This window comes from Taudactylus pleione, unplaced genomic scaffold (assembly GCF_031769625.1).
Source record: "Taudactylus pleione unplaced genomic scaffold, aTauple2 ptg000444l, whole genome shotgun sequence".
NCBI lineage: Eukaryota > Metazoa > Chordata > Amphibia > Anura > Myobatrachidae > Taudactylus > Taudactylus pleione.
This window is the reverse complement of record NW_028284846.1, coordinates 868,517-940,605: the sequence shown is the minus strand read 5'-3', so window position 1 is coordinate 940,605 and position 72,089 is coordinate 868,517. Positions and strand designations below refer to the sequence as shown.

Genomic DNA, 72,089 nt, shown 5'->3' with positions numbered 1-72,089 from the left:
ATTGCTATAGAAAAACAGTACAATGTTGCACAGTCTCCTACTAAGTTCCAGTGGGTCTGCTAAGTTAGATTTCTTAACAGAGAAGAAGTAGGGTATGACGGGAAATAATGTATAAGATGATGGGGATGATAGCGGCATCCCGCTGTTGATGCAAAGTACATATAGCGCTGCTGGCCCAGGGTGATCTTCTCGAGGAAGGTAGTACGGATAGGATGGCAATAGAAGGATGAAACTCCACACGAGCTGTTTACTCCTGGTGCCTGTGCCGGCAGCACATCTGTGAGCAGATGTCTGCCCGCAGTGCACACTGGAGTAGCTGCTGCGTCTGGGGAGGAGATGTCGACAGCTAAGGCTCGCTAAAGCTGTTCCCTGTGCATCGCCTCCACACTAGAGACTTACCATCCTGTGCCGATAGCCGCTCCTTACGCTAGCCGGCTGTGATGTTTTTCGGGGCGGGTTCTTCCTCCCTCTCGGGGATCTTCTGAGTCTGGTCTCGTGGTAACGTCTTGTTCTATGTGCATCTGATCTGTCTGCTACTTCCGGGTTGTGTCACGTGATCGGGAGAGTAATGCAGTCGCACGATTCGTAAAGAAAAAGGGGCGAAAATCTGTGCAAAAACAAATAAATACGGATAACAAAATAATTACACAAATTTAAAAACCACACCGTCCACTAACCATCCTAACCATCCTAATATTAGTAACAATTATCATGTGAATAACCAGCATCGCAAGATGTGATATCCAGTTGATTGATAAATACATGCAGGTTCATACTGTTTTCAAATCCAATAACTGAGATTGTAAGTGATCTTCCCTCCAAGATGAAATAAGAAGAATAACTAGATCTGTGCATTTACAGTAACCTGTGATCTGCTTTTCCCTGTTTTGCCGTTGGCATTAAGACAAGGAATGAGAGTCACTATCGCCCGGCGAAGAAAGGAAGATGCTGTTAGACTGACAACAATGTGGGTTGCCTTGTTGCAAAAATGCAGTGCAAGGTCGCTACCATGTGTTCTTCTAGTGAGAGTGCCGGGAGTGGAGAGGAAAGTTCAGAAAAGGGAGAAAGTAATCCTGTCTCATACTCCTAATGAATAGTATTATATGATGGTAGTTTATAAAGTCACAATTTATCCATAAACCAGCAGCACAGGGAGGAATATAAGAAACACGTACAGGGTTGTATATATAATAAAATGACATCTCCTGATCAGGATAATCTAAATCACAACTAATTTATGATTGAAATAGAATTATCATGTGAATTCAGGTCCGTGCATATAAAGTGACATGTGATCTGCTTTTCCCTGTTTGCAATTAAGCATTTGGACAATGAATGAGAGTCACCGTCACTAAGCTCAGGAAGGAAAAATATCATCAGCCTCTGCTGTTGGATTAACAGTAAGAATGGCTGCCCTGGTGCTAAATACAGAGCAAGGCAGTCAAACAAGGTCCATCCGATGAGAGTGCCGAGAGTGGAGAGAAAGTATAGTGGAGTGAGACCTTACCTGTGCTGCACTCCCACGGGCAGTGGTTCAGTGTGGTGTAGTGTCCCAAGTGCGCAAAAGGGAACCCTGTGGTTCTGACGCGCATTTCACCAGGGGCCTGGTCACAGAAGCTCAGCGTTCTCTTACTGGCAAGAAAGTAAATACCGGCGTCCACCCAATCAACGGGCATAGACATGATGGGCGAGCCCATGTTCCGATTTGCTGATGAGAGCCGCCTGTCAGAAAATCGGAACATGGTAAGTAACATTAGTTTTGCCCAATCAGCGGGCATGTCTGAATGACGAACAACCCCATGCTCCATTCAATCAGGAGCTGCCCCTTAGCCAATAGAGATCAAAACAGCTTGATAGTCAGGAATATTAGCCACTCACAGGGCACCTGAAGCATATGCTCTCTTTATAGATCTGTTACTAAAGAGAGCATATGCTTCAGCTGCCAGACTGCTCAGGGAATCCCTTATTTTTAAAGATCATACAAGGAAAGATACGTCAGACAATATCAGATTCATTGGAAATTTCTGCAAAGAATGGGAAACTTTAAGATTCATACTACAAAAACATTGGCATATCCTTACATTGGATCAAAATCTTTAGAAATGTCTGGAACCTAAGGTAGCTTTTGGCTGGTGTAGAGCGAAAAATCAGAGAGACATTCTGGTACAGAGTCACTTTTACAAAAATAGTTGGTAATACTGGGTTTGGGATGCGCTTCGGGGTGGTGGTGGTGTTGTGGGATATAGGGGGTTGGATGATGGAGGGGGGAAGGTGTAAGGACAGAAAAAGGAGGGAGGGGGGGAGAGAGAGAGAGAGAGAAGGGGGTCCAGGTGTGGATGGTGCTGCACCCTACAGTAGGGGTACCTGATCCTACTATTGGATAGATATGGTAAGATTGGAGGGTACGTGCGCTCCTTGGTTGTGTGTGTGTGTGTTTTGGTGGGGAGAAGGAGGAGGGAAAAAAACGGGGGGAGGTTGGGGGGAGCAGATGGCTGTGTGTTGTGGTGGATGTGTTGTGGTAGAACAGAAATACTGGAGGCTGGATGGATGGTGGAAGAAACAAATACGTTTATTTGTATCTGTGTGTGCACATAGAGGGTGGTAGTTGCTCAGTTGGAGGCACAGTGCTCCTGGAAGATAAATGTCTCTTAGATGGTTTGTGGCAGCACACACTGCCCAGTTGTTGGTGATTTGGGGTGACAGTGCATATCCACAGTGTGGGGAGTAGGGTCAACCCTTTCAGGGGGCTCCTTGACATGCGGTCCTGACTACTGCATGCTTCCCTGCTGGACCTGTGGTCGACAGACTTCTGAACTGGGAAGCCCTGTTGGAGGTGATCAGGGGTGCTTCCATTTTGTGGCGTCCCGCACTGGTGAGGAGAAAGGGTGCTGACCTACCGGTAGGCGCCCAGGTCCGTCTATCCTTATTATACTCAGTATATTACTAAAGTAATTTCCAAAGTCACATCTAAATTACATAATTGGCAAAATTTATAATTTTTTGGCCGAGCACAACTCATAAAAATTATATCCTTCCTGAAATGATTATACACTTTACAGGTCTTACCCGTAGTATTAACTAATAAGGAAGAATGAAATCTGAATGCTACCTTCCACCGATTTATTTGGAATGGCAATAAATCCAGAATCTGTCTTAAAATCCTACAAAAAACTAAAAAAGAAGTGGTCATACATTTTCCTTACATAGCTTTTTACAACCAAGCAGCTATCTGCCGTTATATAAGAGATTGGATACATTCCAAAAATCAATATGCCAACTCTGAATTAGAACAACAGCTCATACCTGATATTAACCTTGTGGCCTTCCTTCATATGGCAAAAAAATATATCCCACCTGCAGTAGAAGATAATCCTTTGCTAACCTCTACTAGAACAGTGTTGTTCAAAATAATAAAATCCTGGAAATTAAATCCCTCCCATTCTTTGTTTTTTTGCCATTCTGGGGTAAAAACAGCTTTCCAAAACAGTGGTACCAACTTTCCCTTCTACTCTTGGTCTAGAACAGGGCTTTCTTCTCTTAGGTGCCTTATGTACCATCTCATAAACAGTTTCCATAAAGCGGTAGAGAAAATTGGTTTTCTCAAAAACCATATTTTCGCCTTTTTCCAATCTCAGCACTATGCATATAAGTGTCTACATCACCTATCACCTAATGACTGTAATAATATATTAGACACACCATTCATCAGAACAGATCAAGCCCCTAGATTGATCTCTCATTTTTATTCATGGGTATGTTCACCTTGTTTCTCCCAACAACACCGCACACCCATATCAACATGGCAGAAACAATATCCACACCTTCAAACACCTGATATACTAGTCATTCTCTCATATTCATTGAATACTCTACCAGCAACTACATATAGGGAGATGATATATAAAATATTCTACAGAAGCTACCTTTCCCCCACATCGCGCGAATGTGGTTGGCATGTCGGATTCCCCCTCCTGTCCCAAATATAGCATTTTTCCCGCTACACTTTTTCATTGCCTCTGGAGTTTCACTCCATTTCAGACATTCTGGTCACAAATCACTCGCTATATAACATCCACTTTTAACCAATCATTTTTGCTAAACCCTGAATGGCCAATATTGGGTTTTTTAAACCTCGACCACCTCTAGACAACAGGAAAAATCTTACCATAATCTCTAATGTTGCCTATAAGAGTATCCTGCAACAAAGACTATCCCCACACCCACCTTCCTTTAAACTGTTTGAGGAGAAGCTGTTCTTCATTTTTAAAATTATTTGGACAGAAGCTTCCCTTCAGAAAAGAGCTTTGTTTTAAAAAATTCTTTAGCAGTTGGGAGAGATACATTGACTCTCCACCCACCAAAATTGGAAGCATGATATTTAGGTGTTTTCAACCAATGCAGTGGCTTCAATCACGTCTTGCCGCCAATGAAACCCAAGTCCAGTCATAGAGTATATCTCATTTCATTCCATATACTTAGATGTCATGGAATGCGGTCTCCTCCGTGCTCCAGACCCGCTGCTCTTAACTTTACCTCCCCTCCTATTCCATCTCTCTTTCTCTCTCTTCCTTGTTCATCTTTTTCCTTTATATATTTTTCTTATATCATATTTCTTCCTCTCTCTTTTATATAATTGATAAAAAAAAAATTACATGTCAGACAATTATGTTCCTTGTCTAACATATCTCTAAATTCAATGCAACTATTTAGTTCCAATGATTGTATTTTCATTTACAAAACAAAAACAAAAAAATAGAAAATTTCATTTTTAAAACTATGAGGTCGCACTTCTCTATTAATTATAATAAGGCGAAATTGGGTTAAGCTTAGACTCTTTATTTTCAGTTCCAAAATATTAATCACATAGCAAAAGAACATTTGAGCTTAACCAATTATGTTTTACTGTTATTCTGAATTGCTTGTGATTTGAAGCCAATTACTGTTATGTTCACCCTTGATTTGTCGTCAAGCTAGATAGATTATATCCTCATATTTATCTCAATATGTATATGTACTTTAATCTTTGTCTCAATAAAAAATATTGTTACAAAAAAAAGTAGTAATACACAAGGGGATCCATGGAGGAGATATTATTAAATAATTGGCCAGAATAGAAAACCAATGTTTTTTCAGATTAGGTACGGTCAGCCCAATGGTACTTAATGAACATATCCAATAGAGTGCTTTTCTAGAAGCTTAATTACTGTATCTCTACATCTCAAGCCCCCCTATAGCTTTAATTGTACTTAATATAACTCTTTTCCTCCCATATGCCCTACTAGAACACGTTATTTGTCATTTTATATCCCTCTTATTTTTCAATTTCTTCCCTTTTTTATAATGACAGTTGATTATTGATCTACGGGTGCATGTTTATTATATTTACTATAACTTTGTGAGTAAGTCACAATAGGATGAAATTAATAAGAGATGTGGTGTTTGAATGTATGGTTATTATTAGTTAAAATTATACCTTACAATTATTACAATCATTCCCTATTTCCAGTACACTTTACACTCTAGCTAATATAAGAATCCACACATCTTCCCTATGATAATTCTTCAATGGTAGAATATAGTAGCGGTGTTTTACTTCGGAGGTTAATGATATTCCTTTGTGTTAATCTTTTTTCTATTGTTACTGATGTTTTCAGTTTAAGGATACATGTATTTCAATCACTATAACCGTGACCATGTCTCCAATTATATCAGAAGTTATTATATGGTATACTCTTATAATGTATATAGACCGCAATAAATTGTGTTATGTCACAGATTATATTTTTACATGAAATCTATTTGTGAGGCAACTAATAGTGTGGTTATCCCATACCCCACTTTCCCATCTGATAATACTGTGCACGTCCGTACACACTGTCAGGCGGTGTTCTCAACACTGGGAACTCTGATATGAGTCTCCGTATTAGTATTGCTGAGAGCGGCTTTACATGTGAACTGAGCCGCTTCTAATTACATCACAGATTACACTTTTGCTGGAACTTATTCATGAGGCAACTAATGATATTGTTGGGTAGCTTATAGTGTAGATATAAGGCGCTAAATAGAGTCACTAATGGAGTGTCTTACCAACCACTTAGAAAACGTAATTAATAGTAAATAAATAAGTTCGTTTAAAATTCAAAATAAATGATAACACACTTTATACTTGCTGCCGTATACCAAAGTAGTCTCTCTGGGAGAGAAACATAGACCAAATGTATATAGACACTACGGCGCACGTGTGATCAATGTATATAATATAAATTTCAGATTGAAAAAATTAATTGATAAATATAAAATTGTATATAATGTGATAGCATAAAAATAGAGTCGTGTGAAGATCTTCATAAGTAGCATGATTTAATAAACATAATGAGTAAAATAAACACTGAAATATTATAAAATACTGGTATATATGCAGATATATAACAATGTATATATATATCTAGAGTGTAGTATAAAGTTCTTAATCAAAGGTATATCTCCCACATTAGTATTCAATCATATGCTGATAGTATAAAGGCCCTCATTCAGAGCCGTACGCTCTGAGCAGAGCGCACGCTCTGAATGAGGGCCGGGCTCCATGAAAATGGAGCGTCCTCCTGGACGCTCGTATAGCTGTGGGTCACCACCCACAGGCTATACGAGCGTGCATTGTGATGGCCGCGATGGTCGTGACCATCGCGACCATCGAAATTGCGAGCCGGAGCCTGCGGCTGAGGTTTTCAACCGCAAGCTCCAGAGTGATTTTGGCTCTATCAGAGCCAAAATCACTCCCACTGACATCACTAGTGATGTCAGTGGGCCGGCTTCTGATGGGAGGCGTTCCCGTGGGAACGCCCCCGTCAGGGAGGCACGCCCCCGGCACGCCCACCAAAGGGGGCGTGCTGTCAATCAACATTGACAACACGCCCCCTTTGATCGGACACAACGAGCGAAGGACTTTCCTTCGCTCATCGCGTCTGGCGCATGCGCACGACGGAGCTCCCTTCGTCGTGCGCATGCTCAGTCCATAACATCGACCCACTTGCGAGCGGACAGCCGCTCGCGAGTGGGTCTGAATCAGGCCCAAAGTCCCATGTATAATTACCAGTACCACTCAAGTGCAAATCATACGGGTTATGTCCCAAGTAGATCATATATTCTGCAACCTGTGCAGTCCTGGTCTCCAATGGCCCAATACGTGAAAGCGGATTTCAGATGGCATAGTGTCACTCTCAAGTGCAGACAGCGCAGATTGTGTCCAAGGTGGGTTTATAATAACCTGCAGCCTGTGCAGTCCCTTTTATCTTGGTCTCCAATATCCCATTGAAGGAAAGGAGGTGTCTAATTGGCACTGTCCATGGCCTGTGATAATCTGTATCCCGTAGTTGCAGATGGCACCAAGATATGAGTGTGGTTTTCTTTTAGTCCGATGTAGTGATGGATATTCAGCAAAAAGGAAATTCAATGAATCCAATGTGGGGAAACCTCTGTTCTCAGCCTGACGCGTTTCCCTGTACCTGACAGCTTTACCAAAGGCAATGAATAGTCTACACTCAGCTTGTGCCTATAAATACCCTTTTCAATTAGATGAAAGTATTTCCACCTGAAGATGTAGTTCAATACAATAATATAAAAACCAATAGGGTAAAAGAAAAGAAGCTCCACATGACTCTAATGTATGCTACCTTAATCGGAGACAAAAATACATCAACATCAATCCATCACTATGTTACTCCATTTATTTTCAAATATTGTCATTTTCCTATCAGAGGTCACATGAGCGGAGATCCCAATCGTCACTCTCTCACGTGATGTTGCCTCAATACAAAATGGACCACATGATCAGAGGTCCCGATGAATCCAGACATCACAACCCACGTGACCTCTCCTAAAAAAGTTACGTTCTCCCACAAGAAGTCACGTGAGCAGAAATCCTGGGCGTCATTCCCTCACATGATACTGCCTCAATAGGGAACCACGTAAGTGGAAATCCCAAGATATCTTAGCATCACATCCTCACGTGACACTCCTTCATAGAGGGACCACGTAAGGAGAGGTACTGATGTTCTAAATATCACAAACTCGCATATTGATACATGAATCATGGATCACATGAGCGAAGATTATAGTGCATGCAAACATCACATCCTTACGTGACAATTGGAACTAAATAATCATCCAGGTTAAAATAATAATACTTTGTTTCATACACATCGATATAAGTAGAAACCTCAGATAAACAAATAGTAGAATGTTTCCTACTACAATATAATATTATTTATACATCTGTTAAAGTAAAAATACTCCCAAAGATGCAATAATATAATATAATAATTTATATACACCATTATGGATTTTATTCAAAGGTACTATTTATCATAAAAAATAATCGTAATATTAATCATAAAACCAATAACCCTATACTTAAGCTCAAATTTAAAAACTTCACAGACCTATTGTAATATTACTTAATATAGGTGTTACAATTGTTTGACGGTCAATGCACCTTATACAATCTTTCATATTATTTTATAGAGCTTATATCTACCAGACAACATATATCATGCAGCCAAAGAAAAGTAATACTAATTTGTATCTATTCACGTTGTATGGGGTCTCCCTTTGAGACACCTAGACAGATATTACTGTATGATATGTATGACTTCTCTTTATTTAAAAACATTATCCCTTTCTATGTTATCAACCATATTATTACTGGTATATTGTATATATATCAAACAGAGGAATAAACACGATGACTAGCACTTTACATTTATTTTTAGTTACATCTCAATGTATAATATAATATGTTCTTTTGGGCATGGTATCGTAGAAACCCGTTGGTAAAAATGTGACCGTACAGTCACTAAAATTCCTACTTAGGAGAAAACGTGCCATACCCCTTGTACAATTCAAAGGATGCAATTCAATTCAATTGCCTCATTAAGGCCCTCTGGGGTTATTGCATTACATTTATAAATCCAAAAAAGCTCCTGTTGACACAATTTCTGATATCTATCTCCTCCTCTAAAGGTAGTGGGGATATGTTCTATCCCAACCAACTTTAAATCATCCGTTTTCCCCCCATGGCATTCCCAGAAATGCCTGGGTACACTATGGTTTGGTAATTTATTTAATATGTTTCTCCTGTGTTCTACAAACCCCAGATAATATTGGGGGCAAGAGCATATAAGAACATATACCACGTATCTTGTATCGCAATTAATAAACTGCTTTATATCAATCCTCAATTGTGTTTTTTCAATCATCAGGGATTTTGTTCTATTCAACGTATGTTCACACGTAATACACTTCCCTTTCCCACATTTAAAAAAAACCCCATGGTTTCTGTGGTAACCATTCTTTCTTAGTGGGTTCTTCTTGCAATACAGGTCTAAGGTGACTGGGTGCCAAGAGGTTTTTGAGATTTTTATTCTTTTTAACCACCACTTTTGGTTTATTGGGGATCAAATCTCTAAAATGAGGGTCATATGTAAACACACGGTAATTTTGATCAATAATCTTTTTGATTTGATTAGAACATTTATTATATTTAGAAATAAATGTTATGGAATCATCTTGTATAGGATTCTGGGTCATTTTATTAATTTTACTAGAGCCATTAAGGAGATCTATCTGATTACGTTTTCTTGCATCTTCTAAAGCTTTCTTTAGAATTATCTCAGGATATTGTTTATCTCTAAAGCTGGACAACATATTTTCTGCTTATTTGTCAAATAGCTCAATAGAGGAACAATTCCTTCTTATCCTACAGAGTTGACCTTTTTGAATATTTACCTTCCAAGGTTTATAATGGCCACTGTGGAAGTGTAAATAGTTATATGAATCAACCGATTTGCAAAACTTTGTAGTGGTTATTCTATCTTCATGTATACATAGGGTCACATCCAGAAAATCAATAGTGGATTTGTGAAAAGTGTGAGTGAAAGTCAAGTGATACGAATTTGTGTTGAGATAGACAACAAATGAAAGTGTTGATGCGTGATCCCCATCCCAAATGATAAAAAGATCATCAATATAGCATCCATAGAGCACCAGGTTCGCCGCGAAAGGGCCCCCCTCCACATGGCGTGACTCAAAGTCACCCATGTAGAGGTTGGCATAACTCGGGGTGAACCTGGTGCCCATCGCTGTGCCAGTGGTTTGTAAATAATATGTATCTTCAAATAAAAAATAATGTGTCAAAATAAATTTAATACAGTCCAAAATAAATTCCTGATGAGTCATCTTCAGATCCCCATCTTTTTCTAACTTGGATTTAATGACAGAATGCCCTAAAGTATATGGAATGTTGGTATATAGAGCCAAAACATCTAGAGTAAGAAACGCATAGGTTTCTTTCCAATTTATACCATGAATTTTATTTAAAAAGTGAGTGGTGTCTTTAATATGTAAAGTTAATCCCAATACCCGTGTTTGCAAAAAGTGATCTACATAAAAAGAAATATTCGATGATAGTGAATTAATGCCCAAAATAATAGGTCGACCAGGGGGCGTGCTAAGTGATTTGTGCAGTTTGGGTATATAATAAAATATAGGAGTGACAGGATAAGGATTAAACAAAAATCTCCTCTCTTCCTTGGATATGACCCCATGTTCAAAAGCTATATTCAAGACATTCAGCAGTTCATCAAGATACCCTCTAGTAGGATCACCTTTCAATTCCATATAAAAGTTCTTATCTTTTAGTTGTCTCATAGACTCCTTTATATAGTCCGTTCTATCTAGCAGCACAAGGGCCCCTCCCTTGTCTGCCTCTTTTATAATAATGGAGGTATCCTTTGTCAGATCTTTCAAAGCTTTCTTTTCTCTTTTTGTTAAATTTGATTTATGATCTTCCTTTTTAGAACTGCAGAGTGTCCTGAAATCTTCCATCTTTATAAAACTGGTTGATGCTATGTGTTCTAACAGACATAGGAAAAAATTCAGATTTATTTCTGAATCTCTCTTTGTTTGCTGTACTATAAATAGGGATAGAGTGTGAATCAGCTTGTAATTTGTCTGGCTCTATATGTTCAGATTCTTTTAAGAGACTCTCCAAGATCTCCAAAGTCTGAGAGTCTTGTTGGTCCAATACTATCGATACTACCATTTCTTTATTTTTCTTTATATCTTTATTAGCAAAATATTTTTTACGGCATAAAGTCCACACAAAACGATTGAGCTCTACGAATAAATCAAATAAATTTGGATCAGCCATAGGTGAAAACTTTAGACCCTTACTAAGTAGTGATATCTCATCTGTAGTTAGTTTTTTTGAAGATAAATGAAAGATACCCTGTGAATTCCTTTTTAGTATCTGTCCCATCTTCTTTTTCCATTGTAGCCATTTTCCTCCTCTACATCCTCGAAACTTTCTAATCTTGATCTTTTTAGATGTTGTTTTGACCATAGTGTGGGATCTGTCTGTCTCTGATCTCTCCAATGGGTGTTTCTTTTCAATCCTAAAAAACTGTCTTTACTATGGGTTCTATAGTTTGACCTTTTTTCTAAGGTGTTCGTTTTTATTCTTGCACCCGTAGCTATAATCGATGGAGATGAGATTTTCTCCATATGATCCCTATTGGGGATTTTTGTTTTCCCTAAATGGGGTGATTTTTGTGTATGATCCTCCATTGTACATGGCTGCTTAGTGTTAGGACTTCTATTAGGACTGTATGTATTCAAAGTTTTCTGATGTAAATGAGATCTTTTGGTTCTATTATATGATCTGGTAACTCCCCTCCTATAATCCTCCTTATCTCTTATAAATTTCCTTCTTTTTGTTTCTACTAATTTCTTTTCATAATCCTCCACTTTCCTATTAATCAGACTATCTTTTTCATCATAACCTTCCCGATCTTTATGGGAATCTAATTTGTTTTTAAGAGTATCTATCTCTTTTTTTAATTCCTTCACTTTATCAGATCTATACTTAACCAAAATCCCCATTAGTTTGAATGAACAGTCATCTAATGTTCTATGCCATTCTTCCAACAATATTGGATCATTCTCAAAAATGTATTGTTTTTGTAATCTTAAACCCCTTGGTATCATACTGCTGTCAATATATTTTTGTAAATTGACACTATCTAACCAGTGTCTCATCTCTACTTTAAGTAGATCCTCTAAATGCAAAAAATCCTTATTCAAATCTGGGGATATATTTGCCTCATCGATTTCCACATTAATTTCTAAAAGAGATTTATATATTTGTCTCCGATTAGTTCTGTCAGTGACACACCTAAAATGACTTATATCTGCAGCCTCTTGAGACTAAACCAAAAGAAGGGTAGCTTATAGTGTAGATATAAGGCGCTAAATAGAGTCACTAATGGAGTGTCTTACCAACCACTTAGAAAACGTAATTAATAGTAAATAAATAAGTTCGTTTAAAATTCAAAATAAATGATAACACACTTTATACTTCTGCTTTCCCCTCTGATAATACTGGTCACATCTGTACACACTGTCAAGCGGTGTTCTCAGCGCAGGGAACTCTGTCATCAGTCTCTGTATTAATTTTGCTGAGTGCGGCTTCACATCTGAGCTGAGCCACTTCTGTTCTCAATATCAACTTTGGTGTATTGTTACATACATATTACATTTATACTTTCAGACACATTCAAACATATGGTATGGTCATGATCAGTGGTACTTATTGTGAAATGCCAACAAGCATTTTGCCTACAGCTTTATCAAGGCTATCAACCTGAATGTAACTAGCCACCTTCTTTTATCCCCCTGGTCTCTTTTTCATAGGTCCATTCAAAATCAATTTGACGCCAGGATTTTAATTGGTTAGTAAGGATCCCAATATGATTTATTCTCATTCCATATATGGTATTTTCCTCTATCCTATACCCATTGATAGTCACTAATCCCAATTATATTAAAACTCAACATATATGATATTGTTATTTTAATATTAATACTCAGAATCATCTACATTATCTGTTACATATTCTATATCTATACTAAAACTATCCCAATATATAATTAGAATTTTTTTTAAAAAAAGCAAAGAATAACATCAATAATTATTTATACATTATTTTCTATAAAGATAATATTAATAATAATTCATATATGTCTATGGATCTCACCAAATAGTGTTCAACAGATTTATTGATAATATTAACCAAATTAATTTATACACTTATCCTGTCATCTTAGCAGTTTCTCTGAATCAAAATTGGAACTATAAACCCTTATAGTCTATTATTGATGTTTAATATGGTATCCTTGTCATAGAATTTTATACTTAATTTTGTGATAAAAACGATATGTGAATATTATATATAAAAAAATATTATATATCTCAAAAGATAAAATGAATGTGCATGGCTTTGTGCTGAATAATATATGTAAAAATGAAATATATTTTTTTATTATATTTATAAAGAAGTAAAAATAAAATTTAAAACATGATAAGAACAAACTACAACAACAACACTAAATGTGAATATACATACATTTTATATCTAAACAAATTAATTACGTGAAAATTTGTGTTTAGTGATTATTTATGAATAATAATAATTTATTTATTTTTGATGTGTCTCTAATAGTGTTGATTAATCATACTAATACCCCAGAGTGATCCCCAGTGTTCTTTTATTATTTAAAATAACTAATATTTCACCTCTTATAATCTCATATACTTCCAAAGTAAATTAATTACCTCTTATTAAAACCACATATTTAAAAATATTGTACATTCAAATATTATGACCAATAATTCAATATATTTATCTCTACATTTTGTCATTATAGTTGATTTATATTAAAATATTTAAATAAATTTATTGAAAGTTACTAAGTAACTATTAATATTCACAAACTGAAACCATAATAAGGCTGATCATCACAGATCTAGTTAGTACATTCAGTAGCATTTAGATCAGGTAATGAATTAAAATTACCTGACCATTTGCAATAGATCATTTATGATATGAGGTACATACACCAATAATTAAATTAATATCATTTAAATTGCTTGAAACGTATATAAACTGACACATTTGAATAAGAAATAAAACATACAACTGATCAGTGGTAAATGAAACCTTTTATACTTTTTAATACACAATTTTCATAACTTTTTGTACACAGAAATACTATCATTTTAACAAATATTTCACCTTAGATATCCTGAACAATATATTTAAGAATATTAAATAAAGATTTATTGATTTTTAAATTTCAACACAATACAATGAAGCAATTACTATAAATTGGGATTTTTATTGTGCACCATTCAAAATACCCCACCTTTCTCTCTTGTTTGTGTAAAATATTAGTTATAGGGATAAAGGTAGCACCACATGTGAGATTTCTCTGTGGAGACACAGGATCAGATTGTCACTGTCCAATAATAGATATATATGATTATAGGAATAGGAGACATTGACAATAATATTCACATTGAGATTGAATCCTACAGGATAAAAATATAAAAATATAATATAAGACTGGTGCAGGATTAATCTAGTCCTATGACACTTTACACTCTACCTATTTATATTATATAGTCAAACTGAGGGATTGGGCCCTTTCACTATCACTGTTTACTTCAGTTCACTTATTACCACTCACTATTTGTGTATCTTTATACACAGCCACAGGTATTCACTCGGTATGATTGTTCTCACACTAACTGAAACACAACCCATACAATCACTTTTGTCACATATTAGTTTCACACATTTCACAAACAGTTATCACATCCTTTGTGCTTATTATATTTATTTTTTAATTTTTTAAGAGGTGTGTTTCACTTTAGACTTTTTTATGCTAATCATCAGATATACATATGCCCACATATATATAATTCACTTCACTTGTAGTTTTACTAAGACTGATCCTATCCGAGGTGTAAAGCTATGCAGCACTGGGGAGAGTTATTAGTAGGAGGAGAGCTCACATATGGTGTACATTACTTTAACACAATATTTATTATTGATTTGTAATTATATGAATCACATTTGATTATGCGCACAGTTTTAGATTGTAACCATTTTCTTTACTGTGATGATTTTTTTGTTCAAAACGCAGTACAGCCATGGGGTCAAATATGGCGCTGGATTATGCCAATTTATATAATATGGATGTATATGAGCAGAACCATATCCTTTCAAAGTTTTAAGGAGCATATACTTTATTATCAAAGATTTATTGATGATATCTTTTTGGTGTGGCGGGGTGATAGGGAGTTTTTTCAGTCGATGTTTGGCTATCTGAATAGCATTGACAGTCCAGTGTATTTTACTTCTTCTATTGATAAACAACATATGAGCTTCCTAGATGTTCTAATCTTCAAAAAAGGGAGCAGATTGACATATACGCTTTACTGCAAACCCACCGACAGAAATACAACACTGTTGGTGACCAGTCATCACCCGGATGCCCTAAACAATAACCCATCGGTGGCTTAGTTCATGAGGGTGCTTAGAAACAACTCTGAGAATGACCTTGCTGAGGTTCAGCTAGAAGAGGTTGTTTAGAGGTTCAAGTTAAGAAGTTACAACAAGGTGACTATAGATAAAAGTCTCACCAGGGCTCAAAAATTATTCAGTGGTGCTAGAGAGGCAACAACTAAATCTCTCCAACAGGATAAGCTTATCCTGAGTGTCCAGGGTGACACAGGTTTAAGAACTGTGCAGAAATATTGGCCACTCTTGAGTACAGATGCATCCTTGAATAAGATTGGAAATAAACCACCGCTCTTAAGCATAAGAAGAGGGGCCAATTTAAAAGATTTACTCTATAGAACCAATGTGTCAGTTGGCAAGACTTCATCAACGAGCTGGTTGTCCTCATAGAAAGGGTGCTTCCGGTGTCTCGGATGCACCACTTATAGGGCATTATTGACTGGTAGCTCACTTCCTCATCTGCACAGTGGGAGATGGATCCAATGGAAATACCGGCTATCATGCCAAATAAATCACCTAATTTATATTCTTCTGTGCCCTTGTGGGCTGATGTACGTTGGCATGACAATTAGAACTTTCCGGGAATGAATGGCACAACACCGATCTGATATCAGGCTCGCCTATGAAAAGGGCAGCATCGATAAGCCAGTGGCAGCTCATTTTCTATCCATGGGTCACCAACTCGCGACTCTCAAATATATGATTAATCGACTGGATTCCTCCCCTTAAGAGAGGAGGTGATAGAGATCTTCTGTTATTGAAAAGAGTCCAAATGGAAACATGTATTACACACTGTGGCCCTGCATGGGTTAAATGAATATAACCCCTTGCATCATTTTTTACATTGAGGATTAGAAAAATTTTTCTATATATACGTATATTGGACGTCCCGGATTAAAGTTTTTTAAAGTTTTTTCCGTTTTTTAATTTTTTACATTATCATTTTTTTCACATTAATATAGTTTTTCACATTAACATTGTTTTTTCAGAGGCTCATTAATTATTATCAATTATTATTAATTGATTAAGTAATTTTAGTATGTGTTTTTATTGGTGAAGGTTGTCACTATGTCTTTATTTGTTTAAATAGCTCTAACTCCTAGGGTGAGCTTATATACCCTGTGGAAGGTTATTGACTTTGATTGAGAACTATGTGGGTTAGAAGTGGTAGTGAGACTCTGGTATTTTGATGCGCACCACAATTGGAACGCATGGCATGTGACTTCCGGCTGCTTGACACGCAAACCGGAAGTGTGTTCCAACTCACTTGTTGTAATCCAGCCCCTGTGAGTATAGTTGCGCTGGTCACGTGGCTTCCGGTTGCATGGAACACAAACCAGAAGTATGTGACAGCGCGATCTAAAGCGATATGTTGCTGAATATGTTGACTATTAAGCGCAGAAGTGCGGTGTGTGCTTAGCGCATGATCTTAGTACATTGGCTATAGACCAATGTGTGTGTATATATATTGTTGTGGGTAAATGATCATTGATGCCCATATATGGACTTCCTGTTTACAGATTTTGATTGAAGGTGAGGTGTGTTGAATGACTAATTAACAGTGGTATATAGGTGGTCCTGTGGAGTGGATGAGCTGTGTGTCCTGTCTATCTGCACTGGTGGTGTCTTGAGAAAGACCGCATTTGTGCGGTTGAAACATCAATTATTGTGATTATTAAAGTAGGTGTTTTGTTACACTTTTGAAGAGAAGCCCTGGTGAGTGAACTCAGTGCTTTTCTGTTATATGTGTATATATATATATATATATATATATATATATAATGGGATAAAGGCGGCACTCCAAGGTCTTGTCATGTTTAAGAATAGAGGACAAGCTGTGTCAGACACAGCTTGTCGTCTATTTTTGAACATTCCAAGACCTTAGAGTGCCGCCTATATCCCATTATACATTGAAGTACAGCTTAACTTTTGTGTATACATTGGAGTACTGCTTAACTTGTGTCTTGTCATCATTTTAATATTTTTTTTTTACAGGCGGGCATGTCCGGGCATGCTGATACTCACAGTTCTACAAGTACCATCATGCCGGGGTTAGCTTGCTTGGTCTTGAAGTCTGCCTGTATAAACAATACTATGCACTATTTTATCACTGTTACCCACATACCCAAAGACCAGAGCTGGTTGTCCTTTGGAAGGGTGGACTATTTTTTGGGGGTCTTGACTCTCCAAGGGATTCCAGTTTGGATCTGGCTAACAGTATGGCAGGGGGACCACACACTCTACGCCACCCTGCTGTAGCGTTATCCCACGACTGTCTTGTGCTGATTATTGGGAACTAGGGGGAACCCCATGCTGTTTTTTTCCCCATATTTTCAGTACCAGGTGAGGCTTACAGTTCCAGTGCTGGTTATGGATTTTGGGGGACCGCACAAATATTTTTAAACTATTCTTATGATTTTAAACATATTGAAGCATGCACAGATCATAGTGATCTGTGCAGTACTTCTCCCAAATTTGCCTGCCACTGGCAGTTCTATTGTTTGGCAGTGGTTTTACAGCAGTTTTCAAAAACCCTGCTTGATATATCCGGGATTTCTATTCTATTCTCTTAGTTCTATGTTCTAAAACATTGATGGTGCTTTGATGTTCAATTCTGTTTTATTCTGTTCTAAAGTGTGCTTTCTCTGCGGTTTTGGCCTTAGTAAATATGCTGATAGCAAAACCACTGCCAAACTGCTGGGATTTAGAACATGGTCTTAGTAAATTTTGCCATATGTCTTTATTAAAGCAATAGGAGCATAATAACACATTTTAATTACTTTGACAGCTTTTTATTAGTGAATTCCTATTATTTTGTAGTTTTCTTTTGTATTTCGTGATTTTAATATCTCAATACATCTATGTAGCAAAATATAGATTGCATCCATTCTATTTTGATTTATATACCATATCTTATGAGTGTGATTAAAATATAACAAAAGTTTAAATAAATTTAAATTAAAAAATTTAAATTGAGACCAACAAAATGAGTTAATCTTCTGCAAACCATCACATTCCCTACTACCGTATATACTCTCCAGGGTCTTATATAAAATAAACCTGTAATCACTTATACTAAAATAAATGCCTTTATTATGTTTTTCTACTTAATTATAGTGTAGCATGACTGGTTAGATGACAGGGAAAGTGAACAAACTGTTTATGTAACAAATTCTAGAAGGATCTTTTACTATTTATGTAGAGAACAAAAATGTATATTATTATAGTAATAATTGGTACTACTATTACTGTATTACTAATATTAATATCTCTCTATTGTTCATTCAGCAATAAACAGTATAAAACAATACATAAACACACACTGAAACAAGAGGTACATTTCTAATGACAGATGAGTAAAAATCACCTTTGAAAGGATGTAGAGAGGCCAATTGGGTCACCCGAAAGTCAATGGTGGTTGGAGAAAAACTTTCACCAATGGTCAGAAGTGTGCAATCCATTGAATCACAAGAGGCTTATAAAACCTAATCATAGTAAATAAGAGAGTTTCTAGACAAAATCTGATGCAGCAGACCCCCCCCAAAAAAATAAAAGTATACAGTTTGTATTGATCAAATTGTGAAAAGTTTTAAAAATGTGATCGCCTATATCACGCATTTTACAAGATGCTTCTATCATCCTCAGGAAAGTCCTTGGGGTTTCATAGGAGATGCAATGATTTAATTCTTGACCGCACTTCTAGGCCTCTGGCAGTTTCCAACTTCTTGTTACGGTTTGTGCTGCTTATTTCGGGCTTAATTGCTAATGGGGTAATTGGTTTTGCCTAGTTGTCAGAACTTAATCAGATGCAATTTTGTTTGCTGCTTACTGACTGCCTTGCGGTTCGGTCGTTTGTCAGTGAGGCTTGTGTTTGTGTTCTGTTTTTGGCTCACCAGTGTGGGAATTATAGTCTGGTGGTATGTTACAGCATTCCAGCCTGTCTTTAGACTTCTGCCCAGTGGTAGTGAAGTCATTTGCTGAAGCTTTCTTTGTGAGATGAGCAGATACTTTGGCTGCCGGTTGCACTACTGTGATGAGCCTGATTCTACATTGGCACCGCCATATTTTTTTTTTTTTTTTTACTTCAAGCTTTGTTGTCTTACTTTCCCCCACATCAACTACCCTTGCCAGTTCTTCCTAGGATCTTTTGCATGTATGGTGTGGTACCTGACTACCTATGTCATGTCTTTATGTTGGATTTATTTGGTCCGCCATTCTGCCTTGGCAGTTTTGGAGTGGTGTTGGGACTGATGTACTAAGGGCTTTGACATGATTCAACTCTGCCATGTCACAGTCTGTGTTAGATATTGGCCCATTCTGTCCTCCTTGGGGATGGGGCTTTGTTTCTTTTGTTTGGTGGTATGGTGGTGCTGTAGCTAGTTAGGTGACTGGCATTGGTAGTACCATATTTATTTGCTGTTTGTAAAGTTATAAAGTTTTATCAAGTTCACTCCCCTCGTATAGTTTGCTACTGCATTGCAAGGAGTGATGATACCATCTGCCTGGATGGGTCCAATGTGTACAGTTGGAAGGAAAGTTGAACAACATTCAAAATAAATTTTATTGTCAAATTAAATTTGACCAATTTAAGCAAAACATGATTGTCTGTAATTGTTTAATATATTCTGTTTAAAAGTTCTAATGCATGGGGCTCACAGGATACTCAATCATTAGGTAGTATAGTGAAAAATTGCCTTTAATATTAACATATTAAAAGGATACTAGCAGTATGTAGTAAGTAAAAACAAGCAAAATAGGGTAAATGAGTAAGCACTGTTATCTCCCTAGAAGATTTTGCAAATAAGACAAAAGTCATTTGAATTTGAGTGCATCTGGAGAAAGTTGCTGCATTACATATGGTCCATATGCATTACACCACGAACACCATATCTACACAGACTACTGTGGCTTGTAACCTGAGACTTTAACCTTTGGTATACCACTATGTAAAAGAGTGGAAGGTCAACTGCTAAGAGAACTTAGAGAGAGACTCCTTTATGCTGTGATATGGAGCTCAGGGTGAAAGTTTCCTTTGGTGCCCTGAGCACAGGGGACGTGACCCATTCATGGGAATTGGGCAACAAAAAGAAAAGAAAAATACTAATGCTGCATGGGGGAGGGGGTGCCGTTTGCCATGGAGGGAGGCTGTTTGCCCAGGGGGTGGAGGCGCTTGCCTAATTCTACCTTAACTTGAAGGCAGGCAGGTCTTTCCTCCTTGTGGCTTCTCCTCTGTCCTCTCTCCCCTGCGGCCACACCCAGAATGCCATAACATTGTCACTTTCAGCACTGGTATTCTGGGCAGCGGCATAACTAGGCCAGACCACCGGGGCTCGTGCCCTGGGTGCTGTGGGACCAGCGGTGCTGGAGGGGCACCGCCGGCCACAGTACAGGCCCGCCCTAGTCAGTAAGTGTAGTGCAGACCACAGTGAGTGCAGTCCGCACTATATAGTTACACAGATAGCCCCTGTCACTGGGTAATACACTCGTACTACCCGGCAGCGATGTCTGCATTTAAGCAGCCAATGAGAGTCAGATAGACTCTCATTGGCTGCTGTGCCCACTGCCAGAGCCGGGCTGGAGCTCACTCATAAGCTCCGCCTTCTGCAGTGGGTGATGGGAGAGACGTCATGACGTCTCTCCCATACTACCAAGCGGGAGGACAGAGGAGCAGACAGCGGCAGGTACGGCAGGAGTAGGGATTCAGGTAAGTCAAGTCAGTGTTATATGTATGTATGTATGTATTTATGTGTCTGTGTGTGTGTGTGTGTTATGCACTACTGGCCGGGGGCACAACGGAAGGCACTGTATAAGGGGCACAACATAGGGGGGATCACTATGGGTGGGCACTGTATAAGTGGCACTACTGGGGGCCTTCACAAGGGGGACTACTACAGGGGGCACTGTATAGGGGGCACTGTATAAGGGGCACAGCATAGGGGGGGGTCACTACTGGAGACACTGCATAGGGGGATGGTAGGATCTGCAGTTAAGCAGATCATATTGCTTGGAATTCCAGCCTTTGTTACTACTGAGACATTGCACTAATTACTGCCTTTTGTGTGCAGTGTCAGGTGCACTAATTGACTTTCCTGTCTGGACACAGCCCAGGTGCACAGCAGTCTGTCATTAAGGGAGACTTGCTTTGATAGGACTCTGTCTCTGTTAAATTCCAGTCAGCCCAGTACTCCATGCCAGTGATCGAAGTTCTTTCGTACTTCCGGTTCCTGTCTCCTGCATGTCAGTTTGAGTTCCTGAAACAGTCTAGCTGTGCTTTGATTGGCCCGTTTATTCCATCCAGGCGGCTCCACCTGCATCTCATCCACACGTGCTGCTTGTACCATCTGGGCAGCACGGAGCGCTTCTTACCCCAAAAGCATCTGTCATCATCTGGTGACTTGTGTCAACCTGGCGGCACCAGTCGCAGTTTAGCATTCCAGGTGCGCAATCTAGCACACCGTCGCCAGTGAAATCCCGGTGGCACTGGTAGCTACTCTGCATTCCAGGTGCACAACCTAGCACCCCGTCACCAGTTATCCCGGAGGCACTGGTAGCCACTCTGCATTCCAGGTGCGCAACCTAGCACACCGTCGCCAGTGTCATCCCGGCGGCACTGGTAGCCACTCTGCGTTCCTGGTGTGCAACCTAGCACACAGTCGCCAGTGTCATCCCGGCAGCACTGGTAGCAGATCTGCGTTCCAGGTGCGCAACTTAGCACACTGTCGCCAGTGTCATCCTGGCGACACTGGTAGCAACTCTGCATTCCAGGTGCACTATTAAGCACACCATCGCCTTTGTCATCCCGGCAGCACTGGAAGCAGCCTCCAACCCTGCTCCAACAGCCCCATGGCTGCTCCTCATCACCAGTCCCTTGCCATGACTATAAAGGCCACAATCAGCCTCCAGGCCTGCTCCAACAGACCCAAGGCTGCTTCACATCACCAGTCCCTTGGCCACGACTATAAAGGCCACAACCAGCCCTCAAGGCTGCTCCTACAGCTCACAGGCTGCATCGCATATTCTACACTTGGCCACAACTAGTTAACTGGCAGCAATCCTCCGCAACTCTTGTCCGATTAACCATCCTATCCATAACATTATCACCGGCCAATAAGAAAGTAGGTTAATCATGGAGCCCAGGCAGAATCAGGCGCAAATCCTGGCCACCCAGATTCAGGTGTTAACGCAAAAAGTCCAGGAACTCTCCCTCAAAGTTGAGGAGCCACGCTCTGCTCCCCTTCTTGCCACAGTTTGTGAACCCAAACGATCGCTTTTCTGGAAGCCGTAAAAACTTTGGCAATTTCAAGGATGCTTGCAAGTTGTACTTTAGACTCAGGCCTCACTCCTCTGGTTCCGAAGTCCAGCGAGTCGGGATTATTATTTCCCTTCTGCAGGGGGACCCACAAACCTGGGCATTTGGGCTTCCTCCCACTTCCTCTGCACTCCAGATGGTGGATGCCTTCTTTGCTGCCTTGGGACTGCTTTATGACAATCCCGACAAAACAGCTATGGCAGAGGCCTGCCTCCGCTCTCTGAAACAGGAAAACCGGGCAGCAGAGGATTACTGTACAGAGTTCCGGAAGTGGGCCGTGGACTCTGGATGGAATGATCCTGCGCTGAGTAGTCAGTTTCAGTGGGGGCTGTCTGACCAGATCAAGGACGTCCTTGTCCAGCATCCCACCACAAACACCCTGAATGACCTCATGAGTCTGTCTATCCGCATAGTCCAACTTTTCCGGGAGCGCAGGCTGGAGAGGAACCAGCCATCGCAAGCTCCTCATTCCTCTCTTTGGATTCCGGCCACTGAACAGGAGGAGCCGATGCAACTGGGAGCCTACCGTCTTCCAGCAGAAGAGAGACGGAGAAGGCGCTCACTGGGTCTATGTATGTATTGCGGAGGCAAGGGACATTTGGCCCAATACTGTCCTGTAAAATCAGGAAAAGGTCTAGATGTTTGTGAAGAGATACATCTAGGCCTTGCATCCATCTCTCCAAAAAATTTAGTTCTTCTCCCTTCTTTACTACAAACCTCTCATGGCCAGATTCCTGTCTCTGCATTTATTGACAGTGGAGCTGCAGAGAACTTTATGGACCAGTCATTTTTTAAAAAATTCAGTCTACTTCCCAAACCTCTAGATACTCCAGTTGCTGTAGTTGGTCTGGATGGGAAGAGTCTGTCTTCAGTTCCTGTTACTTCCCGGATGCCACCTATTCAGTTGACAGTAGGTGCCTTGCATCAAGCTTTCATTTCTTCTCCTCCAGTGTCCCATGGCTCCCATTGTGTTAGGTTTACCATGGCTGAAGCACAACCTGGTTATTCAGTGGCAGATGGGGGAAATTCTCCAGTGGGGTCCTTCTTGTTTTGTCCATTGCCTGTCCCATCCGGTTCGTCTGGCCACCGTCATCTCCATGGACCCTAAGATTCCTGCTCCATACCGCGATCTCGCAGAAGTTTTTTCTAAAAAGAAAGCTGATGTCTTGCCACCTCATCGCCCCTTCGACTGTGCCATCGATCTGCTACCAAATGTCTGACTTCCTAAGGGTAGGATGTATGCACTATCAATCCCTGAGGATAGGGCAATGCAGGAGTACATTCAAGATGCTCTTGAAAAGGGGTTCATTCGATCATCTAAATCCCCAGTGGGTGCAGGGTTCTTCTTCGTTCAGAAAAAGGATGGGTCCCTCCGGCCCTGCATTGACATTCGTGGCCTGAACAAAATTACAGTGAAGAATGCATACCCTCTGCCTCTGATCTCGGTTCTTTTTGATCAAATACAGGAGGCCTCCATTTTCTCCAAGATTGAGTTACGTGGAGCCTACAACCTCATCCACAAAGGAGACGAGTGGAAGACAGCATTCAACACCCACTCAGGGCATTTCGAGTACTTGGTGATGCCATTTGGACTGTCCAATGCCCCTGCCCCCAAGATTTTATTAATGAGGTCCTGATGGATTTCCTGGGGGTTTTCAATGTGGTATACTTAGATGACATTCTCATTTTTTCTAAGTCCCTGGAGGAACACTGACAACATGTCAGGCAGGTGTTAAGTAGACTCCTGGAGAATAGTCTTTATGCCAAATTGGATAAATGTGAATTTGAGGTGGAGCAGATCTCCTTCATGGGTTATATAATTTCCTCGTCAAGGTTCTCCATGGACCCAAGTAAGGTGAAGGTGGTTTTAGACTGGGATCAACCCACATCTCTCAAGGCCATTCAGCGGTTGCTAGGATTCTCAAATTATTACCGCTGCTTCATCAAATCAGTCTCGACTCTCGTATCTCCGATTGTGGAACTTACCAAGAAGGGGGCAGATGTCTGTAATTGGCCTCCTAAAGCCATGTTGGCTTTCAAACAACTCAAGTCAGCCTTTGTGGGTGCACCCGTCCTTCACCATCCTGATCCCGACCTCCCTTTTGTGGTGGAGGTTGACGCCTCGGAAGTTGGAGTTGGGGCCATTCTTTCTCAGAGGGATTTGAAAGACAACAAACTACATCTTTGTGCCTTCTTCTCTAGGAAATTTCAATCAGCTGAGAGAAATTATGACGTGGGCAATCGTGAGCTCTTGGCTATTAAGTGGGCATTTGAAGATTGGCGACACTGGTTAGAGGGGGCTAACCATGTAGTGTCCGTCTTGATGGATCATAAAAATCTGGCATACATTGAGTCCGCCAAAAGATTGAATGCCAGGCAGGCACGATGGGCCTTGTTTTTCACGCGGTTTAATTTCAACATCTCTTTTCGGCCTGGGTCTAAGAACGTAAAGGCGGATGCTCTGTCCTGAAGCTTCCACACTGACGGTGTTCTTCAGATAAAGAGGAGACTATCATCCCTTCTTCTCGGATCCATTTGGCCATAACAAGGACCTTGGCAGACTCTCTCAGACAGCATCAGGCTGAAGCCCCTCCGGAAATGCCTAGAGGGTTAATGTTCATTCCGGTAAGGTCCCGCAAGGCAGTCCTTAAGGATTTCCATTTGTCCAAGGCTGGGGGGTCATCCAGGTGTTGCCAGGACTCTAGAATTTATGTCTCGTTACGTTTGGTGGCAGTCAGTGTCTTGAGATATCCGTGAGTTTGTGGCGGCTTGCGATGTCTGTGCCAGGAATAAGACTCTCCATGCTGCACCTACAGGTCTGTTGTGTCCATTGGACATGCCCCTTAAACCGTGGACACACATCGCGATGAACTTTGTGGTGGATCTTCCATCTTCTGCTCACTGTACAGTTATTTGGACCATTGTCAACAGATTTTCTAAAATGGTGCATTTCGTCCCTCTCGGAAAATTGCCCTCAGCCAAAGAATTGTCAAGTCTTTTTGTGCAACATGTCTTCAGAACACATGGACTACCTTTGGCTATCGTTTCTGACCGTGGTACCCAGTTTATTGCTAGGTTCTGGAGGTGCTTCTGTGCTGATCTGGGTAACAAGGTCAGTCTCTCATCAGGATATCATCCACAGTCTAATGGGCAGACAGAGTGGGCCAATCAGTCGCTGGAGCAGTATCTCTGCTGTTATATTGATAAATGCCAGAACAATTGGGTGTCCCTCTTGCCATTTGCAGAATTCACCTACAACACTTCTTGCCAATCCACATCTTCTGTGTCACCATTCTTTTGCAATCTTGGAATTCATCCCAGAAGCAAGTCTTTTGAGTCTTCATCAAAATCAAGTCCTTCATCTTCATCTGTTTCCAGATTTCGATCCATCTGGAGGAAAGTGCAGCAGTCCCTCCAGCAGACATCTGGTCGTTCAAAGGTCTGGGCAGATAGACATCGTAGGCCTTGTAAGCTGAAGGTGGGGGAATTGATCTGGCTGTCCACCAGGAATATCAATCTGCACCAAAGGTCACAAAAATTGGACCCCAAGTTCATCGGGCCATTCAGAATTATTGCACAAGTTAATCCTGTGGCATTCCGTTTGAAGCTACCCCGATCTCTCAAGATCAATAGTACCTTCCACTGTTCTCGCCTCAAACCAGTGTTCTTCTCCACCAGATACTCTCTCAGATGCTCAATCAGGCCACCACCAGTTCTTGTTCAGGGACAACGAGAGTTTGTGGTAGAAAAAATCCTTGACTGGAAGGAGTATGGTCCAGAGGAGCGCTCCTGGATTCCGGAAGACTCTTTTCACGCTCCTATCCTGAGGAGAAAATTTTTTGTGGACTTTCCAGACAAACCTGGGTCTAGGGTTCCTTAACCCCTCATCAAGGGGGGAGGGGTACTGTTAGGATCTGCAGTTAAGCAGATCATATTGAGTTCCAGCCTTTGTTACTACTGAGACACTGCACTAATTACTGCCTTCTGTGTGCAGTGTCAGGTGCACTAATTGACTCTCCTGTCTGGACACAGCCCAGGTGCACAGTAGTCTGTCATTAAGGGAGACTTGCTTTGATAGGACTCTGTCTCTGTTAAATTCCAGTCAGCCCAGTACTCCATGCCGGTGATAGACGTTCTTTTGTACTTCCGCTTCCTGTCTCCTGCATGTCAGTTTGAGTTCCTGAAACAGTCTAGCTGTGTTTTGTTTGGGCCATTTATTCCATCCAGGCGGCTCCACCTGCATCTCATCCACACGTGCTGCTTGTACCATCTGGGCAGCATGGAGCGCTTCTTACCCCAGAAGCATCTGTCATCACCTGGTGACTTGTGTCAACCCAGCAGCACCAGTCGCAGTTTAGCGTTCCAGGTGCGCACTCTAGCACATCATCGCCAGTGTCATCCCAGCAGCACTGGTAGCTACTCTGCGTTCCAGGTGCACAACCTAGCACCCTGTCGCCAGTGTCATCCTGGCGGCACTGGTAGCTACTCTGCGTTCCAGGTGCACAACCTAGCACCGCATCGCCAGTGTCATCCCGGCGGCACTGGTAGCCACTCTGCGTTCCAGGTGTGCCACCTAGCACACCATCGCCAATGTCATCCCGGCGGCACTGGTAGCCGCTCTGCGTTCCAGGTGTGCCATTAAGCACACAGTCGCCAGTGTCATCCCGGCGACACTGGTAGCAGCTCTGCGTTCCAGGTGCACTATTAAGCACACCGTCCCTGGTGTCATCCCAGCGGCACTGGTAGCAGCCTCCAACCCTGCTCCAAAAGCCCCATGGCTGCTCCTCATCAACAGTCCCTTGGCCACGACTATAAAGGCCACAATCAGCCTCCAGGCCTCCTCCAGCTGACCCAAGGCTGCTTCACATCACCAGTCCCTTGGCCACGACTATAAAGGCCACAACCAGCCCTCAAGGCTGCTCCTACAGCTCACAGGCTGCATCATATATTCTACACTTGGCCACAACTAGTTAACTGGCAGCAATCCTCCGCAACTCTTGTCCAATTAACCATCCTATCCATAACAGGGGATCACTACTGGGGGCACTGTATAAGGGGCACTACTGGGGGCCTTCATAAGGGGGACCACCACTACTGCAGGCACTGTGTAAGGGACACTACTGGGGGCATGCATAAGGGAGACCACAGCTGGGGGTACTGTATAAGGGGCACTACTGGGGGCATGCATAAGAGGGACCACTATTGCAGGCACTGCATAGGGGGAACTGTATAAGGGGCACTGAATAGGGTGGCACAGTATAAGGGGCACTGTATAAGGGTGCACTACTGGGGAACTGTATAAATGACACTACTACATGGGGCACTGCTACTGGAGACATTGCATAAGGGGCACTACTACCAGGGTCGCCGACAGCCACATGGGGCCCAGGTAAAAGGGGACGTGACCTAATAGTGAGAGGCGCAGCCATGCCCCCTTAGAAAAAATAAATAAAAATAAAATCATTTTGCAGCGCCGCTTCACTGGGGAAGGGGCACTGTGTGCCCCTCAGCCTGGCGCACAACCATTGGGGGTCGGGATCAGCGTGATCGCTCCCCCCATAAGCATTTTAGACTGCTTCGGCTGCTGCTTTAGCTGCCACGAGCAGTCTCCCAGTACAGCCCAGCACACAGCAGTGTGTGCTGGGTTGCTGTGATGTAAGAGGGAGGGGGAGCAGTACCAGACCCGGGACCCGGCCGGGCCCCTCCAGCAAGCCCGGGCCATTAGTACCCGCTCACCCCCCTTCGCGGCACCCCTGACTACTACAGTGGGCATTGCAAGAGGGGCACTACTACTAGGGGCATTAAGGTACATCTGGAATAGAAAGTAATGTTCCCAGAGTGATGAGAAAAGGGTGTGTGTCATGTTGATACACCCCATTTTTCAGTGGTCATGCCCCTTGTGTCATGTGACCACGCCCATTTGTCACCTTGCATGCCTTCGGCGCGCATACGTAGGGGGGGGCTACATTTTTTATCTTGCCCTGGGCTCCAAATAACCTAGTTATGCCACGGATTCTGGGAGACTGGGACTCCCAGTGGTAGAGAACAAAACAGCGCATAGTTTGGGTATATGGCGCCGGTAGCAGTTAATAACTGTAATGATGTTGGGCAAGAGCAGGCAGGCAGCAGTAGATTAGATGGAACCATCAAGGTGACTGTGGCCACGCCCTGAGGCCGCAGGTCCCCTGGTGATAGCTCTGCTTGCCCGCCCCTAGAACCGCCACTGTTGCTAAATTAAGTTTTATGAGGTTTTAAAAAGTACATCTTTATTATGACTTTTTTTTTAACTCATTCAAATAAATAGTGCAAAAAATATATTTTTTGTTTGATTTTATTTACTTAGTAGTTATCAAATACAGGTCCTGATTCAGAGCCGGACACTCTGACAGAGCGCTCGCTCTGAATCAGGGCCGGGCATTTTTTTTTCAGAACGGCCTCCTGGCCGCTTGCATAGCTGTGGGTGACCACCCACAGCTATAGCGAGCGGTCATGATGATGGTCGCGATGGTCAAGACCATCGCGACCATCGTGCTTGCGATGAGACCCTTGTGGTAGGGTCTCGTTGCCGCAAGCCCCAGGGAGCTTTTGGCTCCAACAGAGCCGAAGGCTCTCCCACTGACATCACTTGTGATGTCAGTGACGCCGGCCCCAGATAGTAGGCATTCCCATGGGAACGCCTCCATCTGGGCAGCCACGCCCCCGGCCCTCCCACCAAAGGGGGCGTGCTGTCACTCAACATCGACAGCACGCCCCCTTTGGTACGAGACCCGGAACAACGGAGAGCAATCGCTATCCGGGTCTCGCGCATGCGCACAATAGAGCCGGCTCTGTCGTGCGCATGCGCACTGGCCTACCATCGACCCGGTTGCATAGCGCTTGCAACCGAGTCTGAATCAGGCCCACTGTCAAGATCATTTTTGCACTAAAGTGTTACTAATCAATTTGCGACACAATTAGAGGTGAACACATCCGCAGATATGCTTGTCAGGAGCCATATCTCTCATGGGAGAATATTTACAATCAATCAATATCAATGCAAATCAATCAACATGAATGTTGTGTTTCTGGGGCTAAATCACACATTTATTAATTCTTAGGAAAATAAATAAAAAATTCTATTAGTAAATGTGTAATTTAGCCCTAGAAACACAACATGGATGTTAATCGCTTTTGATTGAATTTAGATCAATTAAAATCGACCTTTAGTAAATATACCCCCTGAAGTGAAAATTAATGATGGTGATTATGCATCAGAACGGACCTTTGCGGTGTTAAAAAAATAAATATATAAATAGAAATCGTATGCCTCAGTTAAGGGGGGTATCCATTAGGCGATTTTAACAAGCATTTGCACGATAACGACGTTGTTATCGTGCAATCGCTTGTAAATCACGCATGCATCAGGCATGTATTGGTCAGAAGCGACCAGCGATGCGCGTACCCGCTGGTCGCTTCCGACACCCAACATCGCCCGTACATGCTGGTCAACCCAACGATCTCGTCAGGTTCAGCATGTGCGGGGATGGAGGGATGTGCCTGGACTGAACGAGTGAACATTCAGTCTAGGCACATCACTAGATATACAAACGAGAGCACGACAGGAATGTCGTAATCGTGCTCACGTTTGTATATCTATCAGCGGATACCCGCCTTTAGACACAAAGAGGTTTTTAAAATCCCAAACTAGCAACCAATGATGGATTAAAATATATAATATGAATTGGTGTAATGCATTGTTAGATATATAATAGGCGTATATTGGTCTACATTGCTCAAAAGTAAAGTGCATAGAAAAATCCAGGATTTTTTTTTGCACATGTGTTGAGCTGTTTCCATCACGAGATTTGCTCTCTTCTGCATGGGCATCATGTTCGAATGATTTACTACTGTTATCGTATCCTCGTCAGTGCTTTATATGAGGTGGAAAATAGAACATGTACATAAGCTTCTGTGTGGGTCTGCATGGGACACATTTGCATGAACACACCCTTACTGAACTTTGCCTATGTGGGAATGTCCTTACCCCCCCAATACACATTTCTGGACTATACATGTTCGGAATGCATTTGATTCTGCACTCTCACATTTGCATGCATACAGCAAATTCATGCAAGAAACTGTAAGACGTGCAAACTAGCATATATAGCATATATTCAGATCTTTGGTTAATTTTACTATGCTCACAGTCACCTGTCCATCTGCCCAGGACTGTAACTAGATATGGGAGTAACACAAGAACCACTATTCGTCAAGCTTAATTTGACAGGTACGACGCCCCAACCACTCCCCCTGATACTCCCTCTTTTACGCCTCTTTTGATTGTGTTTGATAAAAATGTGATATCTAATTAATTTCAACTTTATATCAATGTTATATTAATTTTATCTAAATTTTATATTAATTTTATATAAAAAATTAGATTCTACAGCCGATCAAACTGCACAAGGTGCTTTGTCCACATCAATCTAGTTTTCCAGCCTTGTTTTTTACAACTTTGTGTTAATAAACACCATATTAAACAGACTTAACATCATAATTGAAGGTGGTCGTTTAAGGATGAAAAAGGAATATTACACCCCGGCAGTTACTGCGGCATTGATAAATATAAGGCAAAAAAAAGGAGAGTTTTAAAGGTCCGATATTAAAAAATGGTTACAACAGCAAGATACTTATACATTACATAAACCAGCGAGGAAAAACTATAGAAAGAAGATGATCTGCATATCGGATATAAATCAATAATGGCAATGTGAATTGGTTTCACTCATAGATCTTGCAAAATGCGATGGTTTTAAGTAAATATCAACCATTATCGATATATTTAGTAAGAGAGCATGGGTTGTAAGCCTAAGGACTAAGGGCCTCACTCACCAGTGCATGCTAGTGCACTGCTAAATGCAGATTCCCAATGATCGGGAATCTGCGCAGGCGCATAACCCATTTTGCGCATGTGCAGAACGGGTCTGCGATCCCGCACATAGACTGGCAACAGACTATCAGTGATTGACAGTCTGCTACAGTTTGTTGGTGTGGTGGGGGAGGAGCTATTGGGGTGGAGTGAAGAAGCCAGGATCTCGGTTGGCTGACAGAGATTTCCTGGCTTCTTCCTCTCCTGCAGCAGCCGGCTGCGTGACCCCATGGATCACCTTAGCCAGCTGATGTTCCGCAGAGTATCCGATGTTGTGATGGACAACGCATCTCGGATATGTAATGCAGCAGGAGGCGTGATGCCTCCTGCTGCAATACCATATCTGCACAGATGGATATGCACAGCTGCTTGTTAGCAGCTTTGCAATTCCGTCCATAGCTGATAATAATAATAATAATAATAATAATAATAATAATAATAATAATAATGCTACAACAGTCACTAATGCTTTTGAATAAATATTCCAGCAGGGTTGCCTACCAACAAAGCTGCAAACTGATCGCAGTAAAGAGTTTCTAAACAAAATCCTAAAAAAAGTGTTAGAAAAATACGGTAGACAACATTTTACAACCAATAATGATGTGAAAGCGGCTGTTATAGAATGCTTCAATAGGACTTTAAAAACATGGATGTGTGTTATGAACGCCCAAAGGAATTTTCAACACCTTAGGGTATTTAGGCCAGATTAATACATCGGGTGTCCCTGATGTGTAGAAGGCTGTGAACTCGTAGACTTGCACTGATAGTTGGCAAAGATCCAGACCAGGGGCGCGGAGTCTAACCCGCCGGCGGTCTTCACGAGGAGGTTTGGACTTCGTGGTGTCCGAAGAGCAGGTCGCAGCCCCCTCGCTGGGTCACTCATTACTAGCACAGAGACAAGAAATGAGTATGTCCCCTGGTAGTTATGCAGGACACTAGCTGATTGACGGCAGGATCAGCAATACAGGATACGAAGCAAGTTGTAGCAGGTCAGCTACTCAGGATTCTAGCTGGAAGATAGCAGGTACTGGAACCAACAGGACCACTGGCAAACAGAGAAATACAGGCACCAGGAACATGGACCAGAGGCTCATGCTGCAAGACATAAACTATGATCGGCAGTGTGTTGCAGGGCAGACAGGAATAGAAAGGAGAGAGGAACCAATCAGCAGCCAGCCCCAGACAAGCCCTCTAATAAACAGATTATCTTGCAGCTGGAGCACTGCACATCTCCTTATCCAGCTCCTGACCCCACAACACAGTGGCAAATGCAGGATTTCTAGAGGGGGTTTCAAATGCGTGATTTTAGAGAGTGTGGCCAGTCCATGAAGAGGGCATAATTACCACTTATCCAACTTTAATATGCGTCATATAAAGTGTATTGTGTGTCATAATTCCAGCATATACAGGACCAGAGATCACAGTAAGCCATTAAATGCTGCAGTAGGGCCATCCTATGTGAGCTGAATGTTTTTATTTTAGATGTGAGCACCATTCCAGGGCATGGTAGTAAGTCCGGGAGTCTGGGGAGCAGCAGAAGAACCTAGCACTGCCCTGGATATACAGTGCCTTGCTAAAGTATACACCCCCCTTGGCTTTTTACCTTGTTTGTTACATTACAACCTGTAATTTATTTATTTTTTTAATCTGAATTTTATGTGATGGATCTGCACAAAATAGTCTGATTTGGTGAAGTGAAATGAGAAAAATATATATAAAAAAGAATCTTTATAAATAAAATTCTGAAAATTGGCATGTGCATATGTAATCACCCCCTTTGCTATGAAGCCCCTCAAAAGTTCTGGTGCAACCAATTACCTTCAGAAGTCACATAATTAGTGAAATGAAGTCCACCTGTGTGAAATCTAAGTGTCACATGATCTGTCAGTATAAACACACCTTTTCTGAAAAGCCCCAGAGGCTGCAACACCACTAAGCAAGAGGCTTGCTTAGAGCTCCTTGAAGACCAAGGAGCTCTCCAAAAAAGTCAGGGACAAAGTTGTTGAGAAGTACAATTCTGGGTTGGGTTATAAAAAAATATCCAAATCTTTGATGATCCCCCGGAGCACCATCACATCCATCATCATTAAATGGAAAGAACATGGTACCACAACAAACCTGCCAAGAGAGGAAGGTGCTCTGGTCAGATGAGACTAAAATTTAACTTTTCGTCCACCAAGGAAAATGCTATGTCTGGTGCAAACCCAACACATCCCATCACCCCAAGAACACCATCCCCATAGTGAAGCATGGTGGTGGCAGCATCATGCTGTGGGGATGTTTTTCAGCAGCAGGGACTGGGAAACTGATTTGAGTTGAGGGAAAGATGGATGGTGCTAAATACAGGGATATTCTTGAGCAAAACCTATTTCAGTCTGCCTGTGATTTGAGACTGGGACAGAGGTTCACCTTCCAGCAGGACAATGACACGAAGCATACTGCTAAAGCAACACTCGAGTGGTTTAATGGGAAACATTTAAATGTGTTGGAATGGCCTAGTCAAAGCCCAGATCTCAATCCAATTGAGAATCTGTGATCAGACTTGAAGATTGCTGTTCACATGGGGAAACCATCCAACATGAAGGAGCTGGAGTAGTTTTGCCTTGAGGAATGGGCAAAAATCCTAGGGGCAAGATGTGGCAAGCTCATAGAGACTTATCCAAAGCAACTTGCAGCTGTAATTGCCGCAAAAGGTGGCTCGACAAAGTACTGACTTTAGGGGGGTGAATGGTTATGCACGCTGAAGTTTTTTGTTATGTTATCCTACATGTTGTTTGATTCACAATATAAAAAAACACAACTTCACAGTTGTAGGCATGTTCTGTGAATGAAATGATGCATACCTTCAAATAATCCATTTTAATTCCAGGTTGTGAGGCAACAAAACATGAAAAATGCAAAGGGGGTGAATACTTTTGTAAGGCACTGTATATGTAAATATTGTTTTCCAAATCCCCTAATTGGTGCACAGGTTATTTATTACTGGCTGATACATGTTAAAAGATCCACAGGTGGTGCTATTTATTTCATTTATGATACTAAGAAGAACATGCAGCGCTAGTAAAATGTCATTATATTACTATATCTGTTGCTGTCATGGTGTGGGCTGGGGAGGAGGGTTTCCAGGCAGACAGAACCCCCCCTGCATTTGCCTATGCAACACCCCGCGGCAGCCAGGCATCCTGTTGCGTAGCGACCGGCAAAGAGCCATCTGCCAGAAGTGTCCCAACGTCCCAGTCTCCTGGAAACAACTGGGACCCTCAGCAAGGCTCATGATACTGTTGGGTGCTCATAACAGTGTGCCACTATTTCACAGCGCAGAATACTTACAGATACTGTATATAGATATTTTACAGGACTTCATATTCACCTATAATAACACATACCATAGAACGATTAAGTGTACGCCGTGTGATGTGAATGCTTTGCCCTCTAATGCTTTGAGAGCCTCCGCCTCTCTCAGCCAGTGAGAGAGTCTCACCATTGACTTCAATGGTGCAAACCACATACTATAAATGTGCCTAGGTTACCAAGGGGTGCCAGGGATAGCCCCAGGCTATCAGCCCATGTCTGCGGTGCCCCAGGGAGGGGAGACCCCTTTATTGGGGGGTCCCCAGGGATCACCAGCCTGGGCTGACTAATGGTCAGGTATAGTGCTTTGGCCAGGGGACCCGATGAAAGGGTACTCCAGCTGTGGGATTACACCCCCACTAGAAAGAGTCCGGTGCTGGTTTTGGAAAATATGGGGGACCCCTACATCTTTTGTCCCCCATATTTCCAAAGCCAAGACCGGCTCGCTAAGTTCAGTGCTGGTTGTGCAAAATACGGGGGACCCCTACATCTTTTGTCCCCCATATATCCACAACCAGGACCGGCTCAGAAAAGCCTGGTGCTAGTTGTGATTTTTTGGGGGGACCCCACGTCATTTTGTTTTTACTTTAACACTTTACAAACTCTTTACACACAGAGGCATGCATGGATCTCACTGATCTGTGCATGTATCTGTGTAATTCATACCTGCTCATGCTAAAATCGCCAGTATGAAGCAGGTCTATTATTTTGGGGATTTGAAGTTCGATTTGAAGTTTGATTTGGCGTTCCTTTTCAATTCGAATATTAGTAAATGTGGGATTTGTATGTTGGTCTTTGTAAAAGTACTTATGTTTTGCCTATGTTCGATTTTGAGTGGGATTTGAGTAGGATTCGTGTTTATGTTCGATTTGGCATTCGGTATTGCCTTTAGTAAATCTCCAAAAGCAAAATCGAATGCAAATAGAATGTAAAATAACTCAAAAATCTAAATCGAACATTAGTAAATATACGTAAAAACAATATACCCCCAAATGTCTTCCACAAATCACTCTTAAAGCCGTTGATTCTGAATCAGTTTTCAACATCCTGTGAACACCATTTATTTGTGGGGAGTTCGGTGCCCACCCCTAGAGGGGAGGGTAATGTCATAGTCCATCGTTTCCCAGTATTCACTTAACGCGGCCAACGGGACTGGTCAGCATCTGGGCAGCAGGCAGGCAGTCCCCGGCATCCACTGCTAAAGTCCCCGGCTCCCCCGCGGACTCCAGCGGTAGTGCATCTCTGCATTGGTGCGCGCTGCTCAGAAGAAAATTTAAAGGCGCATGCGCCCATAATTTTTGGGCGCCAAGACTGAAGAGGTTCTAGGACACTTCTCGTTTGCTAGAGTATAGGCTCCCAACCATACTCCAGCGTGACTACTGCTTGTTCCTGACCTTGGCTTGTTGTGCCCTGATTTGGTCTCCTCCCTGGTACTGTGCTTGTATTTCAGTTTGACCTTGGCTATCCTCCATGACCTATTTTTGACTGCTCCCTGGTACCGTGTTTTCCATTTTGTTTTGACCTAGCTTGTCGACTACGTGGTACACCTGCATTGAATTATATTCTATCCATTGAACACCAGCACCTGTACAAGGGAACCAAGTCTGAGGGCCATGACCTGCATGTCAGACGCAGCTAAGTCCAAACCTCCTTGCGGGGGTCCCTGGTGAATACCGCCAGCACGTTAGACTCCGCGCCTCAGTACTGGGCTAGCATCCACTATGCATCCATTACTTGTGACACCATGCTACAGGTTTCCAAGCTATAGAATGAACAGCCCAACATGTCATACTGTCCTGTAGCGTGGTGCTGGTTTGGCTTTTGATGATGTACCACGTGCTGTGTATCTCACTGTGTTAACCCAGGATATGAACAGTAGTGCTTAGGGCCTGATTCAGACCTGGTCACAAGGCTGCGTTTGCGCGCAGCCTGCCGATGTTTTCAATCTGTGCATGCGTACAAGACGCAGTGCGTGTGCGCGATCTAGTCCATGCGATTGGGAAGCATTCACACCCTGTATACAGATGCTCCGCAAGCATGAGTGACAGGACATACCGTATGTGGGTCTTGACTGGGGGTGGTCGATGGTAACGGGGGTGTGGTGGTGCAAACACATGCTCGTCTGTGTGTCTAAATGCCATTTCAGGGGCGTGCATAATTAAGTCGCATCATCAGCATACACGTCACATGGCTGTATTACACACAGCAGCACTCACAGTGCTTGCGGTAGGGTATGGTCAGCCACAAGTGGTGCGTAAGGGTCCGATGTCAGCCAATGTTACCGATTGTTTAATACACTTCTTGGAGAACATGTATGTTACTTAGGGAAAGAGGGCATCTTGTGTCAGACTGGTGGATATCTAAATACATACTGCGATCGCACGGCAAAACATAGTGGGCGTGCAAATGTCTTGCTAGCTATTGCAGGATTTGCATACTTTGGATGCGGACAGCTGGGTGTGAACGCAGCCTTGCGACCGGATCTGAATCAGGCCCTTAGTTCACTTCTTTGTGTGGGGCACAATCTCATTTATTAAATTGTACATAAAAATGCCAGTCATAATCATCATTTTCTGAAACGAAATTTTATTATAAAACTAATTAGTGTTAAAAAAATACTTTTCTATTTGCTACAAAAGATACATTTTCTCACACAGTTTATTTTCTGACACACAAAACAATATTTTGGGCCAAATGTAATAGGGTCTCAGCTTTAGTAACAGCACAAACTCGCAACTTCTCGCATTTTTTGAAGGTGCGAGTTTGTGCTGGGACTCGCAAATGTAATAGCCTGCAAACTTTTCAGCTCGAGGCTTCTACACTATGCGAATCTAAGCGAGTTTTTGACTATGTAAACTGACACCTTTTAATGCGACTTAGTCATTCATTTGGGCGGTATAATCCATCACGGATGGTACTTAGTTTGTGGGTCGGATTTTTTGAATTTGTTTGTTTTACCAAGACCAAGGATGCCTACAGGAAGAAGAGGGCCAGTCCAGGTAATGTAGGTGAATGTGTGTGTGTGTGTGTGTGTGTGTGTGTGTGTGTGTGTGTGTGTGTGTGTGTGTGTGTGTATTAAAGCTATACTGTCATGGTGTGTGTATTGTCTTTTTTTAAACAGTTCTTTACAGGTGAACTACAGGTATCAGCGGGTCCTTAATGTCCCGCATTCAGCTACTTGTGATTCTCCAAGTACCAGCATGCGGGGTAGGCTTGCTGGGACCTGCAGTTCTACCCGTAAAGACAATGTTTACCCTTCTAATTTTACACTACACTTTTACACAATCAAAAAGGCACCCACCACCCATGGGTTCTCTTGGGGAGGGTCTGCACGTCATTTTAAAAATATATATATATAAGTACACACAGAAACATGCATGTATCATGTGCATGTTTCTGTGCTATTCTGACCTGCTCAGGATATACTCGCTATCCTGAAGCTGGTCTATTATTTGGTGTCTTTTAGTAAACTTTTTACTGTGAGTTTCAAACTCGCACCCTATTACATTGGGCAAGTTGACTGTTGTAAATGGCAAAACATCTGGATGCGATTTGAAAATGGTGATTTTTAGTATCTCTGAAAAAATGCAATTTCTAATGAACTGACACCCTATTACAGTGTTGGCTAACCTGGACACTCCAGCTGTTATGGAACTACATAACCCAGCATGCACTGCTACAGTTTTGCTATTAGGGCATGCTAAAACTGTGGCAGGGCATGCTGGGATATATAGTTCCACAACAGCTGGAGTGTCAAGGTTAGCCAACACTGCCCTATTAAATGGGAGAGTTGTGAAAAAGTGCGAGTTTACCACAAAACTTGCAATTTACAGAAACAGACACCCTATTACATTTGGTCCCTTGTGTCAAAACTATAGATTTTGTGGCACCCACATTATTTTGCAACTCACAAAATCAATTTTGTGTCTCACAATAACTTTTTTTTTTTAGCACGCAAAATTGATTTAGTGGTAATGAATCATTACATAGAGATTTATATTGTGGTATAACAACCAATTCCAAGCAGATGCTTTTGGATATGCTAAATTATGTAGACAAAAAAAGAGTGATTGACAAATGGCACCCCATAACCAGCAGCAAGTGAAGCACAAGTCTACAATTAATGGAAATACATATAACACTCATATAATATACATTACTATAATGAATAAGCTAGATTTTAATTATAACATTTAGCATTAGGGTTAAAAGTAAATTATGTCATGTATATTCACTTCATTGCCAAAATAGCATTAAAATATTCAGAAAGAAAGCTTTAATACTGAATCTTTAAAGCTGAATACAATTAATTACCAAGTATTAATATAATAGATAGGCTACTTGAAAAAAACCAAAACGTTTCATTTACAATAATGTGTTCTCAAAACAGTATGAGGCATACATTTAAATATATATGGATTGAGTACATTAAAGGCGTGTAAATACAATTAGGGTGTCAAAATTAAAAGCAAAGTTCTTGCTAGTTTTTAACACACAGAAAACATAATTTACGGCATGAAGGAATCTTCTACTCCAATCTTTTAGGATTATTTAACCCCTTGGCAGCCAAAAACGATTGCTGCACATAAGAAAGTAATGGCAATCCGTGTTCTGCAGGCCTGCCGTTTGGCACAGAAGAGGTTATCCATCCTCTTTAAAGGAGCTTGAAGAAAATTGTAAGTCATTTTGATTCAGAATAAGTCCCCCTTCGCTGTTATTTCATGCACTGATTCCTATGCAGAGCTGTGATTTATGGCAAACCACTGACCTCTGCAAAGGAGAGACTGGGATGGGTGACTGGTTTTGAATGGTGACACTGGCAGTTGACAAAATGCCCCAAGCAAAATGAATTTACTCCCAGTTTCCTCAATCATCAACAGACAACCACCCACCACCACGACTGCTCCCCCCTCCTCTTCTCAGCTGACCCCCCAACTGACTTCTCCTTAACAAGATCAGCCTGCCAGCCTCTGCAGAATTTACAGCCTTCTGCTGGAGTGCGTCCTACGCAATGTCCTGTCATCCTCACTCAATCAGAGCAGAGAAGGATGGGAATTGACAATGTCCACTCTGCAGAGGCCATCACAACAACTATATCTATATACTGTATATGTATGTCTGCTAGCAGTGGGAGAGTAAGCAGAACTGTACTGCTGGAGCTTACATATGCCATTATATCACTACAACAGCATAGTCCTTTATACAATGATTAGACACATAATAATGTTATTATATTTATAAAGCCTTTTCTGCTGTTTATATTATCCTAGTTCTTTAATAACTGGTGATGTTATAAGAGAATTCAGTACTCCACAAGCACATCACTTACTGTTTTCAGTATGTACAGTATTTGTATCACAGTTTTATTTGCGCAGTAATCATTTTTACACCATGTGCAACACTTTGTGTATTTTCATAGCTCCCTATGCTCCATAAATTACTGTCACCGTTACAGGTACTTTATATAGGCGACTGCTGCTACATGAATTTATTTTAATCACACACTGTAGAAGTATTGTAAATGATTTTTTACATCGGATCTGCCGTCTGATGTTAAACAACTTTTGCTGTTAGTATATAATGAAAAAGACCAGTCTTTATATGTTAACCCTTTCAAGACTGGAGATGGTTTACACCATTATGACTAGATCTAATGTCATGGTTTTACGATGCATTGGTTTCACTGAGAATATCTATTCTTATTTTTTTTTTTAGCCTAAACAAGCAAACTGGTCCTATTGGGTGATAAAGAGGGTTTTAATCTGGCAACAGCTTTAATTACCAAATAGCTAGGAAAAAAAGGCATACAATCATAAAAAAATTATCTTCTCTATATTTTTCCCATGGTTATTTTTTAAAGCAAGCAAATAAAATTACAATTGGATGTCTTTGTCTGATTCTCCTGGATATATAAGTGCCAAATACATTTTTAATTTGAGGTATTAGAGAGTTAAAGGGACAGAAAGAGAGATATGTTTTGTCTTTTCTTACTTTTTAAATATTAATGTCTACTTACATCCAATGTCACGGCTGAGTGTCCCATCAGTCTCACCACACTGCTAGCCATGTATAGGTTATAGTGACTTTTCAGTGTCCCAGCACCAGTAGTAACTGCGGCAGGTACAGGTATAATTATTGGCCTCCTCAAGTGCAACAATTGACTATTTTAATGGTTATAGCACCATATGTAGCAGCAATAAAAAATAATTGTAGACTGTAGAGTATTATATTCATGGAAATTAAATAAACAACAAGATTAATTTGATTTAATTGTTATCATTTTTTAATCAACTTTTAATATTGACCTTAACAGGAGTTGCCACAAAAGATTTTTATCTATTGGTATTGGTATCTTTTTAGCTGCCTTCTGGTGACAAAAGCACCTAATACACAAGTGATGATAATATGCTTATAAACACATCCACTGATGTGGGTGGGTAGGGAATCCAGATTCTCTGAATGCCAGTGGTCAGAATACCAACAGCGGCATCCCAACAGTCAGAATCACAACAGATTTTTGCAAGTATTATAATCCTTACCCCAGGGCCGCAACTAGGGGGGTCTAAGGGGGCACGTGCCCCAGGCGCTGGACTTGAAGGGGTGACAAGGAGAGGCTGCCAAGGTGGGCTCCCCCCAGGTAGTTGGAGGTGTGGGTTTGGGCTGCACACCGGGACCTGCAGACAGCCGCCCACAGCCCAGCCTTGAGAGACACAGCGCAGCCATCAGTCTAATGTGACGCCGGTCACTAGCCAATCAGAGGTTGCTGACTAGCAGCCAATCAGCAGTGCTGGTCTGCGAGCTCCAATCGGTTCGCAACTGGCGCAACATTAGAATGATAGTGGTGCTGACCGATCCCTGGCCTGTGGCATCTCCATCCCATCCCGCCCCGCCCGAGCTCATCCACCACACAGCCCCAGCAAGTAAAAAGAGGGAGCTGGCTTACTGGGAGATCCCATTTTAATGTGAAAGTCTGATTTTAATAGTGTCTCATCTGTCAGTTCTGGGGGGGCTGCTGTCATTGGGGGGCATTACTGTGGCATAATGTGTAAGGGGTCTTACTGTGACATAATGTGTAGTAACGGGCATTACTGTGACATAATGTGTACCCTTAAGGGGAATTACTGTGGCATAATGTGTTGTAGAGGGCATTACTGTGGCGTAATGTGTTGCAAGGGGCATTATTGTGTCACAAAACCACGCATCCTTTTTGTGCTCTATGTTGTTGTTTTGGGGGCTTTTACTGTCTTGCCCCGGGTGACAGAAAACCTAGTTTTGGCCCTGCTTAGCCTAAGTCTCCCCCTAACCCCAACCACCCCTCCTGCAGCCTAACCGTAACCCTCCTGTCTCACAGCCTAATCCTAACTCTCCTGTTCTGCAGCCTAACCCTCCTGTAGCCTAAACCTAACCCCCCTCTCCCTAGTGCCTAACCCTCAGGACTGGCTCCAGGGGTTGTAGCACCCTATGCCGGCTATTTACAGTGCAACCCAACAGCAAGCAAAAATGGGAGCGTGTCCAAATTACCATATACCACACCCCCTGTGTGACATTATTTGGAGGCTTGTCCACATGCCACACCTCCAAATAACATGAGCCTGGGGGGAGCCACACTAGCTAGGCTTCCCCCATCCCTCTCCCGTCATTGAATGGATGCCGCGTGCATGCGCGTAGCATCCATTCAGAATCCGGGGTCCCCTACTTCCCAATTTGACCACCCGCGGGCCACTTCAGCCCACGGGTGGAACAGCGGGATAGTACTGTCCCGCTGAAATCGGGATGTTGGGTAGGGGTGCGCCCTCTGTGGATAGTCGGGATGCCGCTGCCTGTATTGTGACCATCCTGGCTGTCTGGATGCTGACTACATCCATTGATGTTTCTGTATGTGATACCTGTATAAACAGCATGTTCTAACATCAGAATGTACAAATTGCTCAGTAAAAAGCAAGGTCAGATAAACAATAGGGCAGTAGGGACTACAGCCCCAGGCCTTCACATAAAAATAGGCCCATAATCATGACAGAATGTTGATAACCGACCGTCCAACTGGCCAATTGGTTGACCATAAATCATAAGTATTATAATTGTATTTCAAAAAAATTCTCACAAAATTATGCATATAATACTTTTATTTTATTAGGAAGAAATCAGGGCTAATAGTGTAGCTAGTGTCACTTCCACATACAGCTCCTCCACTTGTCACAATAGGCCATTCATCATTTTCAGCCCCGGGTTCATGTGGCCCTTAATCCGGCCCTGTAAAGAGGAGTCACTTACTTTTTGTAATGAAAATGAGCAATTGAATTCCAACCACCGAGGTCCAATCATGGTAGGATTACAATCTAATAATGCAACTTATACAGAGAAGAACTGCAGTGATGTAAGCTGCATCATCGGACTCAATTACTGCTCTGATACTAACAGGAGTGCAGGTTGTATTGTGTCACTCTTATAAAGAGCAGCTACAACAGTAAGAGAGGATGGTGAGCAGTGTCTGTTTGTCTTTGTCATTCTGTATGGCAGTCACTGTCACTGTTGGTTTGTTGTCAGCCAGAATGAGTCTGTCTGCCAGTCATTGCCATTGTGAATCTGTGCGCACGTGAGTCAGCGTGTGAGTATAAAAGACTATGGGGTCTATTTAGTAAGCAGTGTTAGGAGACAGAGTGAAAGTGATAAGAAAGTGATAAGGTGCCAGCCAATCAGCTCCCAACTGTCATCTCACAGGATGTGTTTGAAAAATGACAGTTGGGAGCTGATTGGCTGGCACCTTATCACTTTCTTATCACTTTTCACTCTGTCTCCTAACACTGCTTAGTAAAAAGACCCCTAGTGATTTTCTGTGGTCAAAGAACTGTTCAGTAACTTTTAAAATCTTTATCATTTAGAGAAAGGGTGCAAGAAGCAAGAATGCGAATATAAGTGTAAGTGGAAATGATGGGCTAATGCAGCGTGGAATGGAAGACACACTCAACAAACAGGCGTACATTCAGCGCTTCATCTGCCCCGGTATAAATTTGGAGTTGCCATTGTTAATAATTGTTGTGTTCTCATATCATTACAGTGTTAATTAGGAACATGTGTGTATTATAAGGAAAAGCTCACTGCAGACTGTAAATGATTGTGTCTTGTACCATATGGTGTAGATTCTCATAAGTGGTTATGGACCAGTTAACTCAGACTGTATCAAAGCACTTGTCCTGCTGCCATTATATGGCTACTATGCCATTATATATTTGCTAAGTCAGCCTGAAAGTACAGTCATTCTGGCATTAACATTCTCCTCATTTCTCTAATCACTACAATATAATGTGGGAGGAAGCCTAAACTACTGTTTGTTGCAATAATGTTGCAGCTCTCTGCAAAGGCATTAACCTCGGGGAAGAGATTAAATGCTGTTCTTCAAGCAGAAGGGATCAGAAAAAGAAATAAGAATGTTTACCAATCATATTATGAAATAGAGTAAATGGATGGGATTATTGTGATGGTGTATTTCAGACTATTAACCCACAAGCTGAGCCCTCATAAATGGTAATATTACCTTGTTAAATGTGGAAGATATTTTTTCTAGAAATATGGATAAACTGTAGGTATACCTGTATGAGTGGCTGGGAGTCTGACAATCTCTGTTTTGTATGTTGTAATGTTTAGCATTTATTATTATGGTATAAAAGGGGCCTATTAATTAACATTATTTTTACTAAAATAATGTGAAAACAGGTGTTTTCACACCCTTTTCACATTATTTTAGTATCACATGAATTTACTAAAAGGCAATTGGAGTAGAATTCGCAAATATCTACTCCAAACCCTAACTATAACATATTTTTAGTAAGCAGATCGCATTTCCCATACTTGTAATCTGCCCAGATTAACTGAAAATATATTGTGTGCAAATACAGGTGGATGCCCTGTGATAATTATGCCACCTGGATATAACATTATCCAGGGTTTTCCCTGGTTCCCTGGCTCCTACTCTGCTCTAACAGGCAGAGCATAGCTGGAAGCCAGGCCCCAGTGATCAGATGTGTGGTCTAACTAGATCACAAGCTGATCACTGCAAAAAAAAAAAAAAAAAAAGATAAAAAATCTCCCAAAAAACACTTACCTTATTCCAGGGTGCTCTGGTGATGTCCCCTGGGGCTCCGGTCAGCTGATCTATGGGCTCCTGCACTGTGATCTTGGTCAGTTACTGCATAGAACAGCTGACCAGAACCCCAGAGAGAGGACCTCATCAGAGCACCGATCACTGAGGTAAGTGTAAGCGCAGTAGGGGGGGGGGATGTCGCCGGGGGTGGGGTCGCACGGGGGGGATGCAGATTGTAGTAAATAGGGCTCAAAGTCTTTTTGCATGTTGCAGTGTTTCTTATATCTTATTATGTTATAATAATGTCTTATGTAGCTTAGTCATTTCATAGTTTAACCATTTCCATTGTTGGCATCTGTACAAAACCCTAATTTTACTGTTTGTTTTATAATTTTCACATTACATATATATGTTTACAAAAGACATTAGGCAAAATATATAAAGAAATACAATCATGGCAATATTAGCCTGTATAACTTTCAACAGATGTCAGCTACAACTAACTTGTCCTAAAATGAAATGCTCTATTTAACCTATAACATACCATACAACATGTATCTGGGTTGATCAGTTCTTTAAAAATGTTTTACAGCTTCATTGTCAGTTAGCAGAAGGTTAACACAAATAGATTTTAACACCCCGACCCCCCACCTCTTTCAATTTCCAATCCCTCTGGTGTACCTGCTTCAAAGATCCCGGCTATCGTCTTTTATAATCTGTCCCGAGAGGATAAGGAGTTATTATCCTTGTCTGCAGAAGAAAAAAGGGATGTTATAGACTGTCATAGCTAGGGCCAAGTTACAACTGCTGATCTATAGCCTTGGAGGATGAGGGACACCTGACACTGTTAGCATCATTGGTGCCATACACTGATGAAGGACAGTTTCAAGAAGCGGTGGGGCAAATCAGCAAAGGCCTTCACTTGAAACTTAATTTCCACTGTGAAGATGCTCCACTTGTTACAAACTGAAATTGCAATACAATCCATAAATGAGTATTGGACCTGTAAGCGCGTGAGAATGTTCATATTTATAGTGCTTGTTAATGGAAGAAGAATAATCTTATCAGAGAATTTAAAGGTGAATTGCTATTACATTGTGTCACAAAAATGGCTGCAAATGTGGTCTTGCATGGAAATACTTTGTATGAAAGGCGTTCCAGGGCATTCCCTAGACAGAGTGAATGGAGCAGCACACATATACATAAGGGCTAAACACTCATAGAGCTGGTGCATAACCTAAACATTACCTAATACTGAGGTCATAACTAGGTCTCCCTACAGGAAAGGTGTTACATAGCATAAGGCGCACACTGATATGATAAACAGAAAAGCAAACTACCAATAAATACCAAGTGCTGTAACAAATCAACTTCTCAGTTCTAATCTAAACCACGGCATTGACATGTAACTTTTGTAAAAGGTTAGCATTCACTATGAAAGCCCAATGAGCAATGTGCAATAAGGAGGACATGATATATATGACTTTACACCCAGGAAATGAACGTTAGAACACAGGGCAGCAATATAGCACTGTATGTTGTGTTACTCAGACTAGCAGACTAGATTTCCTGTCACAAGATGTACCCTTATTACTTAAAGTCTCCAAACTATTTTTTTTATAATTCATATCCCCCATTGTTCTTTAGGCAATTTGCGAATTATTGTTATTAACATTTTTATTTCCTCTTGTAGGAAAATTTGTACCAATTCCATGGTTGCGAATTTTCCTTTGTTGACTTGTTCCTTTGGCCATAGATGCATATGGATGTAATCGTCATGTCAACAATCACAATTTCGACATTCAAAAGTTTGACACCACAATCTTGAATGTCATTGTTTCAATATGGTTAAAAAGTCTACACCCAACATATCTATACCTATAACATGTCGACACAGTCAAAATGTTGGCACAGTGAAAATATCCGCAATATAATTTTTTAGGGTTATTATTAGGGTTTGGGGATAGGATTTAGGAATATAGTTTACATTTAGGGTTATCGTTAGGCTTAAAATTGGTTGTCAACATGTTTGTGTTGTACCTGTCGACATTATGGTGTCTATACAAGTATAATGACTGTTGACTTTGAAATTGTCAACAAACCTGATGCATATTGGAAAAGGTGAATCCCTCTTTCCTCCCCTTGTAGATAGTAGTCACCCTTGTCTAGATTGGATACAGCTGTCAACACTATAAAGACTGAAATGTTTATAGGGTGAGGAGAAAATCTATTTTTACTACCGTTACATCGAGGTGCCAGTGTCTGCTTAATTTATTCTATGGTACAGGGAGCATGCAGGCTCAACTGCCTCAAAACTCAATAGCTAAGTATTGCTGCCAGTTTTACATTACCCCACCCACCACAGAGCATCGTAGTGACCACTATATATTACAGAGAGCATTTCAGTGACTGCCATACTATACAGAGAGCATCGCATTAACTGCCATATACTGCAGAGACCATTATGGTGACTGCCATATGATGCAGAGAACATCACAGTGTTTACCAAATACTGCAGAGAGCATCTGTGATCACTATATATTTTTAGAGAACATCACAGTGACCACCATATAATGTAGAAAACATTGCAGTGACCACCATATAATGCAGAGAGCATCACAGTGACTGCCATATAATGCAAAGGTACACACAGTGACCACCATATACTGCAGAAAATATTACAGTGACCACCATACAATGAGATCTGTCTAGCCCCTATGGAGCTCCGGAATAAAGAAAGGGAATACAGAGACAGGATAGCCTCAGAGGATGAAGTGGGGAATTTGGATAAGGGAATGGGGTCTCATGCAGAAACAGGGAGAGTAGAAGAATAGAGTAGAGTCTAGACAGATAGGTAGAGGAGAGTAGGGCCAAGGACTCAAGGTGGAGGGGCGTGGCCTTGGACAGGGACAGGAGTAGAAGAATAAAGTCTAGACAGATAAGTAGAGGAGAGGAGGGGCTGGAGAGCAATGGTCTCAGGTAGGGAGGAGAAGTACTTGGGCAGCACAGGCACTAGAACCAGTTACCACTAATTAATCAGTTCACCAGTGGGGCTGGCTCTCCTGGCTGGTGCTCCCCTTCTTCCTTCACCCAGGGCATGTGCCCTGTCTACCCCCCACCCCTATAGCTGTGCCACTGCATATAGGTCATATAAGCTTATACCTAAGACAGAAGGCCATTGCTCAGGAGGCTGCAAAGAAATGGATTTATGTTCATTTAAAATCATTTTTCCCTTAATTTCGTTGTTTCTGTTTGGTCTTTTCTAACCACATAGAATACTGTACTGCTCGGTTTATCCTCATGTATTAGTTAAATAAATCATGATATTGATGGGACTCTGGACTGTCTTTATTATATGCTTCTCTTTTGTGTGTTGAAAGAATTTTTGGCTTTTCTCATAGGGCAAAGGATTCCTAGAAATTCACTTCTCGGCTCATCTGAAAGGTAAATAGAAGGTGGAAATAGATGCTCTCCTTTCTGTACAGCAAGACACACCCATTTATAACATTTAAATAATTACATTTTTGTACTGTTCTGCAAGATGCCAGATGCATAACTTTGTTCTTTGCAAGGAACTCTCTCACCATGCCAAGCTCTTTCCATCAGCTGGAACAAATGTCTGCTTCTCCGCAAACATCACCTTGCTCTGCAAACCCTGATGCACCTGCAGTACACATATCAAGGTGCACTTAACAGATGACTTTAATCTGTGCCTTGGCTGTTTTGTTCTTCATAAATAATGGTCATTTAATGTAAATGTATGCATCTATGCTATGTTCATAGTACTGTGTTCCTGTGTCCTGTCATTTTTTGTTGAAAATACATCAAGTTGAAAATATGGACCTTGACTAAATGTTTGACATTCATCAGTAATAATTAATATTGGCTGCAGATTCATCATACTATTGCCATTCTATCAAAGGTACAGTATGAGAAAATGAGCCCTTAATAGCCACAATGTAAAGTTAAAAAAATTTATATATTTGCATGTATGCATAGAGAAGTGTACACAAAATGCTGCTCTCCTGTGCAGAGTAGTCACCCATTCAAAGGTAAAAAATGAGACAGCACAAAATATTGTGTGTATCTCAGAGTTAAAATGAAAAAAATTATATATTTTTTATTATTTCACTTTGAGATATACACTTTTTGCGCTATCTTCTTTTTTCTTTATTGTCATTCTATAATTCCCAATTTGTTATATGTATCTTCAGTTTGAGAGATGTATAGTGAGCTTGGAACAGGAGATGGGATTGTATATAGGTTGTCTGACATGTACAGTACATGTTGAATTATTATAGTGTTTTTATTCTTTCCTTGGGCTTCTGAAAGTATTGCAAAATACTGTTATTATAGCACGCTTTACTGCTAGAATTTATCTCTTAGAATTGTAACGTGGAAGGTATCAAACAAACTTCCTTGGTTGTATTAGGAATAGACACCCCAATTAAAATAACTTGGTTTTATTTTCTGTTCTTATAACCGGTATATTTATGCTGCAAGAAATGCATGCTATATTCAGGAGAGTGCTGGCTCTTAATCATCACTTATGCCCCTTGTAAACCAACGACCCAGTAATTACATGGGTTTATCATACCATGAATTTCCTGGGTCTCAGTCCCCGACCCTGGTACAGGATCTTGGACCCGGGACTATGACCCAGGTTGTTTGCATTCACACATAGCAAAAACCTGGGTCGATGCACATTCAAATGCGAAAAGCCGGCTTTTTGCACTATGGGCCTGATTCAGACTTGAGGAATATAGCAAGTACCTGGACAAACCATGTTGCAATACAAGGGGTGCAAATACATAAATTTTTTTGCATGTGGGGTAAATACTGTCTACTTTTGTCTGTAGCCCACATATGGACAGTTTAGATTTCACTTTAGACACACCATGCCCACATCTAACTCTCTCTGCACATTTTATATCTGCCCCGCTTAAAGTGCAGCATGGTTTTACCAAGATGCACTGGGTCTGATTCAGACCCGCTCGCAAGCGGGTCGATTGTTAGGCAGTGCGCACCTGCGGCGTGCGCACTGCGTGGCCCCGGAGCAAGCCCAAAAAGCACTCGCTCCGGCGCTCGCATCCAAAAGGGGCGGTTGTCGATGTTGATCGACAGCTCGCCCCGTTTGGGGTAGGGTAGTGTCTGGGCAAATGGAGGTGTTCCTGCAGGAACGCCTGCCGTTTGTGGGCGGCCCTACTGACATCACTCATGATGTCAGTAGGTGGACTTCCTGCTCTATTAGAGCAGGAAGTCCACAGGGGCTTGCGACAATGAGACCCTACCGTAAGGGTCTCGTCGCAAGCCCGATGGTCGCGATGGTTTTGACCATCGAGATCATCATCTGGCCGCTCGCATAAGCTGTGGGTGGTAGCCCACAGCTATGCGAGCGGCTATGAGGCCGCAACTAAAAAAACAAGCGACTGCCCTGATTCAGAGTGAGCGCTCGCTTTTTGTGAGTGCCTCTGAATCAGGCCCACAGTTACTTGCTCTGTCTTCCTCTATTCCCAACTCTGAATCAGGCCCTATGTGTGAAAGGGGTATCAGTAAAATATTCTAACACATCTTTACTTATTTAAATTATTTGAGCAGGTTAATATTTACATCCCATAATTTCATACTTCCTACCACTATTTAGATCCTGATGACAAATTTGTGAAGTTACAAGACTCTGTTTATAGCACACACTACACCATTGTTAAATCTTACTAGTCTCTTCCAACTAACCTTTCTCTTCTGTAATTATTTGACTATACTGGAACCATCAAAATTAATCCTTAAGGAGAAATTAATTCAGAATTGTGTCTCTGAAAAGTTAGGAGGACAATTTAAATATGATAAAAAATAGTGGATTTATTAACAGACAGGGAGTTAAAAAACATGCAATAAGATGTTCATAAATTGTTCATCAATACACACAAAATGACAATAGGTTTTAAAAGAATGGTTTACAATAAGAAAAATGTAAAAAGAAGGAAAAAAAGAAGGAAAGAGAGAGAAAGAGAGAGAGAGACAGAAAATTAAAAATATAACTGTATAAAATCAATAAAAAGTCCCAATGTAAAGTGCAATGGCAAGGTGCAAAAAATGTATGGTATAAATCCAAAAAATATGCAAGAGAGTATAATCCAAAAATAAGAAGAGTATCTAGTGCAGTTGATAATTTTTAATGAAGATATAGATACATTTCATAAATCCTCCCAATGAGGTAATAAAGAGTATAACCCATAGCAGCAGACCCAGCATCCAGCTGATACCAGGGTGAGAGTGCAGTCTGTTATTAGTTTTGTCTCTGAAAAGTTAGTCCGAATCACCCTAATTATGACAATTAAAAATCAGAGAGATGTTATGGCCGGTACACAATAGACGATATGTCATCCAATCAGGCATGTAGGTCCGATGGGCGACATCGTCAGAGAGGTAAGTGCTGCAGAATGCAGCATGGCACCCTTCGTTAAATGTGTAACCAGCTTTAGTGCCTCTAACGTCTCTGAAACCAGCAATCATGGCATATAAACAAGCAGTTTTTTTTCATAGTACTCTGCCTCAAAGTGGAGTCTAGGACAGACTTGGCATTTGGCTCTTCTGATCTCTTACCTGATGCAAGATATGAAATCTGGGAGTAAATATATAATTCAGGTTTATTTTTGTGAGAGTCTGAACCCACCGCATATTGGGCCTGATTCAGATGTGGACGCAATGCCGATATTTACACAGTTGAGCAATTATTGTCCAACAGAACATGCATCACAGTCGCACTGCGCACACGCCAAGATACCTTAGCGATGCCGCTCGCAGTGAGGATTTCTTTGCAAAGTGATTGACATTCAGGTGCCATTTGGGGTGCGGTTACGGTGAGTGGCAGCCAAAATGCAGGCATATTGCGGACCTTGTTTGGCCTTATCTCAGCATAATACTGCAACTCGGTATGTAGAAAACTGGCACCAGCACAGAGAGTTTCCTTTGCAGTATAGTAACAGTGAAGCTGATTAAAGTACAGAAGCTGCACATTCATGTCTGTTAAGGGGCATATCCATTAGCAGATAAATTTGAACGATGAACTATATATCGTTCAATTTATCTGTCATGGATAGGCCCTGAACAATGACAGATGCGCACTCCGGCGGCCGACAAATTGTGTCTTTCGTCTCTCCAACATGTTGGTCAAATATCGCTTAACGCTGACAGATATTAGAAATATCTGGCAGTTTGTAAGCAGTAAATGACAAACGACGAACGATATTTTTAATGAAACTTAATAGAAACATTAAAAAAAATCCACTCCCTGAATGATGTCATGCAATATCGTTCGTTGTTCGTCAAAATCTGTCATGTACATGACAGATATCTGTCACCGCAGCCCCAGGAATTTTCAAGGGATAAATCTTTTGTCTTTCATCATAGAGAAAGATCTGCTAATGGATAGGCCCCTTCAGAAGCATTAATACAAAAGCTACACCCATAATGGGGTTTATCAGACTAAAAAAATGCAGAAAATCATACAACCTGAAATTTTGCTTTGGAGATGTAATTAAAGAGTGAAAGGTTGTGAAAGGTCACTGTAGAACAAGATGCATATTCAAGCCCAGATGATAGAAAAAGAGCCATAGGGACCATAGGCTTAAGTGTACTCTATAGTACATGGGTAGACATCAGTGAAAGACATGTGGACAAGTAGTAAATTATGATGAAAGTTTCATGAGGAAGATTAATTTAAGATGTTTGTTGTATAACACAAAATTTATTGCATGCAGCAGTTTCAGCGATTACATAGAAAAAATTATGTATGTCTATCAGCAGCTGTAGCATGTAAGTAGATGATGAAAATATGCATACAGCAATGTTACAGAACTTGATGCTTGAGTTTAACTTAAAGTTGTGGCATTAGAGGCAAACACAGAAAGTTAACAACAAACAAACAGTCAGAACAAAGTTATTATAATTTCAAGAAAAATGTGCCCTGTGATTCAAGCGCTGAAACAACTGTATTACATACAAAAAGTGAAAAATTTAAATTCAAGTGTCACAATTGTCCAAGATAGGTCACAAAGCAATTGAGTGCAAGAAACAGAATGTGAATCCTTTACACAGAAAGAAACGCACCGGCAGAAATAACAGTCATGAGTGTTAGATAGCTACAGAAAGGATTACTGATATATCAAATCAGGTGCAGCAAGGCATTTCAGCTGCACCAAATTAACCAAATGTGATCCTATCACTATCAAAAGAATTGGCAAACAAGTCCTTACAACAAAAGTCACAGAGATTCAAGATGTGCTTTATGCACCAGAAATGGGAACAAATCTTATCGCTATCAGTGTACTGGAACAAAGATTTCTCTTTGCTAACGGAAAGTGCATTGTGACAAACAGAAAAGGGATTGTCAGAGCTACAAGTACAATATGTCAGTAATTGTATGTCCTAGACACACAGCACTGTTACACGATGTTGACAAATTAATTCTGGCTTTGGCTCTGGCTCCCACTCTAACTAGACCCAGGAAACGAGAAGGGCAGGCTCCTCACATCGCGGGTGATGTCATGACATCACCCGCACACTGCATCACTGGGAACACTGGCCTCTGAAGCAATCAGAGGCTTCTTTATCCTCTAACTGCTTCAGAGGCCAACATTCACAGTTCCAGTGGGGGGTGCTGCATCAAAAAACCTAAAGAGCAGCATGCGGCTTGAGAACTGTGGGTTGGCCACCCCTGGACTAGACCATCAATTGACCATTTCTTTTACTCCAGTTCAAAAGGTGTCAGATAATGAACAAACCATACACTAGTAGAGAGAGCAAAATCTATGTTAAATTAAGCAGGCCTAGACAAGCAATTTTGGGAAAAAGTTGTATCCACAGCAGTTTCTCTCGAGAACCATTCACCTACAGTTGACCTAAAGGTTATAACATCTATTGAAGTGTGTTCATAGAAAAAACCAAGTGTAAGACATCTCAGAACTTTTGGAGTATGGCCTATATGCATATACCAAAGGATAGTAGACCAAAGATGGATTTAAAGTCAGTTATGTGCATCAGACTTGGCTGTTGCCATAAGAGCAAAGATTACAGATTGGGGAATCCAAATACCAGATAGATTGTTAAATCACGTTCGGTTATCTTCATAGAAACAAGAGTTTCTTTAAAGAGTAATTGTTAATGAGACATTCGCAAATCTATGGATACCCCATAAGGTAAACTTTAGGATGACATCATCATGTTGTGTCTGTAAATTGTCACTCCTGCTGTTAATTCTGGCTACTCTCATCATCTGAGAACAGGGCAAACCTGCCTTAATAGCAGGTGGATGGAAACTCGTATACAGAAGAAGAGTACTTCTATCAGTTGGTTTATGATAAACCAAGGTTTTCCAATTTGTTGTCATGGCACTTTATCACAATACCCAAATATTATATTTCTGTATAGCTTATTTTATAAGTAAATGATGGAGTCAACAAGGTTACAGAATGTCTCTTCATTCCCTGTCCATAGTATCACCAGGTCATCAACATAATGCAGGTATAGCAGGATGTGTTTACAGATTTCTGGTCTATGTTTAAACATGAGTATTTCATCATGTGAAGGTGCTACATTTGAGCCCATAGCACATCCAAATTCCAGTTTATAATATGAGATGTCAAACCAACAGTAATTCCTTTTCAGGATAACCTCCAAAAGATTGAGGACAAATGGTAATGCAGGGTCATGATATCAGGGGCTGTTGGACAGAAACTCATCAGTTGCCATTAAATGGTCAGTATGTGGGATAGATGTGTACAAACATTGTGCATCAAGTGTACATAACAGCATTCCTTCAGGAACAGTACAGATATGCTGGAGGTGAAACAAAAGGTGACTAGTATCCTTCAGGTAAAATTATACTGTATAACATCTAGTTCAGCTTTAAACTTATGAGTGGGGTCTCTGCTGAGCTTGCTGTACATCATATTCACATTCAACTCTTGTAGTACTTCTTTATGGTAGTCCGAAATATTCTGGATTACAATCTACCAATTTATCTGCAGGGTGAATCATCATGTCCTAATACTTACTGAGGATAACCAAGGCCTGTCTTTTTCCGCTAGTAAGGTATTGCCAAATGTATTTATTTTGTTGTTAAACTTCATGGCAAAGTCATTAAGCAAACAATGAAAACATGTGAGGGAAACATTATTGGAAGGTGGGTCAAAACTTGACCGAATGTGTTTATTGTCCATTTTTTCCCAAGGATTTGGTACTTGAAGGAAAAAATATTCCTGAAGTCTGAGTTTACATCCAAATATATGTAGGTCCTAGTTCAAATCAAAATGGGATGCTCCAGGTAAGCACCCTGCATCCTGTGGAGCTTCCTGGAGTGTCTTTAGGATGCTCAGGGCAATGCTCCACTTCTTAGGGCCAGAGACCCTACACCCTAAGCATGACATGAAGACATCACAGGTTTAGAAGCCGGTGGTGGCAGAGGGTGCACTACTGCCCTGTTACAGTGCTGCCTAGCACTAAAATTAAGGATGTTTTTGAAGGTGATATCTTTATTATACTAAATGCTGGCAGTGGCCATGGATCTTAAAAGTTGCTCCCGTCCCCCTCTTCCTGCACTCTCACTTGATCTGGCATCATCTGGTCATAAAGCGTGACAAGCAATTTCACTGAAAAGACTGGTGCTGCCGCCATCCAGGTAGCAGCAACCAACCCTTTCCCTTTCCTTTACAGCCAGTGACTCAATGATGTTCTACTGATGATAGAAGATACAAGGAGCTGAAGTTTGAAGGAGGTGCAGCACACAAAGAGAAAACACTTAGAAGAACAGTTAGTAAATGGCAGGTTTCAAAGCCCCTGATATTTAGTGGATTTGTAAGGATGATATTAATACTAAATCAGGCTTGTTTTCAGTTTCATTTTATTGCCCTTTTAAACCCATGCCCACATAGCACTGGCCAAACCTACAGAACTGGCCACAGCTCCTCTCACAATAGGCCCTTGATCATTTTCAATCCAAGGCTGATGTGACCCTTATTCTGGCCCTACCCAAGACCAAGCTTCCAGTGCAGTGCAAAGCTGTATCATGTATGTGCAGAAGGGATCCCAATTGGTCAGCTATGCAGTAAGTCTTTGATCACCACTTCCAGCTAGTACCACAAGAGAGCTAAGCATCACTTTGTTCTGAAACTTTAATTTTGACACCTGCCAGTGCCAACTATAAAGCCTTCATTTGGCCCTCGACTATATATGAGCCTTGACAGAATTTTTTCATCAGACATCTGTGCATCTGAACTGCAACGTCGACAGCCAGCCAGAAGTAGGTAACAGTTATGGAGCATACACACGGTCAGATTTGTCAGACTTGTCAGATTTGTCAGATGAATGATTGAACGATTGAACGATTTGAACGATTTTACCAAAGTTTTGAACGATTGAACAATTTTTGACTGCATTAAAATGAATGGAATCGTCCAAGTCTGACTGCAAACACATCAGATGTCAGATATCGTTTTCTGACAAATGGGAACGTGCATCGTTGATCGTCCATCGTTCAGGTATGTCAGATATGTCAGATTTCCCTTCAGATATGAACGACTGAACGATTTTTAAATTATTATCGTTCATATCTGAAGGAAAAATCTGACCGTGTGTATGCACCATTATTTTTATTTTACTAAACTTGTAGTGTTAGGGGCTAGTGACAGTCCAAACACAGACTATGTAGAAAAAGTCATTGGAACTATTGGTTTAAGAGTAGAGCAATATGTATACTCTATCATACATGGGAAGATGTAGGCAAAAGATATGTGCACATCACTGCAGGCAGTGTACAAAGATGGAGGTCTCATAAGAAGAATTAATTTAAGATGTGCATTATACAATACCAAGTTATGTGACTGCAGCAGTATGAGTGACTATAATTACAAAATTATGTCAGTTTCTCAGGAATTAATATCTGTTGGAGTGCAAGTAGATGATGAAGAGATCACTACAGCATTGCTACAAAACTTGATGCTTGAGTTTGACTTCCTGGTCGTGGTGTTGGAAGCAAACACAGCAAAGTTATAACAGTTTCAAGAATTTGTGCCCTGTGAGTCAAACACTGAGAGTATGCATTACACACAAAGAGTGAAAAATTTAGAAAATTCAAGTATGAGTGCTACATATGTCACAAGATAGGTCACAAAGCAGTTATGTACAAGCAAAAGAATGGGAATCCTGTGCAAATCAAGAAATGCAATGGCAAAGACGAATCAGCCCTGAGTGTTGAAAATAGCCACAGAAAGGATTGTGGTATATTGATTTAGATGCAACAAAGCATTTCAGCTGCAATGAGGAATGGTTCACCACATTAAACAAATGTGACCCTGTCACAATCAGAGGTATTAGCAATCAAGTGCTTACAGCTACAAGAGTTGGAACAATTAAAGCCCACTTGAAAGTTGTGACTAGAACAAGGCAGAAATTAAAAGACATGTTTTATACCAGAGATGGAAACAAATCTTATAGCCATCAGTGTCCCAGAACAGAGACGCCACAGAGTACACGTCACTAATGAAAAATGCATTTTGCAAAATAGAAAAGGGGTTGTAATAGCTACAGGGGGATACGTTTAAGAAGCCGGCGGCCGCAATCCCAACTGCCGGCTTCCTGAATCCTATCCCGCCTAGGGTTAAATGACAGGTGTCTAAAATCTAGACACCTATCATTTTCCCGATGCCAGGAGACAGATGCCCGGCATCCCGAATGAAGGGATGCCGGGCGCCGCGAGCAGACAGTTGCGGGGGGGAGGGTTAGGTTTTGGGCACCCGGGGGGGACTTAGGGTTCGGCACCCCCCCGGGAGGGTTAGGGTTAGGCTAGGGGGAGGGAGAGTTAGGGTTAGGCCCCCTGGGGGGGACTTAGGGTTAGGCACCCCCCAGGGGGACTTAGGTTTAGGCAGCGATGAAGGGGGGTTAGGGTTAGGCACTTGGGGGGGAGGTTAGGGGTAGGCACCCCTAAGGTGGTTTAGGGGGTTGGGTTAGGTTAGGTTAGTTTATACTTACCTTAGGGACGATCGGGATTTCCAGCACTTTCGGGCTTCCGCTGCCGGGCTCTGCTGTTTTGCCGGGCTGCCGCAGCCGGGAATTGAACTGCCGGTCATGCGGCAGCCGGGATGCCATACCGAATGCGCTACAGGCACCTGGTGTCAGCAAATGTATGTCCTTGATACACAGCACTGTTATGCAATGAATACAAATGAGTCACAGTCAGTGGAACTCTGGCATAAACGATTTGGTCACCTTGGAATATGACAGTGTTCAAAAACTAGTGAACGTGATGGTCACATGAATGTCAGTGACTTGCACTGAGAAACCCGTATGTCAGAGCTGTATATCAGGAAAACAAAGCCGTCAGCCATTTCCTAAGTCAGCAAGCAAAGCTGCAGCACCACTTGAGTTAGTACATATAAATGTGTGTGGTCCAATGAAAGTAAAGTCAGTAAGTGGATACAGATATTTTGTGGCATTCATAGTTGATGTCACAAGAATGACAGATATACTTCATCAGAGAGGTCTGAAGTAGTAAAGAAGATTGCAGACTACAAGAGACTTGTAGAAAATCAAGCCGGTCACAGACTCAAGACCTTGAGTTCTGCTAATAGTGGAAAATATCTAAACAGAGAGGATGAATTCTTCTTGAGAAAGTATAGAATAGAGCATCAAACATTGCCTATACTCCTGAGCAAAACGCTGTAAGTGAGCAAGTTATTTGTACTAGTGAAGTAAGCAAGATGTATGTTGAAGGATGCAGGCCTAGACAAACAGTTTTGGGTGGAAGCCATGTTCATAGAAGCTTACCTCAAAATCCGTTCTACCACAGTTGCACTAAAGGACAAAAGACCTATTGAAGTGTGGTCAGCTCTGCCACATCATCAACACACACATTCCCAACAGGCTGACACTTTGCCTAAGTTAGTGAGAAACCTTACACTTCCCAAGATGCTTGTAAGATCTCGCATATGCCCAGTGGAGCCGGCCTGGAGGAGAGAAGCAGCCACACAACTACATTTTCTCCTGTCCAGCCATCTCTCCAGTTAACTGCACACAAGCAATGGGGCTGCTGGGAGACAAACAGGCAGTGCATGCGCAGAACAAGGTTAAATGCCAAACAGAGGAGTCATCCATGGGAGGGCGCAGATCACCACACAAGTGATTTAATGCTCTGTCACTTCGAAAAAAACAGCAGTGATACATGCCTCTAGTAGCAGGACCCACATCACCGCAAATTGGCAGTGAAGCGGGACCAGACAAATAATGGATGTATCTTACATCTCCTCAGGGTATCATATGTTATATGCAGTGGGGGAGTCAGTGTTTATAGGATTGATGTAGTCAGTTCTCCAGATAATTGTGCAACTGCAGCCCTCACCATACCTCACCAATTTACATTCTGGACTTATAGATCCATACTGTGAGCTATAGTAAAAATTGCAATGAGAAGTGACATCAAGAACCTGTAACGATGTCAGGCAGGAGTGCAATAGCTGTACATAGTGTACTGTGGAAGCTGCTGGGTGACATGACAACTACACCATTCCTTACTACACCAAGCCTTGCCTGCCCTTGTCTCACAGCAGACAGTGCCAGTAGCAGCACATTATACTGTAATAGGCTGCTAGTGTCATTGTTTTCTCAGAGACAGTGGGCATCAGTTCTGTGTACAGTAACAGTACCTTATGTGATGACCAGTGAAGTTGTACGGAATCGGTATGATATCCCAGCTGCTGCATGGCCAGGAGTTCAAATCCCAGCAGCGGCAGCCCGACAAACCAGCAGAGCCCGGCAGTGAAAGCCTGACAGCGCTGGAAATCCCAATCGTCCTAAGGTAAGTATCTACTAACCTAACCCCCCTAACCCTAACCCTCCTTAGAGGTGCCTAACTCTAACTTCCCCCCCCCCCCCACCAAGTGCCTAACCCTAATCCTGGCATTTCACCCTCGCCGGGATATGACAGTCAGGAAGCCGGCTGCCGGTATTAAGGCAGCCGCTTCCTAATTGTATACCAGTTGTACACCTGAAATACACTAAACACTATACACATAGGGGTATTCAATATGGGTGCGATAACATCGTTTTTTGCGTTAATATCACTGGTATTAGTTTTACACTGTATTCAATTTCAAAGACTTATCGCAGTTTTGAAAAGTCTTTGATAAAAAACGGGGATAACTTTTCACCATTGAATAGGTGTCGAAAAAAAGGTGCAGAATTGGGGTTTAGGGGTGCAGGCTTAAAAAAAATAGCCTGCATCCCTGAGATTGACATTTAAAAAAGAACTGTGTTTGAAAAAGTTTAAAAAAAAAATAGGGACACCCCAAAAAATGTATTTGAAAATTGGGGTGCAAAAAAAAAAAAATGGGAAAAAATCGTTAAACAATAGGGAAATAGGTTCAGGGCTATTCTGCAAGGATGCGGCAGGTGTTTTCTAGAATAGAATTATAGCAGCAGGTGCACAAATGCAGAATTTTTAAAAACTGACTTTAGGGACCACTTAAAAAAATGAAAAAAATAACCTAAGTGCTCTTCTGCATCACTTCTTCAATGTCGGGAAAAAAGCACCTGCTGCGGCTATTTAAATCCCTGACTTTCAATTAAAGGCTAAAACGGGGGTATCCATAGTGTTCCCCCATGTTTTACAACTTTAGGGGGGGTCTTACAATTATTTTAAGGAAAAATTCGTAACTTTACAGAAATCCAACTTCAGAGTTTCCCATTTTCATTAATTTTATTTTGAATACGGGGATAAGCGGGAGCGCGCACCATACCTTTACGCAGACAAAAAACTCTGATATGAAACGTTAACATCGCCAGGGTAGTTAACCTTTCATATTGAATACCCCTCACAATCTGTTGACAGTCATAATTATAACATTCATCATGTAGCCAATGTTGAAATGTTGACAGTAGAATGTCGACATGTCATCCCTGGTGGCTGCAGTGGCTGCAGTGCTGCTTCTAGGTCCCGAGGGTCAAGACGCCATCACTTCCGGATCAGACCTCTGATTCCCTGGCATTTGGTTAAGTATTTTTCTGCTATCCCTAACCCTAATCCCTGCACCTTACCCGCCCTCTAGTGACTAACCCTAACCTCCCCCACGCACGAAGCTCAACCCTAATCTCCTCATGCAGCCTAACCTTCACACATTAGCCTAAACATCCCTGCAGCTTAACCCTAACCTCCCCACATAGCCTAACCTTCACACCTGCAGCATAAACATCCCTGCAGCTTAACCCTCTCTTCCCCACACAGCCTAACCCTAACAATCCCAACCACAGCCTAACTGTAATATTGACATTCTGACAATGTTGACTGTGATGATATGCTAATCCACTGCGATCGCTATGCCATTGCAGCACAACATAAGGACGCTCACCTTACCTTACACACATCTGTAATACTTAGCAAGACTGCAAAACCATCAGTAACATTGAGTACAAACGCAGCCTCACGCACACTTGCACAAGCTCTGACCTTACTCAGAAATTGCTAACCTCATTGCATGCAGTGAGTACTCAAGCTGTGTATGACATTGCAGTGGATAATTTATGCACTCCCCTGTAACAGCATTCAAACGCACTGACACGCCTGCCACCCCCTCATTCACCATCCCCAAACGGTACTTCCTGTCAATCACTCTGCGATGGGTCTGCATAGTCACTGCGATCGCAGTCCTGATCACAATGGCTGGTTCGCGCAGGGGCACTGCGATGCATATTCATGCACAGAACGCAACAATCAGCTGATTGTGTGCGTAATCTCAGTGGTGATCCTTGCTGAATCAGGCCCTTGGTTCAGTCTTGCTTGCACACATTATATTTTCCTGGCATATTTACTCTGTTGTGAAAACCCTGTCCACGAATATTACTTGGATCTAAATCATCTTTGCAAAGCTTCTGTTCTATTTCAGCAGCAAGACCACTGCCTGTTTTCTCACTGGTTTCAATAGTCTATAAAGTTCTCTTCCATACTGTATTGTCCATCAAAAATCCTGACATACCTGTTAATAGAATAAAAAGGCAAAATATTATTCTAGCAATTATTTTTGTCTCATTGTGTTGCCAAGGAGGTTAATACATTAATTTTGGATAGTTAACATTGCCTTTCTTATGTTTCTTTAATATGACCTGCTAAATCAGAATTGTAATAGCTAATGACAATCGAGCAAACTAAGGAATATTCCTGTGCTGCGTTGGCCAATGATGTCACATGAACAATGAAGAGCTAAATTATTTTTGGCATAGAAAATAATTGTATCAAGAATTATTTTTATAACTGTTTGTCACTTCTATTTTTCTGAAGCTAAAGCAGTGTGAAGTTCAAGCAGGTCAACTCCATGAACAATCTTCAAATTTATCTCTAAAGATCTCTGCTCTAAATAATCCTGCTGATGATCATGTGAATTTTCATGTTCTCCTATTCTGGGATTCAAATGCCTTCCAATAAGCATACAGGGAAAACTGACAGCTCTCTGCATCTCAGATGACATTCGCCATGATTGCTCTACTAGTTCACAGTTAGGTAGAGTATTAAAAAAACAATCATGACTAAGGGGGAGATGCACTAAGCCTTAGAGAGTGATAAAGCACCAACCAATCACCTCCTGTCACTTTACAGCAGGGATGGGGAACCTCAGGCCCAGGGGCCGTATAAGACCCACGGAATCATTTGGTCTGGCCCTCTGAGCTTTTTCTTTGCTAGCCTCATCTGGCTAGCAGGGTGCCTAGAATGGCACCCTGCAGAATCTATGCAGCAGTGCCATCTGGAGTGTCCTTAGGACGCTTCAGACGGTCACACCGATGCCCTTACAGCTCCCTGGAGCATTGTCAGGATGCTCCGGGCATTGCTGTAATCACCAGTGATTGTAGCCCCACCCCATGTGACATCACACGGAGGGGCGTGGCCTGCACCAGGCCCGCGAATAATGTTCTATATATTAAAATGGCCCTCAGCAGAAATAAGGTTCCCCACCCCTGCTTTACAAGCTGTGTTTGAAAAATGACAATTAGCTGATTGGGTGGTACTTTATTATTCTCCAAGGCTTAGTGCATCTCCCTGTAAATCACCTTCCGTCATTAGTGGTTGAAATTTGAATCTTTCTGTTACTCTGTTCCATGTTTAATTAAATAGCACCTTACCTTATCCATTATGTGAGGTAATGAATGTGGATCTTTAAATTTAAGTCCTGGCATTGCAATCTCTTCACTGATCGTTGTGCTAATTGTGTCAATTTCTAAATTATGACCCATGTCAGCAGTTCCAAATTAGACATCTCTGAAGTGGTGACTCTGCTCCAGAGGTTCCTTCTATTAGTATTGATGTGCTCTCCTCTTGGGATGCTTTATTCTGCTGTATCTTTGCATACACGCCACCATCTTGCCACTGTTTATGAGCGTCATGGTAGAGGATAGATGTCCTCCTCTTCGCTCCAGAGACAGCGGGCATTACCCTGTTCCAGAACCCTGTACCATTACTCTGGCTGGTGAGCTCTCTGCACCCCTGTTTCACTACAGGACCTGCTCCTTTGCAGAACCAATACTTGTAACAGTGTGTACGGCTGTACATTCACTTCTCCAAATAAACCACAGAGCCTAATCAATCTACTGGAGTCATCATTACTTACACAATTTAACTAATGATGTTTACAGGTCTCTGCCTATGGGGGCATGTTCTGTTACTATAAAAAGAAATCTAACTTTATTGGTGTGATAAATTTACCTCTCTTCAAACATTATAAATTTTATTCTTAAATTATATTTATAGGGTGATACAAAGGATCTGAAGCACCTTACAGACTATATATGCAAATACAATTAAAACAACTTACAACCTATATTCCAGAATCATCCACAAACAGTAAGTAGGAAGTAACCATGCACCATGTTCCAGCCTTAAATGTATAAGGTATAACATATAAATGTAGGCATCATAGTAGCGAACACCAGTAATTGACCAAACAAATTACAAATTAATAACAGCAAGAAGTAACTAATACCAATTTTCACACATGAAGAACAGACACATATAAAAAGGTCAATAGGAAGTCACAAGAAATATCCCAACTCTACCTAAACACCCACCTAATACATAGATATTTACCCCCATATATATATGAAGATGGCATAATAATGGGGGAAAAAGGCAAATGGAAAAAATGTTGAGAAAACACATATACAAATATCCATAATGTTGTGAAGTCTTTTTTTTACCACTGAAGTATAATCTTTATTGTTACAGTAAATAGTATTTTTAAGAATTTAAGCTACCTTCATTTTCAGATTGGGTGGTGTGATTTTTTATTTTCTGAAGGTGAATTTCATTATGAGGGTGCATTGCAGAATACTCTCTGTGTAGGGAAAATATTCTTATTATCTGTGTTAATGATCAGACTGTCACCCACACTAGGACAATATTATTCACGGGAATATACTTATGAAAGGATATGTGGAGGGGCCTATTGGCATATAAGGGACATGTGGAGGGGTCTGATTACACATAGCACATGGAGGGGTCTGATAGTCATATGGAGGGATTTGATAACATAAAAAAGTCACCTGGAGGGGACCGATGGCATAAAAGTGGCACGTGGGAGGTCTGAGGGCCATGGGGAGAGTTAAATTCTGACGGGACCCAGAAAAAAACTAACAAGAAGGTAGGTATACATTATTTTCCTGCAATTTTTTTTATTGAATTTAATTATATCACATTTTTTATCCAGGGAGGAGCATCATAAAATATGTATAGGAAGGAGAGAGAGAGAAAAAAAAGATGTCCTTGATATCTATTGCATTAGCTTTATAATGAATGGCCCTGATACTTAATTTCTACAAAAGTAGCTGAAAATGCAAATTTTCACCTATTTTTGTAGACATTAAGGGATGTATAGACCCCCAAATGTGAAGGGACACAAGTACAGGCAATGCAGAGTCATACTAATTTCAGGCAAATCTCCCTTTGCGACAGAAGGGATATAACTGGGCTGTATTAGGGTATTCTCCCATAGGAAAGCTTCAGAGGATTGGAACATATCAGAGTTGGATGGGAAAGTAGTACATATGCCTGTTTTGAAACAGATGGTGTGCAGCAAGTACAGCAAGTGCCAGTGCATCCTGGTAATGATAATAAGTATCAAACTAAGCTCGCGGATTGTGGAAGGGTGCACCAAAGAGATGTGATATGTATAGGGGAATATATACGAGTAGATTTATTTCCGTGCTTGCAATACAGGAGCAATTACGGCCACTTGCATGCAGCTCTGCATCAGGCCTATAGTGCTTAAAGTAAAATGAAGACAAATCACACTTAACATGGAACTGAAGAATATAACTAAATTAATTTACCGTCCAAGAACAAAGGTTTGGGAATGGTTCTGCCCCTCTCAGCATGTTCAGAAATATCTGCACCACCAGCATCATCACATAACCTCTGTGGCCCAGTTATAAAAGATAAATGTCAGCACCTTTGGGATTCTTTCAAATGACTGTTTTTTGCCTCTCCTTTTTCTTGTTAAGTAAGTGATTCTTCAACAGTCTTCTATTAATTAACACGGATCATTAACTCCTGCTCTGCCAGACAGATCTTGGAGTATATGAAAAAAGTGTGTACATAAGCTATTTAAAAAAAGTTTTATGAGTGTGATACATTTGCAGGCTTGGGATAAAGCCATGGCAAAATGTAAGTTTATAGTCTTAAGCCTCTCAACATATTAGGAACATACATACACAAACACACTTAGGGGTATATTTACTAAGCAGTGAGTTTGGGTTTTTTTGATCGGATTTCTGGTGGGATTGCATTTGGTTTATTTACTAAAGGCAAATCCAGTGGGATTCCACTAGGAACACTAACTTTAGAACTTTAGAACACAATAGAACATTGGCCTACCCCAGGGGTTCCCAAACACGGTCCTCAAGGCTTCCCTACAGTGCAGGTTTTAGAGATATCCATGGTTGAGCACAGATGGTTAAATAAAATTGACTGAGGTACTAGAAATCATCTGTGCTCAACCATGGATAGCTCTAAAACCTGAACTGTTGGGGAGCCTTGAGGACCGCGATTGGGAATCTCTGGCCAACCCTCCTACATGACCCGTTCCATTAGGTACAAAACACTCTGCTCCTGGACTTCCCACCTAATGAATGATTGTAATCACCTGTGTTGAACTAGGTAATTGATGAGACAGGTGTTTCAACACAGGTGTCTGCAATCATAAATTAAGAGGGAAGTCCAGGAGCAGAGCATTTTGTACCTAATGGAACGGGTCATGTTGGAGGGTCTGCATTGGCTCACCATCAATGTTATTTTAACTAGAAGAATAAAAAGCCCGGATTTACTATTTGGCAGGTTTAGAACCCATAGTCAAAGCCGACGCCAAACCTGCCTAAATAATAGACCTGCCTATAGCAGATGAGATGATGTGAAGCATTGCACAGATAACTACAGTATGATCTATGCAAGTTTTCTTGTTTTAAAAAAATTTCAAATAATAAAAAATTAAAAAACTTGTGCACCCCCCAACAAATAAATGATAATCAGTCCTCTGAGGCACCCTCATTTACCCATTTATTACTGACAAAATGTCCTCTTCAGTCCCTGTAGCATGCCCAAATCTTGACCAAACAGAAACAAACCAGCTGCTACTGCTCCACTGGGAGTCCCTTCACAAATAAGAGGTCACTCAGGTACACTCTCCATAGAAATTAACTGTTGCCAATTGACCAATAAGCACAGCCTCATTCTGAAACACCTAATCTGACGGGGTTTAGATGGACATCGCTGTTGGATTTTAATTGCCTCAGAAAACCAATGGTTAGTAAATACTGGGGTTATTTTAGACTCAAATCTGCCAGCGATGTCCAGCAGATAGCAATACACTGCAAACCCGTTGCTTAGTAAATTTACAATTTAGTGGCCAATATATTAGGTACACCCAGGGTCAGACAAGCCTGCTGGGAAATCGGGTTGAACCTCGCTGGGCCCCGTTGATTCATAGCCAAGCTCTCTTTTGCAAGAGGGTGGGGCTAGCCCAGGTCACCAGCGACTAAGGTGCCATTCACTATAGCAGATTTCACAGTGCAGATGCTTGTCAGGCAGTCATCAGCTGCAGGCAGTGGGTTCTATCTACTGTGTGTGCATCAGCAGTACCACTGAATACATTTTTCAGAATCAGTGGTGATGTCACGTGCCGTCAGCGGGAGGAGTAGCCCAGGTTGCTGCAGGTGCTCCCTGTACAGATACAGGGAAGCTAAGTCTGCCACTCTGAGAGACAAATCATCCTTCAGGACAGGTAAGTGCCAGTGAAGGTGTGAAGAATTTTGACTATTAATTAGGGGGTGGTATATTTATGCACTTGGATGGGTGTATTTGTTGTTATTTTTTTGGGGGGGTTTGGTGTGTTTTACTACTGTCTGTGGTGGAGCGTGTATTAATGTTGTGTGTGTGTGGGGGGAGTATTAATATGTGTCCATTTGGCTGGCGAGTGCCATCATGGCCAATGGGTAGATACGCCCCTGAGGATGTGCACCCTTGCCGTTTATATTTTGTGACACCGGCCTCTGTCCGTATTATATATATAATATATATATATTGTGACACAGTCGGGATAGGGGTCCCTCTCCTGGGTAGATGGACTCCCTCTTTACACAAACAGCAGCTGGAGAAACAGGACACAATTCTGGGGTTCTCGTGCAAGTTGGTCGGAGCCAGTCTTTATTGTACTGGTTACATAAATAAAACAAAACACAAACAAAAATCCTAGCCCATCTGGGCTCTAACTAGACAGCAGGTTCCCTCACTAACAGAAGACTAAATAAGTTCACGTCCACAGTACCTACAGGTGGTATCACACAGTGTCTCAGAGCAAACTAGCCTGCGGGTCTGCCCTCCCAGGTATGAGACACTCAGCTATAACAAAACCCAGCTTATATGAGACACTTTCAGGTGCAAGCCCTAACGAACCTGCTACCAGACTGAAAGGTCCAACGCCTGAAGTGGCCTGTGGATGAAGCCCTTACTCTCCTCACATCCACACCCCCAGGACCCATTCCGGCTTTTCACTAAAGCCGACATTTCTAGTTTGTTTTTCCAAACAGACTTTTACTGGGGGTTTTAAAACACATAAGACAGGAATCTGGGACAGACATAGAAGCCATTCAAAACCAGTTTTTTTCCAGTGCTTCTATCACATATCCCCCCCTTAATGCCAAACAGTGCCCCCAATTCATATTATGCAACACAGAGTCCCCAGTTCATATTGTGCCACACAGTGGACCTTATTCAGAGGCGACCGTACATTCTACGACCGCACGGCCACCTCGATGTTTTGCCAGTGCGCATGCGTGAGACCCGCTACGATGGACAGCGCCGGTCGTGGCTGGTCTCTTTCCAAAGGGGGCGAGCTGTCGATGTTGATTGACAGCTCGCCCCGTTTGGAAGGTGGGCCGGGGGGGTGGCAGCCCAAACGGAGGCGTTCCCATGGGAACGCCTACCGTGTGGGGGAGGCCCCACTGACATCACTAGTGATGTCAGTGGAGAGCTTCTGGCTCTGACAGAGCCAGAAGCTCTCCAGGGCTTACGACAAGTGAGACCCTACCCTAGGGTCTCGTCGTAAGCCCTGATGGTCGCGATGGTCTCTGGCCATCGCGACCATCACCCGAGCGGTCGTTAGAGCTGTGGGTGTTAACACACACAACAGACCGCAACAGAGGCGGGCGGTCAGGATGCAAGTGGCCGCCCAGTTTCTGAGCGACCGCTTGCATCCTCCAACCGCCTCTGAATGAGGCCCAGTGTCCCCAGTACATCTTATGGCACACTGAAGTGCCCCCAGTTTATATTATGCCACATTGCTCACTACAGACCCAGCTCACTCTACACAGGCAGTAATCAAGGAAAAGCCTATTGTATAACAATGTTGAGCTCTCTGAATAGCTCAGCTGTGCCTGTAAGGGTAAAATGAGAACATGGGAGATGGATCATATCAGTGTGGAGCATTACTGAGATGGAGAGATAGCGATCACCACCTATATGTGCTCTGATGAGTTCCTCTTATCGGGCTGGGCAACGGGTCAATTGCTTAGAGGGCAATTCCAGGAACTTGGATGACTACAATATGACCTGTATCCAGGGCCACCTAAGCATCTGGGTCTCAGAGCAATGGCACCCCCTTATAGCTAGACCCATGTTTGCCTATAAAGGAAGAGGTGGAGATTGGGTTGGAGGAAATCTTCACCCATGGAAGAAAGACAATGGATTAGGGATCATGTTATCCAACTAAATACAACATAAAATGACAAATAAATATTAGTGATAGAAGTGGCAGGATGCGCTAACTCTGCTACCCTGTCTGCAAAGTGAAAGGTGGTTTTACCGAATGCTCTGCAGGTTCCTCTTACCATAAGTAACCTGCTATTATGGAGCACTCCTACTGCTGTTCAGCGGGCAACTGACACTCACATGAATGCAGCATATAATAGGCATTGTGCAGGATTTTCAGGAACAGTAGTTGTTAGTTATAACTTAATAGTAAAGGTGTGTACACACATAACGAGTTTTTGAACTATTTAACTATAACAACATCGTTATCATTAAATCATTTGTAAATTTGTTCTTCTTTGTAAGCTGAACGATGAACGATAATTGTTCATGCACGTTCAGTGGCGGGCTGGGCCGGGGGGCAGGGTGCCATGTGCCCCCCGGGCCGCAGCGCCATGCGGGCCGCGGGCCGGTGCAGTCTGTGTCACTGTGACACAGACTGCACTGCGTGTGTAGCGCTGACCGGACGGAGTTCGGTCAGCGCTACACTGACAAACACACAGCCGCCGGCTCCGGCAGCTGTGTGTTTGTTGTAAGCAGCAGCCAATGAGAGTCTGTCAGACTCTCATTAGCTGCTGCTGCTGCGCCCACTGCGGGAGCCGCTCCATCTTCCGGCTCCCGCAGTGGGCAATGGGAGAGACGTCATGATGTCATATGATGTCTCTCCCATAATGCAGAGCGGCCCGGCCCGGGAGGACAGACGGAGGAGCAGATGGCAGCGGCGGGAGCGGGGATTCAAGTAAGTGGTTTTTTTAATTTAGTTTTTTATATTATGTGTGTCTACTAGGGGGGGGTTTGGCACTACTGGGGGCACTACAAAGGGGGGGGACTACTACTACTGGGGGCATTACAAGGGGGGTGGGGGACTACTACTACTGGGGGCACTACAAGGGGGAGGGGACTACTACTACTGGGGACTACTACTACTGGGGGCACTATAAGGGGACTACTACTACTACTGGGGGCACTACAAGGGGGGTGGGGGACTACTACTACTGGGGACACTACAAGGGGGGGACTACTACTACTGGGGGCACTACAGAGGGGAGGGGACTACTACTACTGGGGACTACTACTACTGGGTGCACTATAAGGGGACTACTACTACTACTGGGGGTACTAGAAGGGGGGTGGGGGACTACTACTACTGGGGACTACTACTACTGGGGACACTACAAGGGGGGTGGGGGACTACTACTACTGGGGGCACTACAAGGGAGAGGGGACTACTACTACTGGGGACTACTACTACTGGGGGCACTATAAGGGGACTACTACTACTACTACTGGGGGCACTACAAGGGGGGTGGGGGACTACTACTACTACTGGGGACTACTACTACTGGGGACACTACAAGGGGGGGACTACTACTGGGGACACTACAAGGGGGGGACTACTACTGGGGGCACTACGGGGGGGACTACTACTACTGGGGGCACTACAAGGGGGGGACTACTACTAATGGGGGCACTACAAAGGGGGGACTACTACTACTGGGGGCACTGCAAAGGGGGGGACTACTACTACTACTGGGGGCACTACAAAGGGGGGGGACTACTACTACTGGGGGCACTACAAGGGGGGGACTACTACTGGGGGCACTACTGGAGGCCTGCATAAGGGTGTTCTCTCCTGTGGCACACGGGGGCACTGCATATGGGCACTACGACAGGGGGCTGCCCTAATCTTTATTTTTACCTTACATTAATCCCATATGGACCCGCCTCCTCCCTGGAACACTTGAGGGGGGGCGCCGTAGCACCATATTCCTCGGACACCCAGGCTACACGCTACTCCTCTGCCAGGGCCGCCTGCTTGCATTTGCCCCCCAGGCTAAAAGTTGCCAGCCAGCCCCTGTGCACGTTCACGTTTGTAGTTTGTAGTGTGTAGTTCATTGTCCATTCTGACTGTCCAACAAACAATTTTCGTTCAGAAAATCGTTCATGTTGTGCAGAATGAATGATAAACGATGAACGATTTCCATTCGCTGTATGCATTATTAAAAAATCGTTCATCGTTCATCGTTTTTGAAAATTGTTCATTATTTTAGTAACCAACGATTTTTAGTGAACGGTTTTCATTCATTTTTTCAAGGGAAAATCTGAACGAAAATCGTTAACTAAAATCGTTGGTTACTAACATTGTTGTGTGTGTACGCAACTTAATATTTTAAAAAGCTGTTATCCATTAATGAGAAAAAGATCACACACATACCCTCTGCTTCATTTTATACAGCTTTGTACACAGGCTGGCAGTGTGTAATCAGTCCCGGTCCCTTTAACTAGTCTCAGCTGACCCACTAATCTTGCATGTGTATCAGCCTGGACTTATTCACACATTTTTACTCAGAGTGGCAGAATGTGTTTTTCCCCCTTTGTATGCATTGCCAGGGTAAGGGGGACTTAAGCTGGCCACACACTAGACCAACTTACATCCAACCATCCAACTAGTTGATTGGTTGGAATGAAATCTGGTAAGGGATGAAAGCAAATGACAATCAGCAATTTGCTCCCAACGCTGGATAATGGACTAAAAACTGTTGTGTGAACAAATTCTTTTGATCAAACATTTAGCAAACTTGCCTGAACGACCATTTTCATCTGTTTTCTGGCATTTAGGAGCAAATTGCTGATCATCATTTACTCCCATACATTACCAGATTTTCATTCCAACCAATCAACTAGTTCGCTGG

At 41.9% G+C, this 72,089-nt stretch overlaps 1 long non-coding RNA gene across 1 annotated transcript; it reads right to left on the bottom strand.

The window, feature by feature from the left end:
- Positions 1–43,167: 43,167 nt before the first annotated feature.
- LOC148505671 (uncharacterized) lies at positions 43,168–65,546 on the bottom strand. Its single transcript, XR_015869863.1, has 3 exons — positions 65,427–65,546; positions 45,747–45,815; positions 43,168–43,237 (listed from the first exon to the last, which is right to left on the bottom strand). It is a non-coding gene; the product is annotated as an uncharacterized LOC148505671 (long non-coding RNA).
- Positions 65,547–72,089: the final 6,543 nt, after the last annotated feature.